Consider the following 72089-nt stretch of genomic DNA (forward strand, 5'->3'; position numbering starts at 1 on the left):
AAAATCAAATAACAACTCTAAAACATGATTAGCACATTCACTGGCAGGAACAGGTCAGGTAGGGGTGATTGGTCAGTACAAAGAAAGGTATACATTTGAACCGATCGGTCTGAGCCCTGAGGTGTGTACGTGCTGGACTGCACGGTTTCTGGGAGGGGGTGTTTTCGTAGAGCAGCCAGATAGTCAGAGGAGATTTCAACATACATCTAGTGGGCATTTCCAGGAATTGTTTTTAACTTCTACAGGAGTTTCAGGTTCCAGGAAAACAGAACTTAATCTTAGATCTTATCCTTTACATTCCAATTTCTTTTAACCTTTCATTGTGGAAATGTAGCCTGAATCTGTAACTGAGTTGCCTATCACTCCTGACCTGTAAAATGTGTACCTTGGTCACTTTCTATTGTGATGGGCTGGTTATGCAAGGCTGTCAACACAGGGTGCAAATCATAGCGCACTGACTCACTTGACCACTGGGTCAGGCAAACAACAAGCCTATGCTCATATCCACTGTCATCAAGGCAAACAGTACAGGGCAATTGTCAACCTACTATTGTGTCTCCACATTATCTGGCCATCTGTGAATCCAAGGTGTGGGGGTTATGGATGCTCCTGAGCACAAGCCACATAAGCCTGGCAAACCTCTACCAGGACATCCCATATTAAAAGCAGACCCCACTCTTTGACTACATTCCACATTGTCTTCATACCTGTGTATTGTAGATGGCAGTGCAACTAAGCCACCATGTTGGTGGGAGGCAACCACTCTAACCACTGCACCCTAGCCAAAGCAACTGCTTCATCATTCCCTGGGCTAGCAGGGCGGGGAGGGCATGGCCCATAACATGCCCTATAGTCACCTGTTCCTGGTGGCATAGCTCCCAAGGCTCTTGTCACAGAACTTGTCCCCAATACACAGCACAACTATCAGTACACATCATGGTGGGGAATGCTTCATTTGCTATCACCTTTTAGCTCAGCTCACTGGCTTCCTTGTCTTATACCTGTATCAAACCAGACAGTGCCTGTTTCCGACTCCAGAGCCATAGCCATCCACATGGGCAGTTGTCCACAACTGGAATCATTAGTGTAACCAACACTGAAGAGTATGGGTGCCTTAGTTCCCAGGTATGGGCTTGTTTCTGGCTCAACTACATAGGTAATAGGCCCTAGCACCTCTCTCTTTTTTGGTTCATGTCAGCTCCTAATACACTTGGGCTGTTTTGGCCCCTGCTGACTCCTGGCACATTTGGGCCAGCTTCTAGTATACAGGGGTCTCCTGGCTCTTGCTGGTCTCTAGCACATGTAAGGCAGAAGTTTGTGCAGGATCCATAACATGTAGCACATGGGTATCCTGCCCCTGTCTGCCAGCAGCACCTTTAAATCTCACAGGCATAACAACAAATTGGCCAGGGGCTCTCTTGGCCTCTGTCCAAATTATTTTCCCAACTCCACTTTACTGGCAGAACAGGATGAACTTGGTGACTGGGTCAGCCCTGCTGGCAGCTGCCCATCAAAGGCATCAGCTGCACTGTTTAATTTTCCCCATTACCACTGACTGGGCTTGCAGATGCTAACCTTCCTCCTCCTACTGGGATTCCATCAGCACCATGGGGGAGGCTGAGGGGAATTTTCAAGGTATTCAGGTCCTCTTCTGGCAACCATACTCTGGCTCTCAAGTCCTCTTCCTTATCTTGTAACTCCTTCTTCTTGGCAGTCTCTGGTAAAGGTGAATTGGGTTTTGCTCTCAGAGCTGTAAGACACATTTGAAGCTAGATTAAAAGAGAGGTAGTTAGTATAGTTAGGTAAATCAGGTCTAATATGGAGTAAGATAAATAAAATGGAGGCCATTATTGAGAATGGAGTCCAGGAAAACAGAGCAGCACTGTTGGAATGATAAAGTCCCCCAAGGCCCAGAGCCCATCCTAAGGAAATGTTAATGAAGCAGCTCCCAGCAAACAGGGAAGTGCTAATCAAAAGCTGCCCCAGGCCCTTCCTGCCCAGATTACTCTTTCAGTCCACCCATCTCCCACCTTTTGGGCCTTCCCACCTGCTTTCTATCACTGCAAGAAAACTGGGAAACAAAGGACAGGAGTGTGGGAAAGCTGAAAGAAGACCTTAGCTATAAAAAAGGGAAGACCTCCCCCTTCCATGGATTCCACCTTTTGGGTCCCCTCCTTCTTTCAGGGAGAACGCTGTCCTTTAATAAAGCTTCTAGTTTCCACTCTAAACTTGCCTGGACCTGCTTCTCTGGTGTTATATTTCAACATTCGGGAGAGCAAGGACTCCTCACAGGTAAACAGCAGTAACACATTTGCCCCATGGCCCCAGCAGCTGTGCACACAGCTCCTCAGGCTGTTTCTCTGTCTCACTGGCACCACCACTTCCCTCTTTGTCCTTGACCATGGGCTGACACCTGGGCTCCATTGCTCAGTTCACAGTTGGCTCCAGTGGGTCCACATTCACTGCAGGGCAATCAGAAGTCTTCTCTATGCTCACAAGAGACCCATTCACCACATCCCAACTCTACACAGGAATTTGTGCTAATAGGACCTCAGCAACTGAGTGCTACAAGCTGCTCATTAGCCACAGGTCCCTGCTGTCCACCAGGGTTAAGGCATCTCTCATCTGTGGAACATCCTGCCAGATATGCCAGATATCATGCGGGGGCTCAGACCCAGGAAACAGATTCAGCAGGTAGAAGAAGATGCAAGGCATGGTGGGAATATTGGTCAACCTTTATTCAGAGGCAGCCATAGCCATTAGAGAGCCCCCATCTTCAGCTTCAGCCCTTACCCAGTTCCATTTTAGCCCCTCCTCACACCCATTTCCATAGGCCCTTTTTATATGCAGTCCAAACAAAGAAGTCACACTGTCAACAGGTTACACAAGGGGGTGGGGGCACATGCTGACAAGTTCATGTTTCTGATCTTGGGTCTATACCCTAAATCTATTTCCAGGGTCAGGTCCCTGCACAACAGCAGGGCACAGCTAACAACCTGACTGTCTGCTTTGCAGCTTCATTACCTAGCTGGGGAAGTGTCTGTGGTGACAAGACAGGAAAGAGGTGTAGTCTGAACTGACTGAGATTAGACACTGCTGTTTATTTTCTGTTTTACTTTTTGTCTTTTTAAAGTCAACCACATATTCCTGTACCTAAAGTACAGGTATGGGAGTGACTTCAAAAATATTTTATATAATCCCCCCATTCACACACATGCATACTTGACTTATTTGGTGATAAGGATCAGTAATTTCCACCCATTCTCACTGACCTGAGCATAATAAAGACATGAAAAATCCTCACTGATCCCTGACAAAGAAGATGTGGTTCTGTTTGGCAACTGTGCACTAAGTCATTTATTTATCATTTGCCGCAGTCTGGCTGGGCACAATTCAGGAGCCACTTGTCAAAAGAAACTAACTTTATTTTTAGAACCACACACGCCAAACAAAACAGCTCCTCAGGAAAAAACCCTCGGAGCCCAACTGCCACCACCGGCTTCCCACAAGCCTCTCACCCACACAAGCCTCACCACCTCCCACAATCCTCCTGCTCTTGAGGCCGATTGGCTGGGTTGCATGGGTGGAGCCAAAGAAGTCCCCCAATGAGCAGCTCCGTGGAGGAGCCAATCAGCTAGATGTTGCTGGGGCCGCTGTGAGCCAATCATCAGCTGGCAGCTGGAAGTTTGCTGGCAGCTGGAAGTTTGCTGGGGCCCCTTTGGAGGTGGCTCTCAACAATCATTGAACATTTTGGATTTCAGAATTTAATTCTGGGTCTTGATATAATGACCCAGGCTATCTGGGTGATGACCAAGCAGACTCCATCTTGCCCTGAGACTCCACATCATGTTAGAAATGCCTCTCCCATGGAAAGCCCTGCCTCTGTACTCATCCACAATTGCTGAGCATAGCATGTTTGGCAACACAAAATGGCAATTCTTATATAATGTAAAAGTGTTCTCTCTTTGGTTCCCTTTTTTTCTTGGACAATTTCAGAGATTGATTGTGTAGATGTTAGTAACCATTCTGTAAACTGAACTCACCTAGGGACATTGTGGCCCACTCCCTTTTCTGCTTATGATTTTAGATCTCATGACATTTGTTTATTGATTTGGATCCTAGCAACAGCCAGTTAAGCTTCAATATGGTTTTCGACTACAAAAAGTGCACTAAAACCTGGGAGGGGGTTGAAGGGTGTAGACTTGCAGCCTACCTCTTGGCCCACCAGCTGGTGGATCCAGAACTCTGGCTGGTGAATAAAGTTTCCATCTCCTGCTTTAAGATTGATTTGGTGATTTATTGCAATCTCTCCTTAACATTAATGACTTTTGAGAGGCTGTTTAGCTCCTGGAAGTTAAAAATATTCAACAGTTCAGTAAAGTCTGGGAAGCTTACCACTTTGGTGTGTGTGTGTGTGTGTGTGTGTGTGTGTGTGTGTGTGTGTGTTTTCTATGAGTAATGCACTTATATGTGGAAACTTAGTTTTTCATTATTTTACTATTTTACATAATATAGACATGGAAAAAACAAAGAGCAGAGATCCATTCTATCCCCCCCCCCAAAAAAAAGAAAGAAGGAACTGTGTGTGTGTGTGTGTGTGTGTGTGTGTGTGTGTGTGTGAAGGCATGAAGCTCAGTGGCAGAGTGCTTGCCTATCATGCAAGAGGCTCTGGGTTCAATTCCAGCAGCAAGAGGAAAACAGTGAGTGGTGAACAAAACACCCATGTACTGAATACAACCAGCATGTTCTCAAGACCGTAAGTGTTCAGTATGTGCTGCTGAATTGAATTGAAAAATCATTAAGTGCAAGAGAAAAGTGATTATTTTTTTTTATTGGTTGTTCACAACATTACAAAGCTCTTGACATATCATATTTCATACATTAGATTGAAGTGGGTTATGAACTCCCAATTTTACTCCAAATGCAGATTGCAGAATCACGTCGGTTACACATCCACAATTTTACATAATGTCCTATTAGTAATTGTTGTATTCTGCTACCTTTCCTATCCCCTACTATCCCCCTCCCCTCCCCTCCCCTCCCATCTTCTCTCTCTACCCCATCTACTGTAATTCATTTCTCTCCTTGTTTATTTTCCCATTCCCCTCACAACCTCTTATATGTAATTTTGTATAGCAATGAGGGTCTCCCTTCATTTCCATGCAATTTCCCTTTTCTCTCCCTTTCCCTCCCATCTCATGTCTCTGTTTAATGTTAATCTAGAAAAGCGATTATTTATAGATAGATTGCTTGGGTGGTATTGGACTCACAGAGCTTGTGAGATCAAAAAATAGTCGTGAGAAGCTGGATATGCTGGTTCACACACCTGTAATCCCAGCTACTTGGGAAGTTAAGGCAGGAGGATCACTTGAGTTTAGGAGTTGGAGGCCAGCCAACTCACTGAGACCCTCTTTCAAGGAGATACTTTATAAAAACCTTCATGTAAAACATTGGAGATGTGTGATTTTGCCTTGGCCCCCCTTCCTCTCAGCTGGGTGATCATGGGAGCATATGTGATCAGCATGGATACAGCCACTCTGCACTTGACTCTTTTCTTCAGAGCACATGCTTAACTTTATAATCCTTAGACCACCCACCCCAGATTATTTCAGCCAGTTGGTGAAAGTGTCATGTATGATGAACCCTTTAATCCCCTGGGTAAGAATCAGAGATCTGGGGCCCAGGAGGATTACATCTTTAACATGCCTCTGCTGATATTTTTCATCTTTATTACTAAAATGTAAATAAAACTTTCAAGAATTCCTTTAAAGGCAAAATAGAGCAACATTATCTGTTGAACTGAGAAACTAATGTGACTTCATTTTTAAAAATAAATAAATAACAACAGCTTCTACCTCAAGGCCTGTCCTAAAGAAGGAGGCATGAGCCTTGTCTTTGGAAAAACCCACAGAGCACTCTTAAGCACATACCCACCCTGCTGAGTTGTTTGTCTATAAATAACAGGAGAGGTCTGTGGCACCAGGTGTCCCTGACTCAGTTAGGCTAGGTGAGGACCCATAGCAACCCCCCTAGCAACCTCCAAACAGCATGAGACACAGAAAATACCTGGAATGCCAGATGACCCCCCAGTAGTTTATGGTGGTTAATAACATGTTGGGAAACCATGTAGTTTAGCATGTACACCCCTCGTGGCCTAAACCAATCAGTTCAAATGAATCCCCTTTTTGTATTAACCAATCATCCCTACCCAACTTGTTCCCGCCAGTGAATGTGCTAATCAATGTTAAGAGTTGTTTGATTTTCCCACGGTATGGAATGATTTGCTGTGTGATGTTTTATGTATAGAGTATTCCCTCAAAACCTATAAAATCCCTTTGAACAAAGGACTGGGACTCACTCCCTGGGACCGCTGTGTCAGGAATGGTTGTGAGTCCAGGCTTGAGCTTGCAATAAAGACTCTTGTGTGCTTACATTGGATTTGGCTCCTGGAGGTCTATTGGGATCCCACGAATCTGGCATAACAGAACAAATATGGAGGAAACACCATGTCCCAGATATGGTGCTAGGTTTGTTTCACTAAAATGGTGAGTTGAAAATAGGTTCAGTCTCTCATCATTTATAGTCTAGTGGAGGAGACTCTAGATCAATTGTCAAATGAGATTATCAGCATTAGAATCCCATCATTCACTGAAGGCACATTATTTCAAGGAGCACTATCTAAAAATGCAATGGGAAAAAGCATTTGACAAAATACAGCACACCTTCATGTTCCAAAAGAATGGGCAAGCTTAATCTATGGGATAGAAATCAGAATAGTGGTTCTCTCTAGCTGGAGAGTGATATAGGTTAGAAAGAAACACGGAAAAACTTTGTGTTTTGCTCTGTATCTTGATTGCATGTTGGGTACATGGGTATCCTGCACAACTGTCCTTAACTTCTATGCGTATTACTGTATGAAACTGTGCTTCAATAAAAAGGGTATGAAATAAGCACATAAAAAGAATTAGAATGTGAAAATATTAAATAAAGTCAGAAATGATTCAATATATAATATTAATTCATGAAGAATAAAACCAAAGGGAATGAAGCAAGTAATGGAAACTATAACTCAACAAAATTTTCCTAAAATTATGAATATTTTAAACTGTGCATTGAAAGACAGTACAATCTCACTGTGTTAGTCTGCTTTTAATCATTGTTACCAAAGTACCTGACAAGATCAACTTAGAGGAGGAAAAGTTCAATTTGAGCTCATAGTTTCAGAGGTTCAGTTCATGGTCTAATGACTCCATTGCTTTGGATCTGATATGAGTCAGAACATCATGAGAAAAAGGGGTGATAGAGGAAAGCTTTCAGATCATGGCATATGAAAAGCAAGGAAAGCAGGAGACAGGAAGTGACCAGAGACAGGTATAGTCCAAGATCCCCTGTGAACACCTTCCTCCAGCAACACCCCAACTGCCTACAGTTACTACCCAGCAGTCCCCTCAAATTTTCAAATGGAATAATCCACTGATTAAATGACACCTCTCATAAACCAATCTTTTTACCTCTGAACATTGCTACATCACTTTACCCATGAGCTCATGGTGGAGGGCATTTTACCATCCAAACCGTATCACTATGTACCTGGGAAATCTGACCCAAGACAATGAATACTCAGAATGTTCTATTAAAACAAATGTGCTTTATGGACAAAAGAAAATGAAATACTTTGATATCTGGGAAAAAGCAGTCAGTATTTTAGAAGGAAAAATAGATTATTATCCAAATTTTGGATAACAAAGAATCACACTAAAGGCAACTGAAATAAGATGTTGAAGATACTCAAGAAAACCAAAATATGCATACTGAATTATACCCAGCAAAACTGACTTTTGAAACAGAGATCACAGGTTAAATGTTTTAACAAGCAAAAACTAAATGAATACTATTCCCATGAGTTTCCCAGGAAATAAGATTCTAGACCTCAGACTACTAAAATTTCTAAGAGAATTTTAAGGACTAGAGTTAAGTGTCAGATACATTCTTACTTGTAGAACTAAAATCAAATGAAGGTTAAAAAATAGAAATTATAGTATGTAAGGGCTACATAGATAATGTAGATACAGTGAAACTATTTTGAAATGGGGACATGGGAAGATCAAGTTCAAACAATTTGTTTTAAATGATTTGGTTGTGGTAGTGCTTGTAGTTATTCTAGGACATTTGTATAGTTATTGTGGAATGATATAAATATCTACTCATGGGAAATTCTGATTTATCTCCTGTTTCCTTGGGAACCTGCATTCTTGCTGCAGAAAGAAAGAAGTCTCTATGTATATTACATGATAATACATGTGTTTTTGGACCAGGGCTAAGAACATATATAATCCACAGACTATAATTTTGACCTATTTCTTAAAGTCCACCTACTACATAATTCCCTATCTTGGGATGATACAATGTCTTATAAATAAAGTATGTTTGTAAGTGGCATGTGGTAAGCAGACTATGAGCATTGTTGTCTCCACCAATGAGAAAAAGAAACTGAACTTACTAAAAAAGTAAATGTGAAAACCATGGCATGCTGCCACACCCAGCAGTATTCCTGAAGAAAGGTCTTCCAAGAGGGAACCAGGATCTACCTCTTGTCTTGCAAACATCCTTTCTATCACTCATGTCTCAGCTTGATGCAAAGGGCAGGGCTTATTTTGTCTGCCCAGGAAAACTGTATTATCATACAAGGTAAGACTTATATTACATAAGTTTGTGAAATAAGATTTGTGAAATAAGATAACCACACACCAGAATCCCAATTTCATTTGCAATGGAAATAATGTACAGGAATATTAGAATTTGTATGAATAGACCTATGAGGGAAGAAAACACTTGAGAGTTGCTTACTCACAGGAAGACAGAAGGAAGAGGTGGTGAGTTTTCTTTGAAGTTCAATAATTGAATGTTATTTTCTTTATAGAATTAACCTAAGATAGTATGTTCCATCCTTTCAGGCCTAGGGTTGCAATGTGATTTAAGAGTCCACTGATCACCAGCTTTTTCACCCTTCTCTACTGCAGAGGAGTCTGTGGCCATTTTGGGTGTTTGTTTTGATGACTGTCTTTCTCTGTTTTCATGTCTGATCAATCCCCCTTATAGATCAATCATGATTTGGTATGTTCTTATTCTAGTTTTAGGTGAACTTACATAGGCCTAGAGCCCAGCAATCTCAGACAAAGGCAAATCTGTGTCTGTTCTGTGTGATCTTAAAATTGAATTTTGTGAGCAATCTTACTTTCACTTTTGTTTTTACCCCCTTAAGTATTTCTCTATAGTTACTCTCTTCATTCCTAGCTGTCCAAGCCCTAGGTCAGGGCACCATAATCTCTCCCCTGACCCTCTGACAGGCTCCTCCAAGAGCTCCCAGCCTCCCCTCTTGCCCTCCTCCTATGCATCTCTGTACTAGTAGCAGAGTGACAGCTCTGAAACATGCATGAAGTGATCACAGTACATCCTGCTTGGTGACTTCAGTGGCTTTCTGCTGTTCACAGAATGAACCTCCAGTGGGGCCTCCAGTGGGGCCCTTCAAAATCCAGTTCTAGCAGACACGCATACTCTTGTTCCATCATGTTTTCCTTCTCCCCTTCACTATTCCAGACACCTTAGAATTGCCTCAGTTCCTTCAGCCATAAGTGCCTTTTCCTGCTCTGAAACTTATATTGTGACTTTTTCCCCAGACCTTCCTTTCCTAGCCAACCTCTTTTCCTTTTTTTCTGAAGTCTTAGCTTAGACAATGCACCCTGTAAATATTTCTAGCATCCTTGAACTGGCAGAGACCTCTAACAATGCTCCTGCAAACCCCATGTTTTCCTTTGAAAATGACTTGCTTGTAATTACTCATTAAATGTCTGGTCTCCCAGCTAGATTTCAAATGCTACAAAGGCTGGGGCCAGATCTCTTTTTTCCACTACCATATTCCCTGCACTTTCCTAGTGACTGGCACATAGTAGGCATTTGAAAATCATTCACTGATTGCATCTGTTCTGGATCTTAGAAGGTGTGCATCAGGCCTTGAAACCATTCTAATCATCAGAGCAAATGTGATTTTACGCTAGGATAAGTCCTGGAATAACTTTTGGCTTTACACATTTGGAGGTAAACAAATATTCTTATGATAGTACTGCTATGGTTCGGATGTAGTCTGTCCTTCAAGGGTTCATGTGCAAGAGGTTTAGTCCCTACTGTAGCAGTATTAAAAGGAAGTGCAACCTTCAAGAGGTGAAGCCTAGTGGGAAGAGGTTAGGTCACTGGGGGCATCCCTAACTGCCTAGTTAGGGACAAAGGCTGACCTGTAGAGTGAGTTGTTCTCTCAAGAGTGGGTTTTTATAAAGCAATGCCACCCTGTAGGCTTGGCCCCCTCCACATACAGCTGATTCCCTTTCTATTCCTCTGGTTGGTTGTGATCCAGCCAAGTGGGCCATTGCCAAAGGTCAAACAGATGGGGCTGCCCAACCTTGAACTTTTGTCCTTCATAATTACAAAGTAAATAAACCTCTTTTCTTTAGAAATAACCAGTTTCAGCAATAGAAAATGTACTAATTCACCTACTGATTTCTTTTTGCATTTCTCTAATATGCTGAGCTCTCTCCTGCCTCCACATCTCTTGCATAGTGGTCCCTCTGCCTGCAACACTCTCCCTGCATTTTCCCCACCTTAACCCATTCCCCTCTAATAAAGTATTAGAGGAGTATTAGGTCAGCCTTAGTTCCTAACTAGGGCAGTTAGGGATGCCCCCCCCCCATGACCTAACCTATTCCCACTAGGCTTCACCTCTTGAAGGTTGCACTTCCTTTTAAGACTATACTTCTTTGGGATAGATAGTGAGAATCACTGTCCACAGATTTTCTTTGATATTTCCTGACTTTGAGGTCTATGCTAGAGGTCCCTCTGTGTGCCTCCAAAGCAAGCATTCTCTGGAACTGTCATAGCACTTTACCTCACCACATTGTCACTGCTGGGTTTCCTGCTGCTGCTTCCCTACCACCCCATCCCATTCCTCATTGAGTCCTGAAAAGTCACAGACCATTTATTTTCTTCACCAATAAATTGTCCATGATTTGTAAAATGGTAATATCTCCCCATATATATATATGTATAGATATTTATATATGTATATATATTTATATGTGTTATATATATTTACATATTTACAAATGTGTATAACATGAGCTCTCTGATATTATTCTTTACATTCTTTGTATTATATAACCCCTTTTGCTTTAGCTAGGTTAAGTTGGCATGTATAACTTGCAGCAAAAGAGTTATGATTATGAAACTGTAGGGCTGTCCTTATGATCTGAAGCTTCTGAATTCACTGATACTTCAATTTCTTTATTCTAGAAATTATCAATAGTTTTGCTCTTGGACTATCTTTATGAACACACTGATGTGGCCTGCTTCCCTCTTAGTGGAATACACTTTATACTAGATGCTAAGGTGAACAGATGGAATACAAATGACCTCATCTTTCCTTGGCTGAGGCCAAGCACAGACAGGTTGCCAAACTGTGCCATTGGACATCCTTCCTCACATGCATCTCACACTGAGTAGCACTTGCACACACTCACTTTAGCAGATATACAGCTCTCCCATTTTACACAGCAATGAATACAATGAACTGGTCATGGTAATGTGTATTTCTAGTTTCTAGAACTCTCTCAACCTAAAGGTATAATGAAAAGTTTTGTCAGTATAAGAATTTCCATACACCCTTTCATATTTTCATATTTTTAATGTCACTAGATAATAATGATTGATATTTTACTCTTTACTAGTCACTATGCATAAATTCTCTCATTTCATACTAATAACCCTGTCAGTACAGTTCTTCAGTTTTTATAACTAACAACATAGAAGTTATGCAATTTCCCCAAGGACTAGTAACTTTAGGAAAAAAACAACACAACTCAATAAACATTTGCTATGGACTGAATGTTTATGTATTCAAATTCATATGTTGAGGTTGTACCCTAATGTGAAAATAGTAGTCTGGGCCATGGGGATGTAATTAGGTAAAGAGAGTGGAGCCTTCATGGAATCAGCCCTTGTAAAAATACAAAACTTCACCACTCTCTATTCTTTATCATGTGAGGATATGAGAAGTCATGTTTGAACCATGAAGAGGACTCTTACCAGAACTCAATAATGCTAGCACCCTGATCTGACACTTCCCAGGCTCCAGAAGTGTGAGAAATAAAATTCTGCTATTTAATCCACTCATTTATTATATTTTTGTTATAGCAGCTCAGCTAAGACAACATTGGACTCTGAAGTTACCATCCACATGAATCATATTTTACTGTTTATTATATGCACCTAATTTTTATTGTAAGGGTATTTATACATCAATAAAATATGACTTCCTTTGGAGCAGGCTCCATGTTTTATTCATTTTATTCAATGAATGAATGAATGAATACATTATTAAAGTGACAGGCATAGACAGCTATCAAGAGTAATAAAAATAAACGATTTTATCCAGAGAACAATGATTTTTAGATCCATTATTTCTCTTATAAAAGTGGTCTTGAGCTTTTTGAGCCTCAATGTATTTATTTACACAATAAAGTTCTGAATGTGCCTATCTTGGAGTATTATGGATAATGATATGAAGCTACTTGTGAATTCAACTTAGAAACTACACATTGTTAATGTGTGTGCATAAAATATTAAGTTGGAAAACTTGAAAAATGTCAATCATATGGGTTATTTGAATTTGAAAGAAATATAACCTATACTCAAAATGTTCTCTTTGAAGTTGTTGCATAATCCATGCCTGTGGTCTTAGTTTTGAATTTAAAAAGCAAAACATGAGTATTATAAGTAGCTATTTCTGTGTTGTTATTATTATCTTTTTAGATAAGGTGTGTTATCTACAAGAGCAAAAGCAAGGGATTTGGTGACTGAAAATTTGCTGCCTCTGATGGAGGGGCATGTTGTGTCCACCACCATTGTACTGAGGTCATTCACTCCTACACTTGAGCCTGTGCCTCTCTAGGTGACCTCTCACAGCAGCATCCTCTACACACAAGCTACTCCTGAGGGTGTGTTTATTCTAAGTAATGCCTGCAGTGCCTTAGGTAATGATAAAACATTATGTCTTCAGAGAGTGAAAGCATTTAGACTTGGCTTTATCATCAGGCACAAGACTTTACCCCAAACAAAATATTCTCATGCTGACAGCCTCAGGTACCATGGTTGGTCTTCAGGGAGGAATCCCAGGGTCTCCAGCACTTTCCAATCATACTATGACAAATATACCTGCTTCATCCCCAATTAACCTAACTCTGGACACACAAAACCTGCTTTTCTTGTACAAAATAATAATTAAAAAACACCTTACAGGCTGAGGATCCTTCAGACTGCCAAGAATTTCAGAAAAAGCACATCCTATTTTCTTGGGTCTCCATAACTGGTCTCTTCTCAAATCCTACAATGTTTATAATTCCAGAGGTCTTACAAAACCAGGAGTAGGTATTTTATCATAGTCTTTAAAAGTTTCCAACTTGATTTTCCATCCTTTTGTAATATCAAACATTAAACACTCAGCTAAGAGAGAACCAGCATCAACCACATGCACACCATGTTCTTTGGAGTTGACACTTCATTGTTATAGTTGTCAATTGATGTCAAATGGCTGTATTGTAATGGCAGAGCCTGGGTCTGGCTCCTGACATAAACCATGTTCTCTTTTTATGTTTTCAATTGTTCTTTCTCTGTTGGCTCCTTTCTCAGATATAACAAACATGATTAAAGTTCTCTTCTAGTATACCATTCCTCCCCCTCCCTGAACTTTATAAATATTAACTGAAATACTTACTTTCTTTAATGCCAAACTCATTCAATTTATGGTAATATAACTTCTACCCACATTATACAACTGATACCTCTCAACGTTAACTGTAAACGTTAACCTTGGGATTCCTTGGGTTGGATTGGTTGGATCCCATGTTCAAGCATATTGACACAGACTATTATACAGACTGAATGTTTCTATCTCCTATTTGAATTCTCAATAAGACCTAGTAAGATTATATTTGAAGATAGGGGTGTGAGTAATTAGGTTTAGATAAAGTTCTATGGATGGGGCCCTAAGGATAGGTTTAATGCTTTCAGAATAGAAAACAGAGTGTTTATGTCCCCCTCTCATACAAAGAACAGAGCATGTGCTCATATCAGAAAGGTGGTTGTGTGAAACTCAAGGGGAAACCTCTCATCAGAAGTAGACAATGGTGGCATCATGATCTCAGACTTCCAGCCTCATAAACTCTGAGAAAATAAATCTGTTATTTGAGCCACGCAGTCTGTGGTACTTTGTTATGGCGGCCTAAGCAGACCGAGACAGACTCCTCTTTGGTTTCCATGGCACTATGTCCTTCTGTTTCCCCTTTCTTCTTATTACCTTGTGTCTATTGCCCTCAAATTTCCCTTTCTATCACATCTCTTAAGCAAAAGTGTTCCTTAATGTTCTACCTTTTACTTTCCTCTTTTCTCCTGTTGTAATTGCTCTCTTGGATACTTTCAACATTCTGGCGATTGAGCTGCAGATCTAGGGCTCTAGCTAAGACCTATCTTGAGCTTCAGACTTGAATTTGTGAGTATCCTATGGATGCCTCAATTTGGCTGCCTTTATAGCATCTTCAACCAGAAAGCTTAAAACCCAACTCTTCAACATCTCCCATCCTACTCTACTCATATCTCCTCTATGTTTTATAGTAACTGTTTTCCCCATCACCCAGGCACAAATAGGAGGGTCATATTCTATTTTTAATTCCTTCTTTCAGCTCCCATAACTGGTACTCTAGTTCTAATAAATCCAACTCAGAATTTTTTTCACAGGCATCCCTTGGGTTCAACTTTCATCTCACTGCTCTAGTTTAAGGATCTTGTTTTTAAATTTTAAAAACTTTAAATTTTAAATTCTACTGAGTCTTTCTATAGCTCACTTTATCACATAAAGCTTACACATGATCATGAAACTTCACTAAGATCTTTAAGACACCTTGTGGATTACAGAAAATTGTCTAAACTTTATCTGAAAATATTGACCACCATCTAGAAGCCTCTCTCTGTATCTATAAATTTCCCCACCCTTGTAACAGATGCTCCTTGAATTTGAAGGAAGACCAAGTCATTGCCCTAATCAACTCCATGTAATTTCTCTGATATGTACAATTTTTCAGCTTCTCTAACGTCCTCGGAATGGTAGCCTTGCAGACAAACACCCCATGATGGGATCCATCATTCTCCCCAAGCAGCAGCAGCTTCCCTGACACCAGCAAGACTGAACTTGAGACAGTGATCAACTGGAGCACAGGCAGACCAAGATTGCTAACTATACAGACATCTCCACCCTTGACCTTTGTTCTCTCTCAATAAAATCCTTGCACTATGGTTAGTTCCTGAAAATGGTGCTTCAGACAGTGGTCCCTCACTTCCTGGTGTTACCCATGCTAAAACTAAAGTCCTTCACTGTTTTACCACTGCTTGCCTTTTTACTATTTGGATTCCTGTAAGCAAGTGGCCAAACTTGGCCTATTGGGATCCCTGGCCTAGGATTCCAGTAGCACAAATAGTCTTCTCCATGTTCTTCCTTTATAGCAGAATCCACATTGTGTGCTAACATTTTTTAATCTTCACCTCTATTATTATATGTGAAATGATCTCACCATAGCACCATTTCTCTTGTCGAAAAAAAAATCTTTCAGGTCAAGTTCACATGCTGCTTTTACTAAAATATCCTTCCAGTCCTTTCACAGATATGACTTCATAGATAGACTTAATCTCTCTCTTCCCTGGACACTCAGAATGCTATTGGTCCTCTAATATGGCACTTAACATGGAATATTTACTTAGGTCTTTGTCTGTCCATACTGTAGAGTGGTACAGTCAGTACCCTAATTTTATGTCTTTTTATCCTGAATATTATCTAGAACCATGTAAATTACCTAAATACTTTAAGCTTACTATTGAAACAATGATTGATTGATTAAAGGAATGAATTAAGAGTAGATCCTCAAAAACATGTTTCCATCAAGTGATAAAATTCTAGAACAAATATTTTAATAAAACTCCTGATGCTTGCTATAAAATCAAGTGAAAATTTGTAATAAATTACAAAGCCATGTACTGTATGATTAAGGAAAAGAATGATTTCAAAATGACAGATTTTTCTCATTTACAAGCCAGAATAGTGTTTGAGTTTCTATCAGAGAGAAAAAGATGTTACAGCTATTTGATTGTGATATTGGTTGGCTCACTATCAGATTTCCTTTCCTAATAAAAGAAGGAAAGAAAAATCAAAATGCTTACGTCAACTTAGGTTTTGTAGCAGAGAACCAAGAGGGAAATTTCCTCAGAGCATCCTTCCACTTAATATTTAACTTAGCTCTTGTATTCAAACCATAGTCAACTGTGTAAGAAACAACCACAGAAGTGAAGTGAAATAATGTTGTGTTCACTTAGGAATGTATGTTTTAAAATCACACCCTTATATCAATCTGATGCCTTTTTTTTTTTTGGTGGCAACTGCTTTCAGTTTTGCACGTAACTATGTATGCAAAAGGTCCAAGGAGTATATTGTCACATTTTAGCTTCATGTACCATCAAATTATTTGGTACTCATTGAGTTTATTTATCCTGAAAATAACTAAAAATATGAGTTTAACATTGAGTCGTGGATATAATTACATTTTAAGGAAGCATGTCATTTGCACAATATTTTACTTTCAGTGGAATGATGTTAACTCATTTTTCCTTGAACAGAAGTGATAAAAAACTTGAATGTAAATAATTTACTTCTTTATAACTACCCATGGATTTCTGTGTTTCTTCTATTACCAGAAAAGAGAAATCTCCTGTATCTTTATATTAGCATATGCCTTAACATTTTCCCATTTGATGACACTTAAAAAAAACAACTAAAGAAATAAGAGTTGTCAAAGACAATAATATATCAACATGCCTAAAAGGGCTTCTGTCTATAAATAACTCAAGTAAACCAAACTTCAGATTTACTGATTAAACTCCTCCTCTATTATATCTCAGAAAATGTAAAGCAAGGTCCTAACCCTTTTTTTGTGTCAGATATTTGACTATGAGTAAAATTCAAGTACTCTTTGCAAAAATGCAGGCAATATCATCCTTCCCATACATTTCAGAGACAGCCTATCATGAGGATGTTGTTGGACTTGCAACTTCTTCTTAGAACCATATTCCAACATATAGATCAGCTGGAAGTTCATTACAGCATCTGCTCTGTGTTTATAGCTACATATATAGCCTGCTGAATACCCTCAGCACACCATGAATGTAGGAATTACATATCCAGAATGGTAATAAACTCACTGGGTGATGTGTTCTCTAGAGCTTCCAATCCCTTGCTTCAGCTGACAAAATTCTGTTAGATTTTTATTGCTGTAGAAAATATTAGATTGTGTTTTTTATAACTTTGGAGACAAACCAGGAAAACATAAAATGGCAATAAGAAAAGGTAAAAGCAGAGGCACTGCAATTTTTGTTACATTTTAAAATTACAGTCTCAAAGAGAGTTACAACAGAAGCAACAACTGAATAAATGAGTAAACAAATGACTGTTATCCATAGAAGTTAAGTTCCAAATACCCTCTGTGGGTCAGCTCATTGGCATGGTGAATATCGGAGAAGCTACAAATTGTACTAAGAAAGCTCCTGTTATTATTGTTAATTAGAACTAGGTTTCTCAACATAACACTAAGACAATTCTTGATAAGTTACAGCTAAGTGTTAAACAATTTTTTGATGAAACCAGGACTTCCTAGACAAACAAACCAGTTCATGTAGACTAAGGTGGTTTTTCTCTCAAATGCCAGATACCATCGCTAACTATATAGGTAAGATAACAAGTGGAATTAATTTATTAATTAATTTATTAATTTGTAATAGTGAAAGGAATTTTCTCAGATTATAAGGAAAGCTGTCCAGGTATGGGAGGGTTGTCAAAAATGAACAGTGAAGTCTGACTGTCAAGTCGGATAACTCCATCTCATCCCTTGCAGCAAGCACTGCTTACCATTCACCAGTCACAATTTTCTTGGACAGGTGCCCTATACAGTTGTCACAAATGCATATTCCTGGGCACCAACATGAGACATCTCAATTCTATAGGTTCTCAGAACAGTGTTAAGTGACAAAAAATCATATGGAAGTTTCTGAAGAGCCAAAATGAAGGCAGACAAATGAGAAACATGGAGCTAGATATTGGTGGATGGTGGAATGTGTTATGTAGTACAATAAAGGGAATCTCTTGCTCCTATGAACATTCCAGTTTCATTCCATTTCATTTTGCTTTCTCTCATTTCATTCCTCTTAAGGAAAATCACTGAGATGCCATTTTACACTGGTATACTCTAAAATAGCCTATTCTTTTTCCCTCTCAAACCATGGGATTTTTGCTTTGCTTTTGTGCTGGACAATAATTCCTTGTCAGGAGGTTGCAATTGAGGGGATGTTGGCTAGAATCAAAAACCTCGGCAAGGGGGAAAAATTATTAAGCTACTTTTGTGATCAGCTTCTTGTAAATAACTTGAAATTGACATAGTGGGAAGCAGCACAAATTATTGGCTTTATCCTAACATTGATAAAACTTAGGGATGTCTTTTCTTGAAATAATAATAACCTTATGTATTTCAAAAACACGTTTTTCCCCAAACTTCCTTATCAGATTCCAAAATTATATGATTTCTGTAAAAGGTGTTTGTGCTTCAGCTTAGCACATAAAAATTACAAAACTCACAATTTTAATGCATGTAGGGTTTTTGATATATGTTAAGATTTTAAAAAATCATATCAGTGTAAGACCTGTGCAAAAAAATGACTAAGTGGAATAACAATGAAAAGTTTTACGAATTTACAATTGCTTAGTTTTCTTGCCTATGAAATGTAGAATGTAGAAAAATAACATACTTACTGGTTCAAGTGAATAGAATAGCTATACTATGGTATATAAATTATAATGGTTGCTATTAAAATTCTTCACTTTTAAAGAATTACTTCAAAGAGTAAAATTAATCATGATAATGGAAAAATTTTATGCTTTTTGACAACTCAATACTTTTTTACATCTTCAAGTGCCCTTGTTATTTTTCAAATTATTATAAATTATAATTATATTATAAATTATTATTATAGATTATAAGTGTTAAATTTTGTTTTTATGAGTCTCATAAAGATGACACAAGCAAATTTCTTGCATATGTTTCTTCTTAAAACAATCAGGGAAAAGATAGGAAGTTGTTATTATACAAACTGCTTAGAAGAATTACCAGAATACAAGACACCTGAACTTTGATGTTCACATTGACTCGCTAATTTGGGATCATCACTTTCATCTGGTCCTTTATTTATTCTGGTGTTTTGTGTCTAAGAAACCATCCTAATCATGAACTTGAAGTAGAGATAGCCCAATTTACTCATAGCATTGTAGCATTGTAGAACATCTTTATTAAAATATGCATGAAAGTTCAAAGAATAAGAGATGATAAAGCAGTTATTAAGATGTTATTTCAGGACACGGTTGGTGCTTATCTGCAATCCAATTTGGAAACAGCCATTTCCTCAGGGGCTTAATTTCCTTGCTCTCTGTCCCTAATTAGTGATAGTGTGGTCCAAGAATGATAAAAACCAATTAGAAACTACCTTCTACTATGGTCCAAACTATAAATTAGAATTAATGTTTGCATCTTTGACCCAGACCCCAGAGGTGTATTGATGCTCCTCAGAGAGAGGACCCATACAAAAGGAAAAAAGTTACTGGGAGAACTGAAGCTTGAGGTTCTAGACAAAAATGAGGATGTGATCAGCCAGCTGTTGGTTCATGCTACTTGCTGTGTCAAAAGAATAAAGACGCGAACTTAATGAAAAACTTTAAGTTCTATCTTCCTACTGCAATAGAATGTGAAATTTGTTAAAGGAAGAAAAAGTAAGAAAAAAACTTAGGGGAAGAAGAGGGCAACAATTTGGACAAATACAGGAGAGGGGGGGGCACAGGAGAGAGGGGGAGAGGGGGAGAGGCGGAGGGGGGGAGAGAGAGAGAGAGAGAGAGAGAGAGAGGACAAACTCGGATGAGATAACTCACTTGGCATTCCCTGCCCCTGGCTTCTTTCTTCGGAAAATGTTGAGGAACGTGTTGGAGCGGCAGGGCAGCTTGCCATCGCCCACATGCATGCAGACCACATCAGAGGTGGTGAAGGCACTGCGGACATTCCTCTCAGGTTTGGCAATGATGATGTACATCTTGGGAGTGAACATGCACCCCAGGGCCACTGTTACACTGAGGCTCACTGCAAAGCAGGTAGTGATGATCTTGTAGTTGCTCCCAAAGTAAATGGGCACAAAAGCCAGCCAGATGATGCAGGTGGTGTACATGGTGAAGGCGATGTATTTGGCCTCATTGAAGTTGGCCGGCACGTTCCGGGTCTTGAAGGCATAGTAGGTACAGCTCATGATGAGGAGTCCGTTGTAGCCCACAGGAGCCACCACACCCAGGTTGCTGGTATTGCAGATAAGGTAGACTTCCTTGATACTTGGGTAGGACAAAATGGGCATGGGAGGCTCCATGATGATCAAGGTTACCACCAGTGTTAGTTGCACACTAATCAAAATTGAGGCAATGATCACTTGGGCCCAGGCACTCATGAACCTGGGCTTGCGGGTACAGATCTTCTTTTTGCTGCCAGCAAGGATGTGTGCAATGCGATTGGTTTTGGTCACTAAAGCAGAGTAGCACATGGCAGAGGAGAGGCCAACCAGGAGGCGCTGGAGGTAGCAGGATGTGGTAGTCGGTTTGGCAATGAGAGTGAAAGGGCACACGTAACCCAGGAAGATGCCAGCTAGGATGATGTAACAGAGCTCCCGACTGGAGGATTTGACCACAGGTGTGTCTCGGTACAGCACAAAGATGAGAGTGACAAACACGGTAACGAGGATGCCCAGGCAAGAAAAGACGATGGCTATGATGGATTCTATGTTGCTCCACTCAAGATAGCGAACAGGAATGGGCTCACAGCCTGTAATGAGAAAAATCGTTTGAATGTGAACCTGAGATTTCCACTGAGCAATAGTGACAGTACACAGTAGTTACCAGAGACATAGCTACAGCCACATTCTTCATGATTTATATTATTTTTATGCTTTTCACTAAATTCCTCAATGTTATACAAAGGTACTTCTATGTCTTCCCTGGAATATCATGTCCCCAAACCTAATCTCATTACAATCATGACATATAGAGCCTATAAAAATTGTTTTTTAACACCAGCATGATAAATAGATGACACCCTATAGATGGATCTTACTTCTTCATTGTCAGAAAGAAAAAACAAACTGCTTCCAGTTGCAGTTCAGCTGTGATAAATTAATAGAATAAGATAGTTAGAAATAAACTAACACAACTTTTATTTTATGCATTGTCCATAAGCAAGTGCAACTCATAGACAAGTATATTTGAGGCAGCAGAATGTTTTAAACATAAATTTAATTAGGAGTGTGTAGAAGAATCCGAATTTTTACGCTTACCACATAATTCTATATTACCTGCTTAAATTCCTGTTAGTCATGACTGACATGCATCCAGCATTTGCGGGTCTTTGAGTTAGTAGCCTCTAACAGTCACACCAAAGAGGAATGAACTTTCTCTTCACCCATCTCTTGCAAGCAGAGACCAGCATCGTGTTTTTAAATGCTGCACTCATTTATTTCCTCTAGATGGATAAGTACATCTATTTTGTTTTTTAGAGTGAGAGAAAAATATGTCAGGCCCTCGAGACGATCCTTTTACATGATTTTGTATTTGGTCTGGGCCAGTACTTCCCAAACTGCAGGAGTAAAAACATTTCCACAAATGTACAAAAAGACTCATTGTTCTATGGTCCTGGCAGCAAGGAAACCACCAGAGACTATTTTAGGGTTGTTCAGTTAGTCAGAACCAACCCACCTCAGTGAACATGTTTTTGTATGCCAACCAATGGATGTTAGCTCTTACTGTTGAAGATCACACAGCAGGGGACACACTCACTTCAATAAGTGCATACCCACTAACCCACAGCAGTCTCACACCAGTATTGTATTTCTACAGATGATGTGAATCACTTTATGTTCAGAAGTTTATCAATCCCTGAAGTCAGTACTTTACAAGAACCCATAGAAAATGAGCAGTCTCTTCCGCTCAGAGAAAACTTATCTGTAGAGTATAACTATACCTCATTATACTTTAGCAATAAATTCAGCTTTTGTACTTTTAAAAATTCCACATAAAGTTGTCCCTCAGTATTGATGGGAAATTGGTTCCAGTACCCCCACTAGTACCAAAATTTGCTGATGCTCAAGTTCATTATATAATATGGTATAATTTGTTTGTAAATAACTTCTACACATCCTTCTGTGTAAATAATTTCTAGATTATTCATAATATCTAATGCAATGTAAATATTATGTAAATACTTTTTTGCCCTGCATTGTTTAGGGAATAAGGACAAGGAAAAACTCTGTAAATGGTAAGTACAAACTCAACCATTGTTATGATTTGGATATGAAGTGTTCTCCTAAAATTTAATGTGTTGGAAATATGACACCCAATGTAGCAATGTTCAGAGGTAAAATAATTAAATTATGAGAACTGTTTAACTCCATCAGTGAATTAATTCATTTGATGGATTAGTAGTTTGAATGAACTAATTTAGTAACTGTAGGTAAGTGGGAAATGGCTGGAAGAAACAGGTCACTGGGGGCATACTTTGGGGTTGCATTATGTTGGTGACTCCTTGTGCTTGCTCTCTCTCTGTCTCTCCATCCTTCCTTTGCTTCTTGTCTACCATGAATTGAATAACTTTCCTCTGCCATATCTTCTGCCATGATGTTCTTCCTCACCTCAGGCCCAGAGCAATTAAGCCTGCTGACCATGGCCTGAGACCTTTAAAACCATGATCCCAAATACACTTTCCCCTTCTAAGTTGTTGTTGTCAGGTATTTTGGTCGCTAACACAATGATCATAGTCTAACTATATAGTATGTATATATGTCTACAGTACATGAATAGTTCATAAAACATATTAGCAACAGGGAAATTTTTTTCCACCCATTGTTGGTTGGATCCAAACATGCAAAACCAGCAAATACAGAAGGCCAACTGTATTTAGTCTTACTGTCTTTCATATTTCTAGAGATTTCAATGATATTGTTTTAAAGACCCTCATTTAGAAAGATTTCTGAAGATGCTGTGACCAAGTTTGACTTGCTGGGACCCTCAAGTCCAAACTGTCCTTCCCACATACTACATAAGAGTCAGTATAAAAATGAAAATACTTACACTGCATATAATTCAAGAAACTGAAATAAGGAAGATCAGAACAGAGCACATAAGTCTTCAGATAATCCTAGATACCTGGGTTATATAAGAATCTTTCCTTTTGTATGGTCTGAAAGGTTTACACCATGCTAGGGATAAATTAACAACATGGCACATATTGAAGAACTATTGCCCATTGTTATAGGAAGCTTCTAAGATGTTCTCCAATGACCCTCACCTCTTAATATTTATGTACTTGTGTAATCTCCTCCTCTCAAGTATGAGCAGGGCTGGCAAATTGTTTCTAGTCTATAGAAAACAGCATCCTAATGGATGTTGCTTTCAAGCTTAGGTTACATAAGTTAATGACTTCCATCCTACTAGCACACTGTCTCTTGCTAACTCTGTTGAAGAAACCTGCCATGTTGAGGTTCATAAGACAAGGAACTAAGGGCTGTCCTTGCCCAACCACCTGCAAAATATGAGTTCTCAGTTCAACATCCTTTGAGGCAAGGTATAATCCTGCCAACAACCTCATAAATGAGTTTAGAAGTGTACCCCTCCCCCATCAAGCCTTCAGGTTAGACCCCATCCCTAGTCCTGTGAAAGATCCCAAAGCAAGAACCCAGTTAAACAAATGCCTGACCTGCAGAAACTGAGATGATAAGTGTGTGTTGCATTAAGTTACTAGATTTTATGTAATTTATTACAGAGCAAGCGATAACTAATTTATCCACTAAACCTAACCCCTAATCCAGTAGACAATGTTAAAATCCCTTGCCTTAGGGCAGTTTCAGACATAAAGAGTCAAAACATTTTTTAGGTTTTCGCTATGTCTTTAAATCTAATGTTACCTCATAATAAATTCCTATTACACTAACTGCCCAACATTGTCTACTAGTTAATTGATTAATTATGAATTATTGCTACTTCTCCTTTCCCTTTTCTATCTACTGATGTGATTCTCATAATAGCAACCTTATAAACCTTAATCAATTTAGGAGAATCTCAGTATGTGTTTTTAATCATTCAAGAAGTGTTACTGCTCAGAATAGAATTTTAGCACTCAAGTACTAAATTTTGACTTGATATTGCTTTGCTATGACTTTCATACTTAAAATTTCTTTACTACGTTTTTATACTAAAATTAAGAAGGAACACTTCTAAGTTTGATATACAATAAGCAGTACAGTCAGTATTATAAAGTCCAATACTTTACCCCAACCTAAATTTTTCTAATAATAACTGAAGTAGAGCCTTCTCTATGGTATATTTTGGGTACTGCTAAAATGAAGAAGAAGATACATAAACTAATGGTGCATATGGTTCCAGGATGATTCATTTGTTTGAAATTATATTCTTTTTTTTGTCAGTCCTAAGGATCAAATCCAATACCCTGACACCCTCTACAGAAGCACTCTATCACTGAGCCACAACTTCAGTCTCAGAAACATTTTAGGTCTTTGGATGTTTTCTGAAAATAAGCAATGATATTAATTACTTGATATCATAATGTTACCTAAAATAATTACTCTCATGAAGGTTTACTCATAGTAAAAAAGTTACTATAGAAACTAAAGATAGAGTAAAACTAATAAAGATACAGAGATATAAATATTTTAGACATGCTTTGATGAAAAGTCCTTACTCTACCCAACTGCCTCATATAAAACGACAAAAAAGCATTTTTTCAATAATAAAAACTTTATGGGGAGGTTCACAGATTGAACTTCAGATATACAAAATCAGTCAGAAAATGTTCTAAAAATATCTCAGAATGGTCATGTTGTAAGATTCATAAAGAAAATATTGGCAAAGCCCTAATTCCTATCTGGTGGCACCAGATAAACTATCCAATGGACACTGTAGAAAATCCTCATGAAAAAAAAGAATTTATTTTAAGAGGGACAAATTGATAATGTATTAATGGGAAAACATTTCCAGGATAGCAGAAGATGAAGCTAGTTCATACTTAATTTCTGTTTTAATTATTCTTCAAAAGTTGTGAAGATGAGCATTGACTGATAAAACTGCAAAAGGATCCTTTAAACAATCTCCAAATGGGTTGCATACAGTTGTCCCCCTCTATGATTTACAAATATGCCTGCATTCAAATAGTATGTTTGTTTTCTGAACAGGTTGGAGAATTTTCCTGTTGAAAAGGAACAATCCTTACAACCGCTAAATTACAATTAGATTTGTATTTCTTAGGTAGAATATTACAACTTATGAATCCAATGATATGGGAACTGGAAATGGTAAGAACAAACTCTATGGAGAATTTCACAGATTGAAAAAAGGTTTTCATGAATTTAAACTTTGTAAGATTATCTTCATTATTCCCAATCTTGAGAAAAAAAATAAAAGGGGACCTTAATGTTACTTAAGCTTATACCTTGTAGTGATTTTAAACTGAGCTTCCCTGAGAGGATAGAAAACAGAAGGCCCATGACCATTGTTAACCCTAAGCCCTTACAGCGAGCTAATGACAACACAGTGGAATTCTGTGTAAGATACCTGTAAGAAGTTTCTTTCTTATATCATACTCCCTTGTGTGTATTCTTGCTTATTCATATTTTTCTTTACTGACTTCAGGATATAAATCTGAGCCCATCTTTACTAGTTACCTTACTAGTATTAGGAATTCACCTAAGCCTAGATTTTACTAGAGACAGTCATTACTCCAACTCAATAATTCACTTATAGCAAGCTGTTGATAGTAAAGATAACTTGAGGAATAATATAAATGTATGTTACAATAACTTTTCCAATGTATCTTGTATATGCAAAGATTTGAAAGGATAAGAGTTCAGATCTTTGAAAGGATTCAGAAGACTCACAGAATGTACTTACATAGTGGTTTCATTTAAAGGCAGAAGTTGTGTTATAAAAAGGAGAGTACAGGTCACCAAGAACTCAAAAGATATCCAGTGCAAGCTTTTATTCATGTACAAATAAACTTCATCTTCAGATTGACCTATCAAGATCTGTCTTATTGCTTTGAGATAGCTCAAAGCAGAAATTCCCAGTAGAGTCTTTTTATCATCCTCAAGATGTGAAGCTGAGTCAGGCTGTTGAATTGGTTATGCCAAATGAAATTTATCAGTAAGAAAGCTGGATTTGTCACCAGTGAAGTTTCAAATTTTAAAATATATTTCATAAATCCCAATTCCCACAACATGGGCAAAAGTCAAAGAAAGATACTAAAGGCATCTCCAGAGGTGATCATAAATTTGTCCAAGTCTAGCTGCAAAATATCTCTATCCTACTCAGTATATCATATACAGATAAAAAACGTCTTTATGCTACAAGGAGATTAAATATTCTTGTGTTTTAACAGTAGCAGTTTGTCACGGAAACAGCCAGAAACATTCTGGCAACTCCACCATGACTGCTTTTTCTTTTGGGAATATCCTAAATTCTTTTCCTTCTGTGAAAACCAGACTCTTCAATGCCAATTCAGACTCACCCAAAACAGAATCAATCACCTGTAGATTAGAGCTTATAATTTAAATTTTGAATAACTTCTTCTAAGTTGACTTTCTTTCTTTTCTCTTTTTTCCTATATATTTTTAGATTTTCTACATTTGAAAAGCATTAACTTTGCCATCTTGATGGAATTAACTATAATGTCCAAATTATCTACATGTAATGTAATGAGGTGTGTTTTTTTTTTTTTTGGTGGAGGGGGGGCATAAAAAAGTGTTAACCAGCCACTTGGATGTTTTGGGGTCTCCCAGGACTAGAAGGGGTAGGAATTACCTTTAACCAGTGGTAAGTCATGTGCTAAGCCTACTTGACCCCTAGCCTATCTGATTGAAAAGAAGACTTTATGGTGTTGTTCATATGACATTTGAAGTCCTGAGAACTTAAAGACTTGGAAAATGTTCATGGTTACTGTTATCCCAGAGAATCCAGAGCCATCAGACAAGTAAGTTTCCTGCTAGGAGAGTACAAATTACTGAATAAAATCTGAGACATGGTGACAACTCTAATCTGAGGACCAGAAGCTACTTCTAATTTTTTAATCAAATATTTGAGAGGCTAAAGTTTAACATCAGACTTCTTTCTAATTAGATTAAGTCAAATTTAACATGAATCAAGAAGTAAAGAAAGGCAATAACTATTTCACCCAAAGCTTCTCTAGGCAATTCCTAACAATTCCTACTAATTTATGATTGTATAAGGCCTCAGAGAAATACGCTTTCCTTAATATTATTTCATTAATATCAATTGACTACAAGGTGAAATTCTATTTATAATTCAATGTCCAGCTTAAATGTTCCTTTTCTTTTTTTTCCCCTGTGAAGGCTTTTCTCTTCCCAGGGAAAAATAATTGCTTCTTTCTTGGTGTTTGTATGACATTTTGCACATATCCTTATTGTAGGACTTTTATTCTAATTAACTGTTTACATGTCCAGTTTCAAATGACACTCCTTATATTTGTTTCATTCTCCTGTAAATCCTCAAGTCTCCAAACATGCCTCACACTAAACAAATGGCAGGGTATCTTACAGAATTAAATAAAGAAGTAGGTAGTAGTGTGAGAGGTCACACAACTGTTGGGATGGAGAAAAATATTAAATTTGTTACTTCCCGTAACATTAATTTCTGTTTTTTAAGGGAAGTTTCAATGTAGTCTTGTCTTTCTGATAAATCCTCTTATGCTATTTGACATTTTAAAAGAAATAAATAGTATTGGATTACTTATGGTTGGTTCGTGAATTATTAAACTACTGTCATGTTATATATCATTGTGAGAGAATCTTGTTTATGCATCATAAGACATAAAGCATAAAAATGCTGAATTCAAATGTGCATTTTCCCAGTGAGAAAATATAAAAAACTTAAAAGCTTCAAAAAAACACTTCCTCTAAGAAATGCAATGATTTCTCTTCATAGCCAAAACATGACACATCCCGATGAAAATTTTAAAGTCACTTAAAAGCATATTTTATTCATTGATATTAGCATCTTTGGAATGTGTAAAAAAAGTACCTGTCTAGAAAAGTAATTCAAAAATATTTTCAGAAAATCTACCTTCAGGAAAAAAATCATTCCTCAAATTTTAATTTCTCGTTTAAATTAAAATTTAATAAAAAAATCCACCCTTGAAAACAAAACATCTACTTAAAGGCAGTGCTTTTGCTCTTCAGAGTATTTCTATGATTTTGGTATTTCATGCTAGTGGGTTTTCTCTTCACAACTACCACTACCATGGCAACATCAGCAACACATTGCCACGTCCCCTGCCCTTGCTCTGTGCTTGACATGGCAAATGGGGTCTGTTTTTCCACTCATGTCTGCAAGTGAAAGGAATGCAGAAATACTAGGTGTCATTAAAACATATGTATAAATTAATATGCAGGATGCATGTTCTGTAAGATCCTAAGGTAATATTTACAAAGTGGTTTGGATATATGATCCAAGAGTAGCTGCTTTGCAGAGCTAAAGGCAGAATCTGAGCCGTTGCCTGGCTCGACTCATTTGACTGTTAAAGTGACTTACATCTATGATGCCTCACAATATGGTACATCTTTAGAAAAAAATAATTACGCTATTCTCCTTCTGTATATAGTCAGAGAGGCTTTCTTTTGCTTTACCAAGTTAAAGAGTCCTCATCAATGGTAGTTATGATTTCCAGTGGGCTGACAATATGCCCACAATGGAAGATCTCCAGGGAATAAAACGCATGTCTTTGAGTTCCATTATTACAATATATTAAATCTTTTATAAAAGGTTTTCTTTTTTGGTATCTTAATGTTTTAAAATACGATAAAGTTCTTTTTCATGTATGAGGTAAACTCTAATTCAAGTGAAAAAAGAGCAATAGGAAGTTTGGGAAAGTTCAAAAGAAGGTGGACAAGAGAAAAAACTCTTGTCCTTCCAAGGCAGGACTTCTGACTTCTAAGACCAACCTAAGAAAGGGATCACTTTTGTCTTTGTGTCTCTTCAATCATCTGTGATTTCAGAGAGCAGAGAGGAATGACTATTAAATCAACCTCAGCTCCAAAACAGAATGGGCCTCTGTGGGACCTGCTTATACAAGAAAAAGATGCCCAGCAGGAAGCTCATATTATAAAGGACGAGAAAAATTAGAAAAGAGACAACATAGAGTGAGGGGGGTGGATTGGGTCTACAGGAGGTTGGCAAAACTTTTCCATGCGAGCCCACTGCATGAAAAAGGAGATAAATGACATCAGAGGGACCATTAGGCCCCGGGGAGAAAAAACCCTGAATTTACATTCTGATTTTTCTAATAAACAGCTACATTAATCTAGATGAATGTGGATGAGTCCCTTCTGTCTAATTCTCCAATTTAACAAACATTTACTAGGTAACTCTTATGTCTAAGGCATTGGGCTTTGAGTGAGAGGGTATTTTAGTACTATAGCATAAGAGTTTAAACCTGAGGGAGGGCAGGCACTGATTGCATCAGATTCTGTAGGATCCCACCCCAAAACTAGCAAATGGGAATCTCTGGAGGTAGCTAATTCCTGAGTAATTTTTAGGCACATGAAAGTTTGAAAGCCAGCTTTTAGGTAGAGATTAAAAAAAAAGAGTGCAGTATGTACCTTCAAAAATATTCTGATCTAATTTCCTTTTCTTTAAAAAGGGCCTTTGTACTAGGTGATTTCCAAAAGTTTTCTGATAACTCACTTTAATGTTTTTTTTTTCTAACAGTTAACCTTTTACATGGTACTATCACTTAATATGTATAATTTTAGTTATGTGACCTGGTTCTACTTATCCAGCCATTTATAGATGGTTTGAATAAACCACAAGAATTTTGTTGTCATATTCTTCTTTAGAATCAAGTAAAAACCTCCTCTTCTCCTCTGATGCTTCCCCCCACCCCATATTTTTTACATTGGTTCATATTAGTTATACATAACATTAGGATTCAGTTTGATATCATTATAAATGATGTATTATAATTTGCTCTAAGTCAGTCCCAAGTACTTCTCCTTACCCTCTCGTCCTCCTCCCCTTGTTCCCTTTCCTTTTCTCTACTGATCTTTTTGGTATTTACTTATTGTTGTTTTTTTAAATTACTGCCTTGTGCATATACATAATGGTGAGATTCACTGCAATATATTCATATATTTTACATAGGAAAGTTAGGTCAGATTCATTCCACAGTTTTTCCCTTATCCCTTTTCTCCTCACTCCCCCTCAATCCCCTTACTCTACTCTGTTGATCTTTCTTTTATTTGATAGTATTTGATAGAGTCCTGCTTAACCCCTGAGCCACATCCGATCCTTTTTGATTTTTTTAATTTGAGACAGGGCCTCACTAAGTTGCTGAGGCTGGCTTTGAACTTTAAACCTCCTGCCTCAGCTTCCTAAAATGCAGGGATTACAGGTGTGCACTACCGTGTCAGACTCTCTTTTTTTCTTTACTCTTGACTAGCTTCCACTGTCAAAGAAAACATTGGACCTTTGACTTTCTGTGTCTGGATTATTTTACTTAGTGTAGTAGTCTCCAGTTTCATTCATTTACCAGCAATTGCCATACGCTCATTTTTCTTTATGGCTGAATGATACTCCATTGTGTATATATGCCATACTTACTTTATCTACTTATCTGATGAAGGACACCTTTGTTGGCTCCATAGCTTGGCTATTGTGAATTATAGAGCTCTAAACATTGATGTGGCCGGACACCTACGGTAGGCTTATCTTAGATCTTTTGGATACATACGGAGGAGTGGGATAGCTGGGTCATATGGTGGTTCCATTCCTTCTGTTTGGAGGAATCTCTATATTGTTAATAAGTGGGCAAAAGAACTAAACAAACTTATCAAAAGAAGAACTACAAATGGCCAACAAATACATGAAAATATGTTTGTATCTCCAGGAATTAGCAAAATGCAAATCAAAATCAGAATGAGATTCCATCTCATTCAAGTCAGAATGACAGTTATCAATAATACAAATGATAATAAGTGTTGTTGAGAATATGGAGAAAAAAGTTACATTCATACATTGTTGTTGGGGCTGCAAATTAGTGCAATCCCTCTGAAGCTTTTGATGGTACCCAGGGAAGCAAGAGATCAGGATTTAGTGAACTGGGTTCTGCTTTCAACTAGTTGCATGGATGTAGACATGATGCACCCTCCCTCACCCCTACAGGCTTCAGCTTCTTTGTGAGATGAGAAGTTAGGTTATTCAAATGACAAAGGCTGCATGTACTCAAATGACAAAATTCCTAGGGCTTATGACTCTTGAAATTTATAAAACATGTTAGTGAGAAACCTCTTATCTGTGAACTTGTGCCATGGTCTGTGGAAAACAAAATTTGTATACATGAACATTGCTCTTTGGGAAGTTATAAACTTCCAGGATCATTCCATCTTAGCCCCACTGACTTTACTATTGAATTATCTCTTGCACTCATTTTTTTCCTCTTCATCCCCACTGCAGCAGCCCTAGACTCTTTGAAATGATTCACTGAGACCAACAGGACAGCTTCTTGATGGCTGTGTTTCCAGTCTAATTTACACTCCACCCCACCACCAGGCCTGTCCCTTGGTAAACAGATACCATGTCACTCATCACCCCAAAGCCTTTCAGTAGATGCACATAATTTGATCAATTTCTTTCCCCAGTACCCTCCTTTTCCCTCCTCTCCTCTCTCCCCAAATCAGATTGCTCCAATTTGCAGATTGATTTTTATTGTTGTTAATTATATATGTAATTATATATAATTTTTATATACAATATTCATCATATATTCATACATTATGTATATTTATATTATCTAATATGTATACTTATATACATTAATAATAAAATAAAATCCTTCAGTATTTCTCCTGTGCTAAAGCCAGAATAAACATAGGGGAAGATCATGTGGAAGTCCCTGTCACCACTGCCAGTGTCCTGCCTAACCTTGTTTTTCACCACTTTTTTACCAGCCCCTTTGTGTCTACTGATTAGCTACGTGTGCTGGTCCCAGGGTTTCCCCAGATCTATTTCAGACTTTTAAATTTCCCATGTTTTGTTTCCTAGAATTCCTTTCATTTCCTTGTCTACCTTTTATTGCACTTGATAAATATCTATTATATTCTTAATTAAATATTTTTCTCATCTTTCTTTCCTTACATATCTTAAGCAAAATAAAAGCACGGATTATATCTCATCCTTTGTACCTTTTCAGTCTATAGTTGTGACTCATAGTAGATGTTCATAAAATGGTTGCCAACATAAATTCAGTTAACTAGAAAAACTTTTGATAAAATATTAAAAAGGAAAAACTGAAAATAACTCTAAAACAGAATATCCTACAAAATAACAACTCACTTTTATTTAGATGTAAATGAGATTTCTTTGCAATATAGATTATGGAAAACTTATAAGATGTCTGTGCATACTGTTTGACACAAGCATTAGAAAGGGTGTGCTGTAAATTAACATTGAAAAGATATAATGGCTCACATTTGAATGATGGACATTAGAAAGCGCAATAGTTAGGGTCAAACAAAGTTTACAGTTGAGGCTGCATGTACCTGTTAGATCTGTATTGGGCCACCACCCCAGGTCACAGGCTTTGCAGGTAAACTCATCTTGCACGTATTCATTCTCCTTGCAGGCTGTGCAAATCCAGCAGCAGCTCACTTCTCCTTTCCGTATGACCTGTAACACAGGAATATTTCACATCCTAAAGGTTTTCTCGCCAGAAAAAAAATCCTATATGTTGAGGAACCTTAAGAACATAGATTAGAACATATAGGATTATTTTAGAATTCAATTGTGAATCTCAGTTCAGCCCATCCTGAGTGTGAGGATTTTAAATAATAATTCATTTTATAGATTGAAATGACTGTATTATTTTAAGGTTTTAAAAAACAAGACAGTTTTAGTTTAGTTTTAGTTTTTCCTTGTTTACATTTGTATTTATTCATTGCTCCAAGGGTAAGAATTACCTTTTGCTCTGAAGAAAAAAGTGATGTTTAGCCACAAAAGTTTTTATACAATTAAACCTTATTAGTTCACAAAAAACAGGGACTATAAAATTTTGTTGTGATTATGAAAAAGAATTATAGATAATTTCATTCTACAGCAACTTTTTATACATAAGGCCAGAGTGATGGCAAAGAAAACATAACCGGGTATTGGTTTTGTCTGACTTGCTCTAGTGAATTTAAACAATCATATTAATTGTTGGAAGAAAAAGTTACTAGTCAAAAATTATGGAAGAGTTGCTTTTTATCTGAGTACTTTAACTTTTCCCCATTTTCTATTTGTTTGTAAATACTTTCACACTTATTTGAACAAAACTAAACATCAAAACAACCTGCACTTTGAGTACAGGAATGTGGATGGCATATAATTAGGTCTTGCTTTCATCTCTTGCCTGACAATTTCTGCCCTTCATTGCTTAATAATTCACATATTACAATAATCAATATGGTTTGCTATATCTTTTTATTTTTACCTATCACATTTGTTCTTTGTTCCTTTTCCCTGATTTCCTGCCTTCATTTTTAGCATTCCATGCTATTCCCAATAGTGGCTTAGTAGCTAGACCTCTTTTTGTTTCAGTGGTTGCTCTTTCATTGACAGTAGGCACCATTAACTTATCACATCTATATTTCACTAATACTTTGCCATTATACTACATGCATAAAATTGTATGATGTAAGAATCCTACATTAATGTTCTTTCATTTTTCCTTCCCATCCTAATGGCTACCATTTTAATACATTACTTATAAGCATTGTATAGCACCATCAACCACAACTATCTTTTTACTTCAAACAATTATTTTTAAGTAAAATTGTAAAAATCAGAAAATTTGGAATCAGAAAAAAATTGTTATATGACCAAGGTGTAGTGGTGCATGCCTGTAATCCCAGCTATTGGGAAGCTTGAGGCAGGAGGATCTCAAGATTGAAGCAATACAATGAGCCCCCTCACAATGAAGGAGAAGGAGGAGAAAGATGAGGAAGAGGAGGAGGAGGAGAAGAGGAGGAGGAAGTGGAGGAAGAGAAAGAGGAAGAGGAGGAGGAGAAGGAGGAAGGGGAGGAGGAGGAGGAGGAGGAAGGGGAGGAGGAGGAGAAGGAGGAAGAGGAGGAGGAGGAGGAGGAGGAACAAGAAACTGGAAAAATGCCTTTGTCATTGTCAGCTCTGCAAATTCCATTCCCTAGAAATTGTTCTTTACTTGGACTCTTAGAATTCCACTCTATTTAAATGCAGATTAATAGTCAAATAATCAAGGGAAAATCTCTGGAAATTTATGGAATTCACTTTTTTTCTTTCTCCTGAACAGATCTATCTTCTCCCTTACCTGTACTGCAATTTGTAGCTGCCTTGGCCTTCCCAAACTATGATTCTGTCTTCTTAAAGTAGCAAGATGACCAAACTCTGTTTCTCTAGTTGGACAATTAGGAAATTTCTTCCAGGCAAAATGCTTGAGTGATTTTAGGGTTTACTTTGTTTATCTCCCTTCGCTTCTCTGGCATCAGGGTCATGTACTCCCTTCCAATGTCTGAACACAGACAGTTGTTTCATGTTTCATCAAGTTTTTTTTATTGTTTAGTATAGAAGGCTAAGTATGAGCCTTCTGCTCATTTTAGGAGCAGAAGACCTTTCCTAACATATTAGAAATTACTGAATATTTCCATATGTAGAGTCAGAATTGAACTGTAAGTATTTCCATGCTTTAAAATGATAGAAACTCTAGACTTCATGAAAATAAAATTATTTTTCTACAGATAAAGTTGAAATTTATACCACTGTTTTATAATTACATAAAAATACCAAATAACAGGATATTTTGAACAAATGTAAAACATTTTTCTTTTCTTACTTTACTTTTAAATAATTTTGAAACTAAAATGAAATCAAGTCTTTTTTGAAAAAATTCATAACTATCCTCAAAATAGAACATTTACATTCCCAATCATCATTTGTTTTCTAACTGATATAAATGAATGTTTCATTCTTATTTTAATTAGAATAAGTGGTATCGTAAGAGACAATACAAAATATTGTATGTTACTTCACCTACCTTTAATTTTTCTTTTCCTATTAAATTAGTACCACTAATTAGGCAAACTCAAAAGATGATAATGCTAAGCAATTTATTAACTTCAGTTTTCCTGCCCTTTTAGTGTATCCCAGCTCATTAGTCCTCCAATCAAAGGTACTGAGATAAAAGAGGCAATATTTTACCAGAAAATAATGTTAGAATATCCTTAGTTATTTTTCATTTTGATGAACTTGTTGCAACGTTTCCATTATTGCAAAATATATGGAACAATAATGTTCCTTAGACTGATCTCATATAGTACAAGTTTCATAAATTACATCATTGAAGTCATGTAATATTTGGGTTAATTTTAACATAGTCTTACATGCATGAAATTTCATTTGCTCCATTCCTGTCCCCAGTGCTTCCTCTTTCTCTCCTCTATCCCCCTTTCTAGTCTCCTTCCTCTACTCTCCTGGTCTTTCTTCTATTTCTTTTGTTTTAAAAAATGGCTGCTTCTTAGATAGACAAAAAGGTGGAATTCACTGTGGTAGATTTGTACATGTACATGGTGTTGTGTTTGGCTGGTTGAAGGTAAGAAGAAGAAATGATCAACTTCTCAACCCAGTCTCCCAACCCCAAACCCTTTTCTTGGACAGAATAATCTGAAGACACATTTAAAGGAAAAAGAAAACAGAAAAAAAAAGAGGGAAAGGAGAGAGAGGGGAAAGAACGGTTCAGAGGCCAGTGAACGCAACCTGTAGGGTTCTTTCTCTTGCTTCCCTGCCATTTTCTTTTATCTCTACTAAACCCTGTCTCCTTCACAAATATTGTTTTCTTAAGTCTGGATTCTGTTCCATCTGTGTTTTAAAAGTGGATCACTATTTATGATTTTTTTTTTTGTGAACTACTGAGCAACTAAGGCTTGGAAATTGAAATTTGCATTTGTAGGATACATGCCAGTTCACATAATGAAGGATAGCTTAGCAACATGTGGCCTTAGGATGATAAGAGCTTTGGAATGGCTCCAAGCCCAGTTTTGGCAGATTCTAGTTGAGAGAGATCAGGAGCAAGAGACTTAACCCCTCTCAGTTTCAGATCCATCATCTGTAAAATAAGGGTGGTAATGCCTGCTTCATAAAAGTTGTCTCAAGGAGTAATTGAAATGATGTAGCTAAAGCATTGGTTGCAGTGGAACAAGAACATGCTTGGTTGATGTCGGTCCTGATCTCCCTCCCTTTGCCTTCCCATCCTTTTTTTGTTCTTCACTATAACAAGCAAAAGAGCATCAGACTCCGTATATGAGACCCGTCACTCCAGACCCTTGTTATTTGCTTGCATGACATTGTCTATAAATTGCTTCCTCAGACTCTCTTGGCCTCCCTTGTCCCCTGTGCCCTTGGCCACCAGCTTCACTTCTGTGAATACCAGCTCAGTCTCTAATACTATTGTTTCTTCTTTAGACACCTTCAGTTGTCTTTCTCTCTCTGAAAGTACATGCCAGATCCCAGAGCTTCCTCCACTGGACTCACCTTCACAGAAACCCTAGCAGACCACAGGGGACACACAGGCTCTTTTCCTTCTCACTACCTCCAGAACCAGAAGAGGAAGCCAAGTAAGAAGACATGGATTTTGGCTTCCTCAGTCATTACTTGAGGGGTCAGGTGATGCAACTCCATGTGAGAATAAACTTTGACCAAAGGAAGCAGAAAATAGATACATTCATTCTTTTCCCCTCTTTTCTCCAGTAGTGTGAATAGTCTGCCCTGAGATCTCTGCAAGGCTCAGTCAGTAGTCATGCCAATGAGGCATGGTCCTTCTCAATAAGGTATTTTTTTTGGTTATTGCTTATTTGCTTATTTTTGTTTTTCCTCATTCCTTCTTGTCTTACTTCCCTTTCACTCTCACTCTTGTTTTTCTGAGACTGAATCTCCAAATAATTCATTGCATACTTTTTAGTGTTCAAGGGAACCTGCACTGAGATACTTGTGAATACATTTTCCAGGATCTCTTATCAACTGTCTTCTAAATAGGTTTGGTAAAATAGAATGGACTGATGGGAAACTGAAGAGAGAAAATAGAATTGTCTTCCACCTCAAGGAGCAGCTCAGGTAGAGGCTGTTCATTCTTCCTCTGGCCTGAGAGTGGAATGAATTTTCGCTGTTGCTCATCTCTGAGTTGCCTCAGAGTGCCTTTGAGTGTCTCCTTGAATTCTTGTTATGTGAGTAATACCAAATGATGAGCAAAATTGTTTAAAAGAGGTGGAAGTATAACCAGGACCGTTGTCCATTTTTAACTGTTTTGGAACGCCCACAGTGGCAAAATTTTGTAAGCAATGAGCTATAACATCTTTAGTTTTTTCTCCGGCATGAAGGGAGCCCATCAAAAATCTGGAAGAGGTATCAACTGTAACATGTAAATATTTTAATTTTCCAAATTCTGGCAAGTGTGTGACGTCCATCTGCCATATATGGTTAGGTATCAGTCCTCTAGGATTGACTCCAAGATTAACTTGTGGTAAAAATGTCACACAATTTTGACATTGTTTTATTATATGTCTGGATTGTTCTTTAGTTATTTTAAAACGCTTTTGTAAAGTATTAGCATTGACATGGAACCTTTTATGAAAATTTATAGCTTCTTCTGTTGTGGAGAAAATATGTATGTCATGTGTAGATTTATCTGCTAGTTCATTGCCCATACTAAGGGCTCCAGGCAATCCTGTATGTGCCCTGATATGACCTATAAAGAATGGATCTTTTCGGTCCCAGATTAGACTTTGTATAGCGGAAAACAAAGAGAAAACAGTAGAAGAAGGTGAAATCCTACCAGCATCTTCAAGGGATACTATAGCATTAACTACATACTGACTATCAGAAAATAAATTAAATACAGAATCTTTAAACATCATAAAAGCTTGTAATACTGCATTAAGCTCTACCTTTTGAACTGATTGCTTGGGTACTAAAAATGTAAAAGTTTGATCAGGAGTAACTACTGCTGCTGTACCATTGTTTGACCCATCAGTGAATATATTTGGAGCATTTATGATAGGGGTTTTTCTTGTCATTTTTGGAAAAACTACAGGATGCTTAGACCAAAAAGACAACAAAGGATTAGATGGTAAGTGATTATCAAATGAAACACTAGTTTTACACATGATTATTGCCCAAGTATTTAACTCATTAGCTAACTCATCAATTTGATCCATAGTATATGGAGTAATAATTTTATTGGGAGAAATCCCAAACACTCCCTTTGCTACTTTTATTCCTTTGAGTATTAATTGTCCTACAGCCTCAGGATATCTAGTAAGAATAGTGTTAGGAGAATAAGATAAATGTATCCACAATAATGGACCTTCCTGCCAAAATACTCCTGTAGGAATATTTTTTGTTGGTAGTACAATAAATAATAAAGGCAAACTTATATCAATTCTATCCAAATGCATATTTTCCATATACGTTTCAATGATTTTTAATGTTTTTCTTGCTTCAGGCGTTAACATGCGGGGTGAATTTGGATCTGATGGACCTTTTAGAATATCAAATAAAGGTCCTAACTCTCCTGTTGGTATGCCTAGATAAGGCCTTATCCAATTTATGTCTCCCAATAACTTTTGAAAGTCATTAAGTGATTTGAGTTGATCTACTCGTATTTGAATTTTTGGTGGACGGACCATGGTTGAGGATAATAGAACTCCTAAATAATTAATTGGAAGATTTAATTGTACTTTATCTATTGCTATCTCTAGATTGTAATTTTTCAATAAGTTTGTAAGTGTGGCATAACATTCTAGTAATGTGTTTTTATCTTTATGTGCCAATAACACATCATCCATATAGTGAAATATTTGTAGTTCAGGATTTTGATTTCTAAGTGGCTGGACAATGAAATGCAACAAATTGTGTTTATTGAGAAGTGTTTAGTTTCAAAAATACTTTCACATTGCTCATCTGGTCCTCACAGGAAACTTGGAAGAAAGGCATGACAGACTCTTTATAGATGAAGCAAGACAGACTTAAAGCAATGGGTTTTGTTGTTGTTGTTTGTTTGTTGTTGTTGTTGTTGTTGTTGTTTTTGCCATGTCCAAGGTCAGGAGCAGAGCTAAAAGAGGAGGTGAGATGAAACCTAGCCCTCCTACGCAATGCACCTCCCACTGCACATGGGCACCAAAGTCTAACAGGAAGAGAGAGTACCACAGGCCAATATTCACACAAAAGAAAAAAAGAAAACAACCTCTGAGGATTTTAGTTGACAATTATCAGAAAAGTTAAAGGTAAATAATGATATTAAGTAGATTCTACTCACAAAACAATTACTTGGATTTTTCTCTTTGCTGTGTTCCACTTTTATGAGAAAGAAACAAATAAAAATAAGCTATAAAGAATTTAGTAGAAACCAAACACTTCCAAGGTCACTGGTTCTTGGGAAATGAATAATTAGTCCACTATCTTATTTCATTTACATTTACAGTGCGAGGCAATGAGAATTGACATGAAACTCAGCCAGCTCTTAAATCACCAAACCTCTTACTAAAGCAGGGAAGGCATTTAAAACAAAAGTGTTTCTTATTTAATTCAACTGAACATTTATTGAACGTCTACGATGTGCAAAGCACTGTTCTAATTGCTGCAAATGCATCAGAAAACAAAACAAACCCAAGGTCTTCCGCTCCACGTTCTGTTGGGGAAGGGTATTCTCTTTGAAGAAGGCATTCTTGCTTCCAGAAATGTGATTAACTACAGCATCACATCCAGCAAGTATTCAGGTTACCTAAGTATTCAGGTTACCTAATACATAATTTTAAAAATCACTGGATGTAAGACATGAATAGATCAATATACTAAGTATAATTTTCTAAATTTTGAAACCACTTTCTGTCTATTTTAGGAGTGAAGAACATTGCTTTCAGATCTATAAATGACTGAAAAAATATATACAATGTACTATGCACTGTCATAGGGAGCATGTTATTAAAAGGAGGTGAGATGAAGTTTCTGTCCACACTGTGGTCCATGGACCAGCAGCATCGACACCTCCCAAGAGCCTAGTAGAAAGGCAGACCCTCAGAGGCCCACTCAGCCCCGACCAAATCAGAATATGCAATATAACAATTTCCTTGGGTGATTTGTATGCACGCTAAAGTTTAAGAAGATTCTTCTAGTGCATTTCTCTGCACCTAGAGAACCTAAAAATAACTCACTGAAAGGGAGAACATAAGCCCTTCAAAAATCAATCACTCCCTCGATATTTTTTCATTTTTTAAGAAGTAATTTCTTTTCAAGTAAGATTTTACTTTAAAAACGGCAGATCAAGGATATTACATACTGAACTTTCCTGCAGCATGTGTCAACACAGAAGAAAAATGAAATTTGCCTTTTCATGGTTTCAAATCTGGCATTTCTAGGCTTAGTAGGAAATGAAGATACCTCCCCATCCCCCCAAAAGGGAAATCATCCCCCATTTTATCAATGCTCAATGCCTTCCTCTACTCTCTGTGATTTAGCAACTACCTATTAGCAGGATAAAGAGATGTGGGGAGCTTTAGGATGTTCCATCTTATGTGAAGTTCCATTTGAAATCATGTTGCCCTGGCCCAGAGGAAAATGATGTAGAAGATAGCATCCTTGGTACTGAGCCACCTAGCACACCCAGCAAAACCAGATGCCAGACGACAAGCAATCGTAGTCAAGAAAGCATATGAGGACTCCAGGAAAAGTCAGGAAATGGGTCAAAGCCAGTTCCCTCTCCATTTACCACAAAACTGCTGCTTTACAAAGAGAAGAGAGTTTGGAACGGAGATTGTATCCATGCACAAGCCATAGTGGCTCTGCCTCCTTATGCACTTGGGAGAGTGTTTCAGCCCCACCTACACCCTGCCAAAACAGGGCAAAAAATCCAAGCACAGTCACAGAGCAGGCCCCAGAGGGCACTGAAAAAGGAGACAACAGCAATGAGCAGGAAATCCAAGCCAGGGAATTTTCATTAATCATGCTTTCAAAGAAGCATGATTTTCCTCTGTTATGTGACCAACATTCAAGGATTATTCTGTACATACTAAATACACAGGAAAGTTTTCTCCAACATTAGTATATTAAACTATGGGTGTAAGAGATCCCCCATTTCCAACTTTAGGGGAAAAAAATCTCTCAGTCTGTCATGACCATCTGCTCTATAAGATATAGAAATTTCAGTAGGGATCTTTACCTACTATAAATGGGGGTCACCTCCATTCACATATATGTTAATATTGTGCCTTCTCCCAAAATAGAGTTGAGGCTTTTATAAAAAGAGTATGAAATAATGCTTATGAAATAATGCTTTTGAAGTAAGTTGGAAGAAACCAATATCTATATACATATTCTAGAACATTTCTGGGATTGAGCATTAAATTTAGTTTTGAGCTTCCTGGTAGACAAGAAAAAAAATGGAACAATACAACACTCTCATGAGTAATTAAGATGAAACATGTCAGAGCTTCAAGAGAAAAAAATGGCTTCATGGGATCAAAACCCAAAAGGAAATTTTTTACAATAGATTTTATATAAGGGGCATTTAATAGCATGGGCAATGTCTTCAATAAAAATATGCAAAAATTATGAAGCATTATCTATATTTGCAATCACACTATGACCTTTAAGAAATAAAAAAGGGAAATATTAACATACAATTTACAAAAGACAGTTCTCCAGGGAGAATAAACAAAGTCAGGTCTGTAATATTCTAGAAACCTAATTTTATGCAGAGAGTTAATAATGAGCTTTTAGATGATACAAAGACATACTAAATATCAATTCCCTCATCTGATCTTCTGACAGGAGCTGAGTAAAGAATAATTCTAGGCTATGATATCCGGTGAAGTAACCCATGTAATTAACTGAAGAATGATTTGGGGCATGGGGCCAGCAGGTGGCCAAGTTAATGAACCATTGTAAAAGCTGAGACTCTCTTCTTGTACCGGGGGGCTGCACACCACTAGAGAGAATTTCAAAACAGTAAGAACTGACACTTCTAGGAACACGTGGTTTGCAATCTCAGTTGAGCCCTCCTAAAATCTTCTCTATTTGTGTTTGACCAGCTTCTTTTCCCTTTACACTCCCCTCATTGAACCATTGAGAAAAGGAAAGTTACAAGATGTTGTTTTCAAACCTTCTTCTCCTTCTTTCCCAAACTTAACTACATCACCACCCAGAGGAAAGGTTTCTGTTCCAGGTTTCTTGGCCCTGCCAAGATTTCTTCTTGATTCTTGATCATCTTTGCTTCATCATTTGTCTTCAAACTTCCCCTTTCTATGCAATCTGTTCCACCAGCCTTTAAAGCTGCCAAAGCCTTTCCCTTCTTTGAGAACGTTTTCACTTCTCTCTAGCCACCATTGCTTTCTCTCAACTTCACTTTCCTTCCTTTCTCAGTCGCTAGAAACAATGCTGTAAAGCAACAGCTTCCACTTCCTGGTGAACTCTGCTCCTCTCAATGGATTTATAAGTCAAGAGATTATTGAAAAAGAGGATGCTAGAAAGAAGTGGAGGCTCCATGAAATGGTCTGAATATCCCTGGATATTCACATGTTAAAGCTTAATTATATCTTGGTGGTATTAAGAGGTAGAATCTATTGATAAGTGATTAAGTTATGAGGGCTCTGCCTTTGTGACCAGATAAATGTCTCATAAAAATGTCCTTGTTGCTTTCCATCACTTCTACCACACGAGGACATTGGGTTCACCATTTTTGGAGGATTCAGCCACCAGGAGCCATCTTGAAAGCAGAGAACAGCCCTAAATGGACTTCAAACCTAATCATGGCTTCATCCTGGACTTCCTAGCCTCCAGAACAGTGAGAAATAAATGTCTGTTGATCATAAGTTACCCCGTCACAGGTATTTTATTATAGTAGCATTAAGGAACTAAGACACTACTAATCTGGACACTTCTGCAGTCCCCTCTCCCTTTCCTATCAGCTCTATTTGTCACTATTCTCTTCTTAAAACCGTCTCTTCCCTTGGCTTCCATGCTGTCTGGTTCTTCCCTGGATTTTTCTCTTTCTCTTTATCTCACTGGTCTTGGTCCTTCCCTTTTCTATATCATCTTATGCATTTTCCTGCTCCCCAAAGTTCTTCCCTTGACTTGCTTTTTTTTTTCACTCTCTATCCTCCCTCATGGCAATGTCATCAACTTTTGTGGTTTCAGTCTCACCTATTTGCTGAAAATCACAAATCTGTCTCCCTTGCCAGAAGGTCACCCTATTGAATCTCTTGACTGCATTTTTCTCATAGATACCTCACACTGAGTTTGCCCATTCTGTGCTTCCTCTTTTATTTCCTATTTAGTCCTAACAAAATAGAATCCTGGAGTCATCCTAGACTTCTCCTTCTCTTTGATTCTCAGAACCCATCAGTTTCTAAGCCCTAATTTACCTACTCCATGACTGTCAAATCCATTCTTTCTATTCCCTTCCCAATGACACTTCCTTAAGTAAACCTCTCATCATCTCTGGACCAAATTGATTAATTTAACAGGCTTTTCTACTACCATTCCCCATCCAACATGTCTTCCTGTCTTCTAGCTTTCCATTTATGCCTTTTCTTAATCTGTCCTGTCTAAATCTCTCAATGTACTCTTCGAAAATATAAATATGTTCATGGTTCCTCTACTTACAATTCTTCACAGGATCATCATGCTTATAAAATAGAGTCTGAGTTCCTTGGCTTGATAAGCATGTCCCTTCATGACCCCAGGCCCTTCCTCCAGTTACAGCTGGATCCTTCTCCACTGCCTTTCCCAGAACACATTCCTTCCAGGGCTAACAATACATACCATTCCTTGAGTAGACATTGTTTTCTAGATCAGTATTTCTCTTCATATTCACTCCTTTGCTTCCTCTTCTTATTCCTCTAATGCAGTGAACCTCAGATGTCACCTCTACCAACAAGGCCTCTCTGCACTTCCCCTCTCTTCTTTCTAGAGAAAGCTAGTCACCTTCTCTTGGTTAGCTCTGTACCTCTTACCTACATTTAGTAAACTGAGCAGTGTTCCCTGTATGGTGAACTCCTTAATAGGACTTTAGGCCATATATCTTTGCTTCTCAGTGACTATAGCAGAGGTCTGACCCAGAGAACATGCTAACTACTTTTTTTAATGAAGATAGAGATCTGAGCATAACTTTTTTTTTTTTTTACCAACACAGTAATACCTGTTGACCAAAAAGTGAAAGCAACAGATAGTGTATTTATCCAGGAAAAGGAGCATTACATGTTTATTATACATTATCTCCACTAATTCAATATCCCTATATTACCTTTGGAAGTCTATTGTAAACAGTTTCTTCTCTTTAACATATTACCAGCAATTTGCTTACTGATCTTTTTTCTCTGCTCTTTATAACATAGAAACGATAAAATGTGTTGAGAGCCACAGAGAACAAAGAAAACTGCCTCAGATTATCCAATAGCTGAGGATTATGCTGTACAAGCAAAAGATTTGCATTCAGGGCCACAGGCTGAGTGGGTGTAATTGTTATGAAGAGAGAATGAGGATGCAGACTTGTGTAGCTCAAGGCAAGAAAATAAGCAAAATGTAATTAGTTAAATCCCTAAATCCTTTGGGCCAATCCTATTCTAGACCTCTGTAATTTAACCCTAGCCACCTTTATCCAATTTTCTCATCTTTAACCATTCCATACCACCCCAGGGTCTTTATAGAGCATGAATCCCAGAAATTTCTGACCCATGTGATCTCTCCTGCTTGACCACAACTCTCATGAAAAAAAAAAGAGTCCTTCCTTTCCTATTTCATTTTAACAAGTTACTCTTTTCTGTTCTTAATTTATTTTTCTTCATTAATAGGCTGGGGTGTGGCAGATTTACAATCTCTGCAAGCTGGAGTTTTCTGTGGAATAGCCACTCTGAATTGGAAGCTTATTTTTTATAAGAAAGGAGCTTTATTACAAGATAACAACAAGCAAAGATACAGAGTTGGTCAGATGCAAAGTGGAAGCAAATCAGCTAAGAAAATGACTTGATCCAAGCTTTCCAGGAAAATGTGGAGAGCAGGTGAGTTGGGAATAATAAAAGATGAGGAGAAGAGGCTTCTGTTTTACAGAGACTTTCTGAGTTTGCAAGTTCAGAAAGCAGTTCTTAGCAATTTCAAGATGCCAGACTGTGGTCACGGTGAGCAGGTTGTTGAAGTGATGACAAAGGACACAGAGTTAAGATCTATGTACAATGAGGATAGGGATCCTTATTGCACCAATAGGTCATGCATGCATATTGCAGTCACCCAAAACTAAAGCAAGGATTGACACTGAGAGGAAGACTATCAGCTGTGAGCACAGGTTCTCAGTGACAGAGAGGAGCCTCCAAAAAGCTGTTAAATGACACAGTGAAGTTGGGAAGAATGCAGTTGGGCCAGATGGTAAGAAACTCACAGGAGGAAAATATATAAGGGCAGGTCATGTGAGTTAAAAAACAAACAAAATCCCCTTGGTTTCAAAAGTTATCTAACACAAAGCTAAATTAGTCTTAACTTTGCTACTAATGAAATATGTAGACTTGGATATGTCATGTCATTTAATTTTTTTGAACCTTACTTTTTTAATGTGTAACATGAGATGCTATACTTTTTTATGTCAGTTGATTTTTTATTTACAAAAAGTTTTAAAGCAATGATACTTTAGGAAATGGGAATTAAGTCAGAGAAATTTTTTTTCTAAATAAATTCATAACCTATAAAACTCTGAGTAAATTCTGATTAAGGTGACACTATAACATTTTAAAATAAAGTTGAAAAGTCCTATTTAGTTTGCAATTCTACATGTAGGAACCTCATATGTAAGCACTTCCACATGGACATATTTGTTTACAGGATATTCTATCCACAACTCAAATGGTTAGCCATGAGTTTTATTTTCATCTTATGTTGCTAGGATTTTGGCTCAAACATCTACACCTCATTAGTTGATTTTTTTGTACTTGCTCAATACTTATCAGCTGAGAAGACTCTATCTCCGGTGGCAGTTTAACAAAAGCAACTTAAAGGGAGGTCTGTGTAGCATCCCCTGTTCAATGAAACACTGTGTAAAGTAGAAAATATGACTATGAATACTATTCTTGTTTTATAAATAAAATTGAGATGTATATATAGTGTTTCCCAGTCTCTTGTGCATTTCTTTTGAGAAATAATTAAATGTGATTTTTTTTTTGGTAATCCATGAGCCTATGAGTACTTATATACTTCTATGTCTCTTACAACAGACTATGGGGAACCCTGAGGATAATACTACTACTAGTAATAATAATAGTAATTGTTCCCATGATTATTATTTTAATTTATGTTTCTAGTGTCCAGAAAAGTGTGTGATTCATAGTAGACACCAAGTACCCATTAATTAATTTCTTCATTAGAAAGCAAATAAATTACTTGGTAACCAGAGAATATCTTTTCCCAAAAATATTTTTCTTCAATTGCCTATTATCTGAATTATTTAGATAACAGGTATCTAAGTATTCTATCTTCAATGTGTTGGCTCTGAAGTGCATAAAACAAGATAGTCCTAAAATTGATAAATAAGGATTTCTGATCACCAAGTTTCTGGGTAAACTTATAAATTCTCCGTATAAAACATTAATTCTATGTTTGATAAAACAATGCCATCAGTTTAAGAAAGCAAATCTTCCTGTGAGACTGAAAAAAATTAAAATTATGATTTTAATGTAAGATTTAAAATGTAGACATGCATAGAGAGTAATTAAGTATAAGAAAGATGTAAATGTTTCTATATAAATTTAGAATTTAATGGTAACTCTTCCATGAATAAGACAGGGATCATTTTGACAAGTCTTTATGTCTTGCCTTGACTCTGGTTTCAGCTACAATTTCTCTAAAAATTGACAACTTTCTCCTAGTGAGATGTTGCTTACAAACTAATATCAGAATGGAATTCTTTACGAGTAGTTTTTGTTTTTTCAGGAGTTGTAGATATACCAAACTATTCTCTCCTCAACTCTGGTTCCCCAGATCCTGTCACTTTCCTAGAGAGTACGCTGAAAATACAGCTTCAATTAATCCTTTTAATATGACAATACTGTAGTCCCTACCCATAGAGTTATCAGAAATCAATAAACCAGTCATTGTACAATTAACTCCATTGTTCAGAGAAAAGTTTCAGTGCTCAAAAGAAGACTGCCAACTGCCCAGGCACAAGATAGGAACATAAAATAGATGCTGCCGCCACCACCTGTCCTAAGCCTGCCAGCTCCTTATAAAACTGGCTCCAAGACAAATATAGTCAGAGCACAAAGATATGACAGAAGAATCAAGAAGAGTTCAAGTTTTCCCAAAATATCAGAAGTGTATCTTTACCACATTGTTGTTATTCACTAAATATTAATTAATAACTTAGAAAATTGGTCTGATAAGTCTAGCCAACATAGGAGAAAAGAGAAAAAAAATTAATCTGGGTCCATTCTGAGTAGAATAAATGATTACATTTTTAAATTATGCTAGCACAATGTAAGAATTTATGCTCATGATCTATTAAATTACCACTTTATTTAAAAAGAAGTTAAGAAACTACATAATATAGTTTGCAAAACTCACCTGGTAAAATATTTTAAATGTAAAAGTTGAGGTTTAAAAAGACGAATTCTCAAGCATAAAATATATTGATAAACCAGCTGGAGAATCAAAACTAAACCTTGTTCTCATTATATTGAAAATATTAAATACAAGTGTGTATTGTTTATACCAAAAGAATCATAGGTTTGAATACCATACATCAAAAGACTGTTAACTACACCAAAATTCACCTGGTCAGCCTGGCTGGCAAATATTTTCTCTTCTCCCTCCTAACTTTTTGCTAAAAAGTATTCATTTGGAGTACTTTCTATACTTTCTATACTTTCCAACTATCCTAATAGATAGTAGTACCTAGAATTCTACAATAACTGAAGTTTTAATAGTTGATTTTCCCCCTTCCCATCAAATGGATCTCCCTACACATTTCAAAAAGAATTCCCTTCTATTATCTTTGAATCAAGTCAAACCTGCTTGAGCATCTTTTTTAAAACCCATACTCTTTGGCACATGCTTCAAGATTCTACATTATTATCCTACATATTCCATCTTTATGGAATCACAGAATATCACAGCCTACTTCTGTCTTTATTATTAGTTGCTGGCCTGGACTTCCCATTCCAGTAAATAGATCTGCTTATTTTTCCCTCTAGGGAGACACTTTCAATACTGCTACAAATGTTTACAATCCATGTAACCAAATAAAACACTAATCAAAATTTTCTTGCCTCTAGTTTTTCTCAAGATAACTAAATCACCAATATTTTCTTTTAATACTTCTTAAGCATAACTCATATTTTTAAAGTCTATATTGCCAATGATTAGATTTTACTTGTTTTATGTGTTCAAACTGCACTTTTAGTGTAAAATACTTAATAACTGATAGTAAGTTTTAAAATTTGTGACAGAGTTTTATATAGTAAATGTTCAAGGTGAGTTGAACATCCACTGTACTAGCTTTTCATTTAAACTATTTAGAGTTATTGGTGTATCTACAAGGTGGTGGGATATACAGTGGAAAAGCATACTGTCAAAATAGTTCATAGCAGGACAAGTGGCCACTGAAGGAAGCTAGAATCCTAAGGACACAAAGTAGGAATTCTAAGATAAATTCATCAAAATTCTAGAATCTACTAATAAGCTAAAAAGGCAGACTTAAGCTAATAATTTTACCTTTAAAAGAAAAATATCACATTTCTACCATTTGATATAGTAGCACTAATAATAGTGATAATAATAACTGTGCAAGGATAAAGGAAAGAAGATATGACTTAATAGAGGCACATACTGTTTAGAAGACTTTGGTTTAATAATGTATCTACGGTCTAGTTAAAGTTAGCTATCATGGTGAAGGAACCAGAACCAAGGATATATGAGAGAATAAACTGATGAGGTGTAGTATAAGAAAGAGAGAACTCATTGAAAACAAATATCGCATGACAGAAGAGTTTGCATTCTTTGAGATGATACCCAGGGGTTGATGGGAAATTGGAGGAAATGTCAGGGAGTCAGTTTATGGTATAAAGAAGAACAAACTGAGAGATTCTGCTTTGGAATTTAACTCAAAAATTTTCCCCACTCTCATTAGAAATCCTAATCGAATCATAACCTTGGAGCATGGATAAGGTTGTAATAGTGGAGTTTTAAGCACCTAAATTGGTTGGCCTAAATAAACTTTCAAGACAATTCTATTCCTTATAATATGAAAAAATAGAGCAATTCATTAAGATAACTTCCTGTGAAATAGGTTGCAGCCAAGAAAATAAAGGTATAGAGAAAATTACTGTAAGTAGACAAGAACTATAACAATAGGTATAAAAATATTATATGTAATTGCATTATCTAAAATAATCTTTTTATCCTTGCACAGTACTTATGACTTATGAGGACTTTCCTCTGATGCCATAAGAATTTTAACTTTAGTTTTATATGAAATAGTAAAAAAGTTGCTAAAAGAAAAAGATCCGACTTTGAAAAGAAGTCAAAAAAGGACAATTTTAAATAATATATAAGCAAATGCCCCCAAAATATTATCCCACAATGAAAATCAAACCAAACAAAAAGTGAATATTTCTATCAGGAAAGCAGCACCATTAAACCTTTGTCATATCGTTGCCTGACTGCTGGCCTAAGACATATGAAGAGAAAAATGCTTAAAACAAAATGAAAATATCCCCCCCCCCAATTTTTTTTAACTTTTTTAAACTACAAATTCAAAGGACATTCTTCATTGCACTTGCTCAATGCTTTAAATTTAACCAAATAAAATTATTTTAGGTATTGTTTTAAACTTAATTTTGGGTGGGAGCAATCTTAATTTCATCAGAAGAATGGAATAATGTGTCCTTGGCCGAGATATTCTCAGTAGAGGCTATTTTTGTACTCTATGTTTAGCATATTTAAAGATACACATTCCAGGTGAGCAGCTCATTCCAAAGTGCATTTGAATTTTTCAAGTGAAGCTCTATTGCTTCAATGCTCCTCTGCCTCCTTGACAGATCTTTCTCAACATTTCTTTCAGGAAGCAATCATGAACAATTTCTGGAAAGTCTATTGCAGGTAACTTCACACGCACTGATTCTCTCTTCTGTCAAGTAAACTGGTCGTGTTGTTATGACCAGACAACAATTGCAGCACAAATGATATGATAGAGCATTGAAAACAATGTGAAATAATATAAAAACTAAATTCTTCTGGATAAAAATTTAAAAACAGAAAATACCTCAAAGCTTACTTCAATGTACAATAAAGTAATAAAGGAATATTTTAAAATGAGGTCATTCAAAGACTAGATGCCTTATCAATGATTGCAAAGTCACCCAGATTAACTATAGAAGTGAAGGCCACAGTAGTGTAGTCTTTTTTTGATATTTACTGTATTGGGTTAATTTCTAACTTAAGAAATGGTGGCAACAAATTAATGAGGCAATGGCCGATTTGGAAAGGAGAAGTGAAGGTCACTGGAGGTCCCAAGATTTTTAAGCTCCAAATTGCCAATATTCAGACAAATAGGCTTCCTTGCTGAATAGTGCCCATATGGTAAGAACAACCCTGATAATGTGGACTTAGCTGCTATTTACAGGAAACCGTCACCATTACATGACCCCATCAGTCTGAAGGCAGGGAAATTACTAAGTGATCCAAGAAAGTGCCCATAGGCCAATACACAATGCATCTCTGAGAAGCAGAGGGCAGAGCCTTAGGAAAAATACATTTTTAGTTGGAGCTTACACCAAGAGCTTAGACAAAATTTCTTTTTGGATAGCAGAAAATAAAAGCAATTCTGTTTTCACAAATGTTATGTCTAATGAAAAGAGAAATTAATTTCCTTTAAGAAGAAACAAGACAGCATATATAAATGGCTAAGTGAATAGTTGTAATCTCCTGTAATAAAATCACTTGATTGGAATATGTGAAGATACCATCTCTGCAATACAGTTACAGTCAGAAAGCAGAGGGGAAATAAAGTAGTCCAAAGTAATACACAGGTAAAGTTATCAGTCATTCCTCAACAAAATTAGAAAATAGAAGTCCAATTAATTTTCCAAAAACATAATTCTATTCTCAGAAAGCAAACTCCATTAGCAATTATTTTTACCAAAGTAATACTATTGGGAAATAGATATAAGAAAAGTGAATCTTTCTTCTACACCCTTCCTTCCTCAAAATATCTTATATAAAATATGGAAAATAAAAATCAGTATAAAGTGATAAAACATTACTTCTTCCTGAAGAAATAATAATATCAATAATCAACTGCCTAGCTCAATGGAGGGAAAATTATTAAATATGTCAATAAACAACATTCAACCTGGATTTTGTCATTCCTTTTGGAGAGATCTCTCCAGTGCTGATATTTCACACATTTTTAACTTATACTTTCAAAATGTTCCATCTAAGCACTAGAGGAAACTATATTAAACATTAAAGTGTAGGAAATTAACATTAAAATGTGAGGATTTAACTTCTGGACTTAAATTTGTGTCTTAAAAAAGTAATGAGTCTGTGTTCAAAAAGAAGGATGCAGTTCATAATTTAAAATCAAGATACAGAAACAAGAATTATATATTAGAAGTGACAATATTGTAGCAGAAAGTTTTTTTCAAAAGAATATTCTGAAATTAAAATTGTATAATTCTATATCATTTTTGTTTGTTCTGAAAACAATGCCTTTTATAAATTAAAGCATCTTTACTCATTCCCTATGATCATATAACTATTTTACTAAGAATGCTTCCTAATCTTTATAATCAGACCTCACACAAGTAACTAAATTTTTTGTAAATATTTTGAAAAGTGAAGCCATGTCTATGGGCTTTCTTTCTTTCTTTTGATTTTAAGAAATATGAATGCAACAATACCCTCAAAATTCTCTTCTTCATGCCAGCATTTATACATGTGGATTATCCTAGATGTCAATTTAGTGCCAGGGCCTCAGTTTCCTTATAAACCTACTAGGGAAGTTAAGAATAGATGAGCTCAAAAGTCTCATCTTTATCCAAAAATTTAAGTAGGCTAAGATGAAGAGAGTAAAGAAAATCTTTAAGCAAGAAATTCTTTGAGAATTCATGTGTACAACACATGGGGGAAAAAAATTAAAGCTTTTAACCTCAGGTCAATCTGATTCATTCTTAAAAGGCATTTTAAACCTGACATCTGCTATCCTTTTATTGGTAATTTATAATTGATCTAACATTAAATTTGAAGAGCAAAGTCATTGTGATGATGGGGGGGGGACTAGAAACCAAGGCTCAAATCCAAGAAGTTTTCAGTGTCATCTGTCATAAAACAAGATAATTATTGGGGAAGTGAGGAAATGTGTATTTCTAGCATTTACAGCAAGGAATAAATGGTTTGAATTATTTACAATTTCTTTGTATCTGAGTTATCCCAGAATTGGAGATAAATTTCCAATGCCCTGAGGGAGATGGCTGCATTAATCCCACATTCTCAGCGACATTTTGGATTCTAATATGGGATGAGAGAGGACAAAGGAAACACCATCTGACTGCTGAAGACAAGGTAAAGCTCTCAAATTAACATCCAGAGACAGCGATTTCTTTTGATTAACCATTCACTCAGGATTAGCCAGCCTATTGAACTTGAATAATCATAACCAGTCACTGAAGGGTAATCTAACACCTTGGGCCAATAAGCCTGCCAAACAAAAACTTAGAATATGAGGAGAAACCATTGTGTAAGACTAAACTCTACAGCTGGACACCCTGCACGGAGACTCTGATATTTTTTTATGCTCCTCCTATCCCCAGTAACACCATGAGATGCGGTTTGCTTACGTTATAATTACGAGGGAATGAGGATGAAAAGCAATGCCTGGGTGGGCGTGTACTAAGAAGGGTAAAGTCTGTTCCCCACAGTGCTAGAAATAAACAGGGACGATACTATGATCCCAGGAGCATATCATGCAATACCTTGGTTTTCTCTGTACTTTTCTTTCCCAATATAATGCCTACCTTCCGTGTGGACGGCAGAAACATAGGTCCAATTGTAACGCTTGACTATGTCAAGCATCGCCCTTGCCTGCAAAGTGTCAGAAGGGACAACCCTCAGGAAGTATTTGTACAAAGTTTTGTCACTCAGGTCTATGCTTGTGGCAGAATAGGCGATCTGGGGAATGTCGAACAGCTGGAGCAGGTTCTGGACTTGAATGGCTACTGAGCTGGAACCCGGGCCGATCACTCCAGCAATAGGCTTTTTAGTCCTGCCTGGGGGGAGGGTCTGGCCGTCAGGCAGGCACCGGTTGAGCCCATCCTTCTCGTCTCGAATGGAAATCAGAGAGTCCCTGATGAACTCGATGCTTTGTTCCAGAGCCACGGAAGAGTGCCAGCAGGAGTCCCTGATCTCACTGCCCAGGGTGATGTTGGGCAGGAGGACGGGGTCCGCGTTGATCTTATCCAATGTGTGGAACATGGCCTCCACCCTCTGGATGCCATACTGCTCCCTAATCTCCCCACACTTCCTTTTGGGCACCTTCTCAGCGGGGGGCTGGTGATGGACTGAAAAGAGGGCTCCAATAATGACATCTCCGTCCATTCTGGCCACAGAGCGCTGCGATGAGGCTCCCGCCAGCAACACTTGTCTGCCGGGGTTCTTGGGGAGAAGGAACATCTCCAAAAAGATCGCTGGGAAGAAAACCAAGAGGAGCCGGACCATGGTGGTGAGGACGCGGTACACCGCCGGCCAGCAGCGTTCCCACGCTGGTCCCGCCTGCAGGCTCTGGGAGCGCACCACTGAGACGCCAGACGCTGCCTCTCGCGGCTTGGTCCCCCTCGCCAACACTGCTGGTCCAACGCCTTGGCCGCCTCCTCCACCTCCTCTTTCCCCTCCACCTCCTCTTCCTGGTCCTCCACGACCGCCCCCACACCCTGCAGGCGTTTTTAGAGGGAATTCAAGTCCCCGTCCTTCACCGGTGCATCAAGGTAAATTGATCAAGGGTACAAGTGGGAGTCCTGTTGGCGGCGGTGAACTGGATGCTGCTGGTAAAAGAGGGGGGGGGGAATTCAAATCCTGGTCATCGGAGGACATGTGTTTAAACTCTGGGGTTAGTGATGCTAGTTGTTGCCCCGTCCATTTCATTTCAGCACATCCTGATAGCAGCTGCAGGGACTGCTCCGAAAGCAGTTCTGGTCAGTAAAGAAAGTGGTATATCCTGCTCCCAGCGCTCTCACAGCTCACAGGCGGCGAAGAGACTCCCGCCACCTGCCCGCTTCTCCAGCTCAAGTCTCTTCCCAGTCCCCAACCATCTATGACTTTCTGACTCCTGGGGGGGGGCGGGGGCAGCAAGGGAGGGAGAAGAGAGGAGGGGAGGAGCTAAATCCTTCAACCTAAGAGAACTTTCCGAAATTTGAAGAGATTAACTCCCCCCCCAAGAAAATTTGGAAACTCATTCTAAAGGTGGAAGCTCTACTTACAAATGAACGTGAAAAGAGGTGCCTTTTACTTTAACTTTGCGGGGTTGAAGAGACCCTGACATAAAATCCAAGTGGCAAATATGAATCTGCCAGCTTGTGGAAAATCCATATCAGTTACTAAGGCAACGCCTGGTAAAGTGTCCTTAAGTTGGAGCTTGGTACGTTTCCCCACTAAGAAGTCGGGCTTATTGTAGATGTTCAAGGAGAAGGGGTGTAGGTAAGGTAACTTGTTTTCCGAGAAGGGAGAAAAGGTGAAGGGTCTTCTGCACCACCCCCGCCCCTATATATCGGGACCTTTTGGCTTTGCATAGTTGCTTGAAAGGGAAAGGAACCCAAGCTTTCTGGCTGCTTTCGCCACTGCAGCCAGAGCCACGCCGTGTTCAGAACCCTGGACAGTGCTCGGTCCAGCTGCCGAGACAGCACCCCGCGGGGGCCTGCAAACAGATGCTTTAAGCAATGAATTGCAATTCCTTTACCCCACCTCACTCATTCAACCCCCCTCCTCCACGTTCTTTGCCACCCCCCCACACACACACACCCCTCCCCTCGCCTTCCCACCACCATTCTCTTCTTGCAGCTCTTCTGCAGGTATAAATTCAAACCCAACAGCTTCAGGGGCACAGGCGCCAAATCTCAGCCGCCTGCAAGGCTGAAGTTGGCTCCCTCTCCCGTTCCTCCCCATCCCTTTCTCAAGGTTAGAGTCAGACAAGAAAGGGGCTACAGGAGCGGTCAGGGAGTGCAAGCACAGCAGGAGAGGCAGGCTAAAGGAGCAAGACAACCCAGGGACCCACCGCTCCCGACCCTTCCTAGGCAGGCAGGATGTGCCTGGGTCCAGGAGAAAATCCGATAAAAGAGGACTGTGTCTGCCTTTGTGGGTAGGTTTCACCGCGGAGAGGTGCCGACTCACCTGTCTGCTTAAAGGATATGGACCTCGGACGTACCTGAGTCGGGGTACAGAGAGCTGTGTTCCCTAGGTCAGAGGACCCCAGCCGCCCTCGGTTCGCAGACGCCTCAGCTCTAATCCAGAGGGTGCAAGGATGCGATCTGGGCTGTACACTAGTGCCCTCTTTCTTCAGCACTATTTTACCGCAAGGGAAAAGGGGGAGGGAGAGAAGAGGGGGGAAAAACAGGTCACCCAAGGCTTGTCTATTATTTCATGCATAAAAATCAGTCATTTGATGGAGGGGGAGGGGAGAAAAACTAGAGAGATGTGAGGACTATTATTTTCTGTACTAACTACAGGAGAACCTGTCAGATACAAAATAGTCATATCTGGTCAAAGGAGTGAGGAACTGCAGGCTGGTTTTGAGTGAATATCTTTGTGTATATCTCAGCGATCCTGGAAATCAGAGTGTAAGCATATGTGTTGACATCCAGGGGAAAGCAAGGGAAACAAGAGGCTGCATCTGGTGGGAGTAGGGGAAGGAGGTACATGCACATCAAGAATCAAGGTAAACCAAATGAAGAGGCAAGCCATGGAAGCTCTTTCCAGGTCAAGATGTAACTACATTGAAAATGAGTCAAGTCACATGAAAACACTGGAATGAAAAACACTTGTCCAAATTCCTCCAGTCTGCCAGCACATTCCTGACAGGTCTACGGTGTTGTTTCTTACTGTGTGGAAAGTGGAGGTTAAATCATATTTCTCTGAGAACATGAAGGCTTAGCAGAATGTGCCCTGGGTTTTTCAGAGAGGAAAGACAAGTGACAGTGTGCCTTTCCACTCTTGTTCAAAGCTTTCTATTTGTGTCATCTGCAGAGCAGAGATCAGCTTCTATGGGTCCCTTATTATGCCTTGTTCATGTCATTGCTATACTATAGAAAGATGGCATGTAGTTCTGGAGGAGACAAACCATGTGGCAGTTTCAAATACTCTTCAGTATGTGCTGTTAGAAACTTAGAAAAGGTAACAATGCCTCCAGTCAACAACAACAAAAGGACTTTCTCATTCTGTTCTTGTCCTCTTGGCAAGTATCAGACAATCTACATAGCATAGAATTTTCTTTTTCTTTTTCCACAAATAATGCACTGAATTTTTTGGATTAAAATATTTCAGTTCTGGAAATAGCCACACATTTACTCAAGGTAAATGGGAAGATGTAAATTTCTGTCTTCATAGTATAGGCTCAAAATTTTCCCTGCTTGTACCCTTAGGAAAATAAAATGTCTGTTGTAAGAAGAGCAAGCCACAGATATTCACAGAATCCTATAATACCTTACTTACTCTAATAGCCATTTAAGTTTAATCTTAGATAAAGCCATTATAGTTTGATAATCTCTAAGTGTGGTTTTTCTGGAATATTTCACAGAGTGATAGAGTGAACATGCTGCATATAAACCACTAATTCCCAGGATAAGAGAAAATAATGTCCCTAAAGTATAATTTTGTCTTTAATATATGCTCCTCAAAGTTATATTTTTTTAAATATTTTTAGATTTATAGACCTTTATTTATTCATTTACTTATATGTGGTGCTGAGAATTGAACCCAGTGCCTCACACATGCTAGGCAAGCGCTCTACCACTGAGCCACATCCTCAGCCCCAAGTTAGATATTTTTAATACACCCATTGCTGTAGTATAGAAAAGAGTCTAATACTGAAGAAGTAACTAAATATATATATTTATAAATATATATAACTAAATATATATATATATATATATATATATATATATATATATATATAAGTTCTAAAATTTACTTTACATTCCAAGTAAAAACTATACATTCAAATTGGCTGAAACAAATCATGTTAAAGAGAATGAACTTGGGGACTCAAATATAGAAAATGTGTACATATGCAAAAAATACACATTAGAGGTGTTAAAGAAAAGGTTAATTTTGAGTATATCAGCTTGTTTTATCAATCAAATTTACCATCAATTTATTTAAGACTAGACATTAGCAGGTATAAGTATAAAAATAAGAAAAGAAGAAAGCAAAGCATTGAGACAAGAGAAGATAATGTCACTAAAATATATTTTCTCTTTCTGGAAATTAAAGCTTCAGCATGGAAGGAAAGATATAATATATGTGCAAACATGTATTAAGAGATGGATCTATTAAAAGACTTAAAAGAATTACTAAAATAGTGAATTATATTTATATTAACAAAAACAATGCACTAAGAGTTCAAGAATGTTAAAGGTCATGCACCCACATGTTCTGTCAGTATAAATATTTATTCAGTATTGATAGGGTAGTATACTCCACTTAGTATGTGATTCATAACAGGGCAGAAGATGTTATCAGTATTTTTGTTTGGGAATTCTAGATCAAGCAAAAGAATATCAATTCTTTCATGTGCTGCTATAAAAATAAATACAATAGAATGTTCATCACATGTGTATGGTAGTAAAGCAAATGTTACCCATAAACACAATTACTGTACTCGCCTTATGATTATGTGCATAATTCACATTCTCCCCAGCATAAAGGACATCACAGAGGAACAGGTCTAGGTTTAAAATGAGTAAAAGAATATATTTTCCACATAAAATCAAAGGAAAATTCAAACCCTTCAAACAAGAAAGGAAAGAACAAGAAAAAAGAAGAAATAGATGAGCTAAGCATGTATTACAAATTATAGTGTACTCTAGTGAATATTTTGAAAATTTGAAAATTAAAAGTTTACACAGTTATTGGAATATGGAAGTGAAGTATACACCAGAGATAATAAACTCATTACTAAAGAGGTAGTACAAACTGAAAATAGAAATGGGATCAAAGAAGGTCTTTGTAGAAAATTGATTTGTGGAAAATTGATATGGAATGTATTACTAAGGGAATATAATGGGTGTTCAAGGTAGATCAATGTCATGTGGAGTGAATATCATGCTTTTTTTAAGTTACCATGTTCCATGGACAATTGACTTAATATAGCATGACATTTCTCATATTCCTATATTTAATTCATGGGTTTGAAAAGAATTCAAGCCCCAGTGAGAATTTTCAGTTTATTTATTCAATTTGGCCATCTGCATTGCTTAATTCAGGAGGCAAATGGTCATGTCTTCACTGGACTTTATGCCCTGAACCAAAGGCAATAAAAATTATAAGATAAAACCTCTTCCCTTCGGAAACTCAAAACATTTCTACAAAACTTGACTAAGTAACAAAATAAATCAAACATTTTTTAAAACATAAGAACTAAAACGAGCCAAACTTCTTATATATTACATTGTTTTGTTGATCTGATTAACTAGGTGAGGGCAACACACCAAAATCATCGATGGTACCATGGACTCACACAGATGGACAGGGGACTATACATCCTGCCACATGCTGTTCTGCCACAACTATCCAAACACTTACTTTGAAAGAATTAAAATGCAATGGAGGAGAATAAAGCAAGCACAATTATTCTGGAAGCACAATGAGAGCTACAATTATTGTCTCTTTTATTCCCTGTTGTATTCTCTGTGTCTACAACAATGTCTGGTTCATGATAGGTGCTCATACATTTGGTGAACAAATGAATGGATATAGTCTTTTTGAACATTAAAATTATCATGTACTAATGCCTTACAGGCTTCTCTCATTTATTCTTTAAATAGCATAGGGAGAGTGATTTTTCTGTGCTTATTTCTCAAGTTAGAGCTTAATTAGTATGAAACTATTTAGAACCATATTTATACTACAAACACTATTACATTTGAAGTATTTTTTATGGCTTAAATCTCAAATGTTCCCCAAAGGCTCCTATGTTAAAGGCTTGGTCTCCAGATGATAGTGCTACTGAGAGAAGGTAGAAACTTTAGTAGGTAGAGCCTAATTGGAAGAGGCAGATCACTGGAGGTTTGCCTCTGAAAGGTATATTTTATCCTGGATCCCTTCTCTGGCTCTCTTTGCTTCTCGATGTCCATAAGGTGAACAACTTTTCTCCACCATGTTGCCATGATGTACTAAAACAAGCCCCACAACAATGAAGCCACCAGGCCACGGACTGAAACCATGAACAAAGTAAATATTTCCTCTTTTAAGTTGTTTTCTCAAGTATTTTATTGAAATATGTTCCAAATTTGATGAAACTATTTTCTTTACAGTGATATATATATTTTAACCTGTGATAAATGAAACTTAGAAATTTTATAAAGGTTAAAAGAAGATAATTTTAAAAAAACAGAAAATAACCTTTATCTATTGTTGTGATTATATAATTTGAAAATATTCAGAGCTATCATATGAGATGTGTAAAATGGGCATATTATCATAGTCTGGAGATGAGACACCAATAATCTCTTCCTCACCCAAGCTTAGCAAATTCAAGGCAGTACCATATCTCATACCTTGATTACAAATTCATAACTAGAAAGTAATAAAAGCCAACCCTATGAACTGAGCTAAGTGTTATTTTCATTTTTCCTTAAGCTTTGAATTGATTATATCTTCCCAGAGAAAGCTTAAGTAATAAAGAAAATGAATTTGAATTCCTTTCCTTTAGGCCTTTCATCTGTTGAGGGCATAAACATTACAGGTGATTGTTCTATTTGCTTAAAATAGCCATCTTTTATAACAGTTCTAATAAAGGCAGTAACCTACTTGCACAGTCGCACAGCCAACTTTTGAACAATTAAGCAAAAAAAGTATCTAAATTTTCAGATCCAATAAAAGCTTTTCTTAGAATAGGCTTTATCTTACTATAATTTTACCTACACAATCAATTAAATTATTATTCCTATTTAAACAGCAATATATCATGTTCCTATTTTACTGTAGCAGAAAACCTACAATGTGGTTGTTATCCATCGAGCACACCACCAAAGTCTTATTCTAAAACACACACAGTCCTTATCATTTCATTTACATGGCTCAAAACCTATCACAGACCCCAGCTGTCAGTACAACAGGGTCTAAAATCCTTAACCTGGCACCTCAAGTCATTCAATTGTGGAATAGGTTTATAGAAGCAAAACAGGGTAACTACTCATATCCAACATTTCCCTTTCTAAGGAAAGAAGGTAAAGGATAGGGAGCAGGTCAAAGAAAGAAACTCTGAGTCAAATATGCCCAAGGGTTGTCAGAATAGTCAGGGTGTATTTTTGAAAGTGTTCTAGGTATTTCTGATGTGACATTTAATTGAAATGTGAATATGAAACAGATGTGATTCTGCAATCTGTATTTGGGGTGAAAATGGGAGTTCAAAACACAATTTGAGTCAAATGTATGAAAGATGATATATCATGAACTATGTAATGCTTTAAATAATCAATAAAAAATATTAAAAAAAAGAAAGCCACTGATAAAATTCCATTCCATTTTCCAACTCATATTTTTCTAATGAAACAAGCCTTGGATTTTCCCATCTTCAGCTCACATCTCTCACTTTACAAAAAATATATTCATTTTTTTCATTTCTTTTATATGCACTTGATCTACTTCAAAATTCATTTCAAATTCAACATCTCCATGAAAGTTTCCATTCCTGGAGGAAATAATGGGGAAAAAGTGTTTATTGAGCACTTTTAAAGGAGATGCAGTTATAAAGCAATATGACTGATTTTTGAAACTTTCTATTTTACCTGGTCTAATTCACAATTATCGTGATCAGTTTCAAAAAAGTGACTTGTTCAAACTATATTGCCATTAATTAAAATACTTTAGAATGTTTATGAAATGAATAAATTGAAATGCATTACTTTTAATATCATTATTACTAGTAAATGATCATCCTTTACAAGTAGATTTAATTTTCTGAGAATGGACAATTGTCTTCAAAGCTCTTCAATAATAAAAAATAACCAAGCTCCTTGAAAACACAGAAGTGATTTGCTCAAAATTTAATCTCCAGAACCTAAAATAGTACCTAGAACTTAATAAATAGAAAGTTAAGTATATAGAATTTGGGATCAAAAATGAGTTGTGATTCTGAAGCAATTGTACTTCTTTGGCTTTAAAAGCAATTTGGAAGAGTGGCTTCAAAAGTATCTGAGCAATTGTGATATTAGTGACTTTCTGGAGAGAACAATGATATTTAAGACATGAAACTTGAGTTTATTTTGTGGTCATCATTATTTTTGGCTACATTTATATATGGGTTGATTTTTTATGGTTATTTAAGCAATACTTATCAAATTTTAAGATTGTATATACTATATGGCCTGTTTTATTTTTAAATAGCATATAAAACATAGACCAAAAAGACTATAATGACATTATATCAAAATATTATCAATTATTGGCTATAGAAGGCAGTATAATGGATAATTTCTTTTTTCTATTCTTTACTAAAATTCTATCATGAATACTTATTGTTTTGTTAAAATGTTACAATAGCACAGGAAATTAGCATTTCCTATTAACCCTCATAGATTTAAGGAATCAAAGTTTACTAGGTTACAGGTGCTTTCTTCACCCATACTTTTCACTATCTAAGATACCTCTGTTTGTGAGAAGAATTCTGCTGAGTACTACGGACACCAAGTGAACAAGATACAGCCCTTGTCTTGGTGACTTGGAGTCCAGTGAGAAACAGCTGATACTCAACCACTATAGAACAGTGTGGAAACTCAGAGGAGGAGAGAGCCCCAGGTGCTAATGGACCATATGGGAGGGGCGATTTTCTTCAAAGTTCAGAAAAGACCTCCCAGGAAAAGTGACATTGAAATCAAGACTGATGGACAAATTGGAGTTAGCCAGATGAAGAGGAGAACAAGTAGCAGAAAAGATAGCCTAGCCAGAGAAACTGTAATTGTCCACATGTAAGTTGTATGCTTTAATTGAAATAAAAGTTTGGCAAAGCCATCCACCAGCAGAGGAGGTAGAGGTAGGAAGTTCCTTTGAGACAGAAAGACATAATGAATGGTTTTGTAAACTATGTGAAAGAGTTTGAAATTAAGGTTCAAAATGGTGAAGGAAGCTAAGAAGCATCATTGTATTTGTGATTTGGGAAAATACACTCACTAAATTGAAGAGAAATTATGACTCTGAACAGTGTGAGTTAAGAAGAGTTAAAAAATTGTTGGACAGCAAAGACTTTAAGAGAAAATAGGTGAGTGTGTCTCTATAACTGTGAGATATAAAAAGACATCTTAAGACAAAAAAAAAACACAATATCCACAACAAGAAAACAAAAAGATAAGTTGGACTTCAAAATGAAAAACTTCTGTTCTTCTACAGATATCACTGAGAAAATGCAAGCAATGTATGGAGACAACATGTTAAGGTCAAAGGATCAAATTATATTGAGCAAAGGGCTATATCAAGACTGTAGGCAGAACACTCACAAAGTCTATGGTACAATGATTAACAGCCCAATTCTTTTAAATATTAAAACGCTTGAACAGCCACCCAATGCTGGGGAGGGGATACAAATGTTCAGTTGATAGATGAAATAATGTTCCACCTGAGTGAGTCATCAGTGAAGTACAAATTAAAACCACAATAATACCCTCTCTCTCTCTCTCTCTCTCTCTCTCACACACACACACACACACACACACACACACACACAGACAAAAAATGGTAACATTATAAAGATTGCAAAGACTGAAAACACTACATGGTAATAACAATGTGAAGAAAATTCAAACATCATAAATTGCTGAAGGAAGCATTGAATGGCCCAACAACAAATTTGGAAAAATGACTAATAATTTCTTATAAATTTAGAGGTTCTATAATGAAGCAATTTCACCCCTAGTTATTTGCCCACAAGAAGGAACTTGTGTTCACAAAAATACTTTTAGAATTTTATAGGAATGTTATAGCCGTTTAATTCATAATTAGCAACAACTAGAAATAACTCAAATATTTATCACTTAGAGAATGAGAAAAAAATTGTAGGTCTTCATACAATGGAACACTACTTCAAAATAAAAATTACAGATACATGCAACAACATGGGTGTTATGGTTTGGATCTGAAATGTCACCCAAAAGCTCCTGTGTTGAAGGATTGGTCCCCAGCTGACGGTGCTATTGGGAGGTAGTGAAGAATTTAGGAGGTAAGAACAGTTAGAGGAAATAGGTCACTGGGCAGTCCCTCAAAAGGAATGTTGGGACTCTAGTCTCTTCCTCTCTCTCTGCTTCTTGGCCTGCCATGAGGTAAACAGCATTCCTCTGCCTTGTGCCCTCAGCTCTGAGGTACTGCTTTGCCAAAGGCCCAGCACAAGCAGGACCAAGCAAACAGGGACAGAAACTTCTGAAAGCATGAGCTAAAATACAGCTTTCCTCCTTATATGCTGATTTCCTCACAGCGGCAGAAAGCTGACTAACACAATGAATAAATCTCAACAGCATTGTTTTGAATAAAAGATGACAGAGTACATACTGTCTGGTTACATTTATATGAATCTCAAAGACAGTCAGACTCATCTATACAAGTAGAAATCAGAATTATTGCCTTTGGGTAAGGTTGGGGAGAACTCAAAACAACTAAGAAGAAATTTTCTACAGTGATAGAAATGTTCCATATTTTGGTGGAAGTGTTACAGCACTACATACATTTGTCAAAATTCTGGGAGAGTTATATACTTAAGATTTACATATTTTACCACATGTAAATTACATTTTAATAAAATTAGTTAAATAAAATTGTTGCAATTAATCAAAGCAGGAAATGATAATAAACTAAACTAAGGCATTAGCAGTGAAAACGGATAAACATGCAAAAATTGGAAGAATAGCAATAGAAACTGGCTGCTGTGAACACTGAGCATGGAAAAGCAGCTGAAATGCCTCCACACTTTGGAATTCAGTGCAACTTAGCAGAAAGTGTTGTCATTTACTGAAATAGAAAACATAGGAGAAGGAAGAGTTGCGAGGCAGGGGAATGATCAATTTCATTTGGGACCCATTAAAGAGTCTTCAAGACATCCCAAATGAAATTCACCCTTAAGCACTCTGTACAGAAGTGGAGGTGTCAGAGATAGGGTATATACCAGAGAAATAGCTGTGAAAAGTCTTTACACAAATTATTTCACAGAAGTTGAAAAGATGACCCACAGAATATTCCAGGAAAGAAAAAACATTCCATTTATAGTAAACATAGAGAAAGTGGAGCCCACAAAATTAAGCAAGAAAAAGTGGCAGAAATAAAAAGTTAAAACTAATAAATGCTAGGTCAAAGACAAGTGAAAAAAAATCCTTCAAGGAGAAGAGAATCCCAAGTATGATGAGAGCAGAGGGGAAAGGTAAGAAGGAGAAGAACGAAAAATAGTGCATTGGATTTGTCCAAAAGTACCTCAGTGGTGATACTATCAAAAGGGTTTTAGGAGGAGAAATGGCATCAAAGCCAAATTGTGGGGAATAAGAATGAGGAAATACATCTTATAATTTTTTAATGTATGAATACCTGTGCATTTGTTTACCAGTTTGCGCACTAGCACAAGAATTACTGCATGAACACACGAACACACACACACACACGTACACACTATATTCTTTACATAATACTTATTTTTTTGAGAATTAGAATTAAGCCTCTATAAATATCTGAAAATAGAGAATTACTTTCTAAGAAAAAATTTATGCTGGTATCATTTACAGCTTATTTCTATAAGATAACCAGGAAATTTAGATCACTTTCAAAAGTCAAAATTAAGGTAAAATTCAAAATATGAATTCAGAAAGAAAAACAATCAAATGTGTCCATTAAAAACAATAAAATATGACTGGGCAACATATGTATAAATATATATGTATATACCCACACACACGTTTATAGAAGAAATGGCCAGTTTAGTCCACAACAAAGCTTTAAGGAAGGTTAACAGATAGTCTGGCTGGGTTTTTTTTTTTTTTTCTGAGAGGGTGTGTCTTTTGGTACCAGGGATTGAACCCAGGAGTACTTAACCACTGTTATATCCCTAGCTTTTTTGGTCTTTCTTTCTTTCTTTCTTTCTTTCTTTCTTTCTTTCTTTCTTTCTCTATTTATTTATTTATTTATTTTGTGAGACAAGGTCTCTCTAAGTTGCTTAGGGCCTCACTAAATCATGAGGCTGGTTTTGAACTTGTGATCCTCCTGCATTAGCCTCCCAAGTTGCTGGGATTACAGGCATAGGCCACTGAGCCCAGCTTGATGGTATTTTCTTGTGACCCAGGAATTGCAAAGTAAAGCCAGATTTCTTTCACCTCCTGGTTATTAGATATTATCAATGTAACAGTATTAATATACATATCAGTACATATATCTGTGGCTATAAAAGTGAGGAAGTACAATTCACCTCCAGTGGGGAGCAACATTATTTAGGAAACAGGGCCCACTCCAGACTTCAAAGTTCATGGGTTATTCACATTTTATACTTTGATTGTAATTAATTTAAAAGTGACATTTTTCTTTAAATCTGTAATGGTTTCCCCTCATCCTTCCCTGATAATTAATATAAATAAGATTAACTCTTCCTGAGTACCTGATGCAATTAAAACCTTAAATGAAAATCGCTCTTAGGACAACAAAAGCAGGTGTTATTTATTAATTTGCTAGAATATATTTAAAGGAGTAGAAAAGGAATAGGATGTTTTTTAGGTCATGATTTATAATCCCAATCCTGTGACTCCCATTAATGCCGTCAACTCTCTTTGGAGATTGTGGTGGGAGAGAGGTATAGGATATCAATCAATCAGTCAATCACTAGGTTAGTTTATCATCTGATATATCCACAAAGAGATTTAAAAAATAAATGCTGGTATTGTGACAGAATAAAATAAAAACCTAAATACCACAATTAAGTAAGTAATTTAAACACTATAGGGGTATAAATTACATGAACTAGGAGTGTATCCCAACTTAAAATTTGAAGTTCCCAGGGCTAGAGTTGTGGATCAGTGGTAGAGCGCTTCACACACACACACACACACACACACACACACACACACACGAGGCACTGGGTTCAATCCTCAGCACCACGTAAAAATAAATAAGTTAAAGATACTGTGTCCATCTGCAACTAAAAAAGTATTGTTTAAAAAAAATAAAGTTCCCAGCCCCAGTGCAGTATGAGATATCCTAGTACCTGTAGAGGCAGACTTGTGATGTATACAGCATATGTGAAAATCTAAATAGATCTAATCATTTGTCCCCACAATTTTATAAATCTAGGGGTTAGATTTTACAAAAGGATGTTCTACTTCAGAAAACCTTTAGGTTCTTTCAATCAATAAAAGTGTTTAACCTTTCATAAGACTTTAGAATGCAATACTGTATTTTTAGGATAATTTAAATGCACATCTCACAGACTGACTGGTACCCCACAGTTAATCTTCACTAATTAAGGGATCTGTTAACTGTTTCCACAACATTACTCTTCTTCCTGCCTCTTTATCTCAGCCTTGTCTTATCCCTACCAGGTCAGGTTTACCTATTCTGCAAAACCCAGATCCAATCTCATCTTCTTGGAGGCCTCCAGGATCGACATGCACTAGTTACTGCCTTTTTTAATCTCTTCTTAACTGTGTCACTTGAATTTATACCAAGAAAATATCTGTATTGTACATGTTGTACATAATCAAGAAGAAAAACTAGATGATTCTTACTTTTAGAATCAGGTTAAATTGTACTTTTGTAACCAATGGATATAAAACTGTGGACATAATAGAGTCTCAATAAAAATGTGTGGTATTGAAAAGATGAAAGAGAATTATGAAAATAGCATAAGAAAAAAAAATAAATTTGAAGTGTAAGAGATTCCCAGTTTTTCTTGCATTTTAAACAAATGATGTGGTTTTTAAGTACTCCCCAAATTAAGAACCTTTTATAAAGTGTGTTAGTCAGCTCTGCATTGTTGTGACTAAAATACTCAACAAGAACAACTTAGAGAAGGGAACGTTTATTTTGGCTCATGGTTTCAGAGATTTAGTCCATAGTCCATTGTTCTGGTCCAAGGTGAGGCAGAACATCCTGTGGAAGGACATGGTAGAGGAGCTGTGCTTCTTTCAGGCTTCTTTTTTTTCATTTCTTTTTTTTTATTGGTTGTTCACAACATTACAAAGCTCTTGACATATCATATTTCATACATTAGATTGAAGTGGGTTATGAACCCCCAATTTTACCCCAAATGCAGATTGCAGAATCACGTCGGTTATACATGAAGTGAGGCAAAGACGCAGGGTGTCCTTCCCCAGAGACCCATCTTCTCCAATCACAGGCTGCCTGCCTACAGTTACCACCCTATTAGGACACACTAGGATGGGTTGATTTGGTCACAGCTCTTACAAGCTAATTATTTCACCTCTGAATATTCCTCCATGAACACAAGTGCTTTGGGGGACACCACCTATCCAAACCATAACATAAAGATTTCTTATGACTTTCAATACTTGACCATACTGTGAAGATGTGTTCCCTACTTCTAAAACCAATTCAGCTAATGATTTCCATTTTTGTCCTTGACTCAGGGACTATACTGACATTTCTATTTTCTTATCTCTTTGTGGGGATAATTATCTAGTAGTGATTTGATGAGTCAAAGTTGTAAAAGTACTTTAAAGGAGAGACTATATAAAGGTGCATCTTCATTGATGCAAATAATGTATAAATAACATGTTTTGTTGCCTTTTAACTTGCTTTCTTCATATGTGAATACACAAGGGCCTCTATGATCAGTTGACTGATGTCTTAGCATTTTGCCACAACAGAAATATTAAAAATAGAAAAATAATTGAAATATAAAAAGGTATATAATTTGAGTTATATATAAAAAGAATTCAGACCCAGAATCAAACAATGAATAGTTATGCACATTACAGGTTTTTTGTCTTTTTAATGATAAATTATATGTATTTTATATTAATCCATTTTTTAAATACCATTATGGGCACTTCAAGTTATTACAATTATAAAAATATTATCTAGCAAAACATTTTAACTCCAAAACTAGATTCATTATAAAAGCATACAAATTCACTTTTTTTTGGCATGTTTGCAAGTGTGGTGCTGGGGATTGAATCCAAGGTCTTGTGCATGCAAGGCAAGCACTCTACTAACTAAGCCATATCCCCAGCCCCAAAAATTCACTTCTTAAAGTCACAAAATTTGTTTTGCAGACATGTATCAACAGAAATACTTTCACATACCTCAATCAGATTATTTTTGGTTTTGCACCACAAATAAAGGAAGGGAAAAAATCTTTTAAAGTCCTTTTTAACATGTTCAGTATCAGAAATGCAATAGCTTTCCATGAAGAATCTAAAAGATATTATTCTCCATGTTCAATCATAAAAACAGAGACCAACATGAAAGAAACCACCCAAAAGAAATAATACATCTTAAAACATTATAGCCAGGAAAGGCTTAGCTGCCATCTCATAGTGGAACTATGTCTCACAGGGGAACTAAGGTGTAATACATAGTTCTCCACAGATGTGAATTAAGATCAAAGTTATTTATGGTCTAGTTTTTACGTGGCAGAACCAAATAAAGAATGCCAGTAAACTGACTGAGCAAAGCTTGCAAGGTCACCCAATACTCTAGTTCATTCATTCACTTAATAAACACTGAATGCTTACTATGTGCAAGATACCATGCAAAGGTGAAAAACAAATGAAACACTGGAAAAGTGCAGAGGTTTTAAAGATGATAAACACACAGATAAATTAAAATAAATATTCTAAAGCTAAACAAGAATGATCAAATAACTTTGTCTAGGTCTTGGAGAATAAGGAAATCTACAAACTCAGTGGCTGAAAACAACAGAAATTTATTTTCTCACTGTTCTTGAGGCCAGAAGTCAGAAATAAAGATATTGACAAAAGGTTCTTCTGGAGGCTCCAAGGACGAGTCCATGCTAAGCCTCACTCCTAGTTTATGATAGCTGCAAGTTTGCAGATGCATCATTTTAGTCTCTGTCTCTGTCTTCACATCATTTCTCCTCTGTGTCTCCACTTCTCCCCTCTCCTTCCCTTCCTATCTTCTTCTCTCCTCTTCTTGCCTCTCCTCTTCTCATACAAGGAAGCTCATCCTTGGATTTAGGGACTAACTAATCTAGGATAATCTCACCTCAAGTTCCAGATCTATATGGGGGTCAGGGGGTATTAGGCAATTCAACCTATTCTACAATCAGGATTTCACATGTGAGAAAAACTGAAAGGATATTCTGAGAAATAAGAGCACATACCAATGCATTAACATTCAGGAAAGAACATGTCATTTAATGAAAAGGGTAAGAATTGTGATATTTGAATGAACCTGGAGAAAGGATAGGTGATGAGGCTTAAGCGGCAGTTTGGGGACAAATTAAAAAGCACTCTATAATTTAAACCAAAAAGATTTAAACAAGTCAAACTATTTTAGGTGAAAATGTCTATGGAAAAAAATTTGGAGTCCAGGAGAGCTGGAGAGATTTACTGAGGCTGACAGACTTTAAAACAGAGGTTGGCAAACTTTTTCTGCAAAGAGCCAGATTGTAAATATGTTAGGCTTACAGACCATACTATCCCTGTCACAACTACACAACTCTGCCATTGTAACATGAAAGCAGACATAGAGAGTATGTAAATGAGTAAAGGTGGATATGTCCCTATATACATTATTTGTGAGCACTGATATTTGAATTTCAGATAATTTTCACAAGTCATGAAATAGTACTCTTTTGGTTTTAAAAATGTGTTCAACTACAAAGCCATTTGTAGAGATAATGTCAACAAAAGTAGTGAAAGAGCTAGCTAGCTCCAAGGGCTCATCCTTACACAGAAACACCAAACATCAACCCCAAACTGGAAAAATCAAATTTTTCAGAATTCTGGAAAATAGTCAACGTTTATAGCTATCAAACAAATATTGACTCAATAAGAATAAAAGCAAAAGCAAAATGACAGAAAAGCAAGCACCTATATTTTCTCTTTCCCCAACTCCCTCCACAATGTTGTGACAATATCACAAAAGAAAACCTGCATTTCTGGTGTGAGACTTTCGTCTCTGGTTTGTGAGATGGCAAAACAGAAAATTGTGTTATTCTATCTTGACTTGTCTGCAACAATCTCAAAGACTGACTCATGATGTTTGCCTTTATGGACTCATGATGTTTGCCTTTATGGATTCATGATGTTTGCCTTTATTGTACCCAACTGGGAGCTCTCTCACATGGAAAAGGAGCTATACATAGGGCGATACTGAAAAACCCCCTGATGAAGCCGGACAGCCGACCCACACCTGCGGCAAGAGCACACCACTGAGGCAAACAATACATAAGCCAGGAGCCTGTGAGAAAAGTAGGGAAGAGGGTTCTTTGGAAAATAAAGGCACTGGAAAGCACCTGTGTGAACAGCATGATTTAGGAAGTCATGTGTGTAACCAGGGAAGGATGCAGGCTTAGGGAAGATCCTAGGCTTTCACCTTAGGCTAATGTTCAAGCTGAGCACAAGCAGGAAGTGAAGGCTGGGACAGAATTGTAAAAAGAGATGCCTGGCTGAGTTTCAGGGGTACACAAAGTAAACCTGCAAAGATTAGGAGAGTTTCTCTCCTTTTCTACTTTTTCTTCCTTCCTTCTTTTCCTTTCCTTTTTCTTTTCTCCTTCTTCTCCTTCTCCTTCTTCTTCCTCTCCTTCTCCTTCCTGTCCTTTTTCTCCTCCCCTTCTCCTCCTCTTCTTCCTCCTTCTTGTCCTTCTCCTTCTCCTTCTTCTTTTGATTCCAGGTATTCAAATCAAAACTATTTGTCAGAACACAAAATTTAAAAATCATACATAACAAAGAATACAGAGACCTATGGGACACTGTCAAATGTATACTTATATAAATAACAGGAGATGCAAAAGGAAAGAGGAGAGAGAAGTGGGTATAAAGAATGTAATAATGGTCAAAAACTTTCTGTCATTGATAGAAGACACTAGTCTACACATCCAAGAATTTCAACAACAGCAAAGAAGGACAAACACAAAGAGGTTCATACCAAGGCACATCATAATCAAAATGCCAAAATCAAAGAGGAGGGAAGGACCTTGAAGGCAGCAAAAGAGAACATGGAATCTTTAATGAACATGGAATATTTAGTAATATTGGCAATTTCTCAGCAGAAACTACAGATGCCAGAAAAAAATGAAATAGTTCAAATACTGAAAGAAAAAAAACTGTCCTTCAAGTGCTTTATATCCAGAAAAACTCTTCTTTGAAAACAAGATTAAATTGAGATAGGCTTAGATAAACATAAGCCAAGGGAGTTGGTTGCTAGTTGACCTGCCTTATAATAAATGCTAACAGAAAAATTTCTGGTGGAAATGGAAGGAAAAGAAAAAATAACTTAAAACAATATGGAGAAATCGTGAGCACATGTAAAGGTTACCACATAGGTGATCAGAAACCAGTATTATTCTATTTTATTTTTATTTTGGAACTCTTTTTCCTATAGAATTTAATGAGAC

The 72089-nt window shown here is 37.1% G+C and overlaps 1 protein-coding gene across 1 annotated transcript; it reads right to left on the bottom strand.

Moving 5' to 3' along the window:
- Nucleotides 1-20109: 20109 nt before the first annotated feature.
- On the bottom strand, nt 20110-54040 carry LOC308635082 (metabotropic glutamate receptor 1-like; the record flags this gene model as incomplete). The annotated part of the gene is made up of 4 exons (XM_081269337.1): nt 20110-21044; nt 32833-32959; nt 33250-33257; nt 53341-54040. The coding sequence occupies 4 exons, from the start codon at nt 54038-54040 to the stop codon at nt 20110-20112; spliced, it is 1770 nt and encodes a 589-aa protein (XP_081125463.1).
- Nucleotides 54041-72089: the final 18049 nt, after the last annotated feature.

Source organism: Spermophilus citellus, assembly GCF_964194105.1.
Source record: "Spermophilus citellus genome assembly, chromosome: 16".
NCBI lineage: Eukaryota > Metazoa > Chordata > Mammalia > Rodentia > Sciuridae > Spermophilus > Spermophilus citellus.